General features: G+C 42.9%; 3 protein-coding genes across 6 annotated transcripts; 2 read left to right on the forward strand and 1 right to left on the reverse strand.

Annotated features, from left to right (window-relative positions):
* Positions 1-7,482: 7,482 nt before the first annotated feature.
* LOC310852850 (uncharacterized protein) lies at positions 7,483-22,717 on the reverse strand. Of its 4 annotated transcripts, XM_083756978.1 has the most exons (8): positions 22,557-22,717; positions 22,012-22,059; positions 21,249-21,678; positions 15,558-15,837; positions 11,811-11,952; positions 11,162-11,207; positions 9,123-9,209; positions 7,483-8,091 (listed from the first exon to the last, which is right to left on the reverse strand). In XM_083756978.1, exons 4-8 carry the CDS (start codon positions 15,750-15,752, stop codon positions 7,998-8,000), a joined length of 564 nt encoding a protein of 187 aa, XP_083613104.1. In that variant the 5' UTR covers positions 15,753-15,837; positions 21,249-21,678; positions 22,012-22,059; positions 22,557-22,717; the 3' UTR covers positions 7,483-7,997. The 4 variants fall into 4 exon arrangements, with proteins under 4 accessions (XP_083613104.1, XP_083613105.1, XP_083613103.1 ...); XM_083756979.1 differs by lacking the exons at positions 21,249-21,678; positions 22,012-22,059; XM_083756977.1 differs by lacking the exons at positions 21,249-21,678; positions 22,012-22,059 and having other exon boundaries at positions 15,558-16,043.
* Positions 22,718-22,828: 111 nt separating this feature from the next.
* Positions 22,829-26,173, forward strand: H2AZ1 (H2A.Z variant histone 1). The gene is made up of 5 exons (XM_083757007.1): positions 22,829-23,010; positions 23,558-23,635; positions 24,118-24,231; positions 25,367-25,496; positions 25,628-26,173. Exons 1-5 carry the CDS (start codon positions 23,008-23,010, stop codon positions 25,687-25,689), a joined length of 387 nt encoding a protein of 128 aa, XP_083613133.1. The 5' UTR covers positions 22,829-23,007; the 3' UTR covers positions 25,690-26,173.
* A 1,579-nt stretch (positions 26,174-27,752) lies between these two features.
* On the forward strand, positions 27,753-57,666 carry DNAJB14 (DnaJ heat shock protein family (Hsp40) member B14). Its single transcript, XM_083756746.1, has 8 exons — positions 27,753-28,240; positions 39,008-39,182; positions 43,068-43,213; positions 44,426-44,608; positions 45,401-45,495; positions 46,252-46,361; positions 48,086-48,258; positions 49,619-57,666. Exons 1-8 carry the CDS (start codon positions 28,108-28,110, stop codon positions 49,741-49,743), a joined length of 1,140 nt encoding a protein of 379 aa, XP_083612872.1. The 5' UTR covers positions 27,753-28,107; the 3' UTR covers positions 49,744-57,666.
* The last annotated feature ends 540 nt before the right edge of the window (positions 57,667-58,206 follow it).

Consider the following 58,206-nt stretch of genomic DNA (forward strand, 5'->3'; position numbering starts at 1 on the left):
GGGAGGAGGAGGTGTCAGCAGCAAGAGAGGCAACCGGGTTTAGTGAGCAGGAAGAGTCTGTGGCAGAGTGCAGTTCAGATTTGGAGGCTGAAGCAGAGGCTGGAGAGAAGTGAGGTGAAGAATCCAGGGAGTCCCCCTCCCCGCTGTGACCAGCTCCCTTCCCTCCCCCCCCCCCCCCCGATCTTCAGGAACACACAGAAATGAAAAGAGCAGAACAGAAATTAGTTGTGCACAGGCAGTTTGAGACTGCATGGAGAAAACCCTGGAGAGAAGGAGCCTTAGAGAGGGGTGAGAAGGACCTTCAGTCCTCACAAGTGCTTTATTGGGGCAAGACCTCATTGGAAGCCTTGCTGAGACCACTAGGCTGGAGCTCTATGGTTTGTTTCATTGACTAGAGATTTAACTTCACTGGCCTCAGGTGATTTGTTGTTTTTGTTGCTGACCTTTGCCTGACTCAAGCCCTGGCAGCTGTCCTGGCCAGCCAGTAGCCTCACTACAACTGCACAGCTGTCATGCAGCTTAGAAGTATCAGCAGCTTTGGAGCGGCATCTCAAGGCTCCACCAAAGCCTTTTTATGTTTGTGACATGGATTTTTGTGTGGGCGTGCACGCTTGTGGCAGTCATTCCAGGCACCATCCTATGAATACCAAGTGTTCCACTTGAGCTGGCCCTCACTGAACAAGATCACCTGTTTTCATCTGTCAAATGTTTTAATGCATCTCGGCAGCTTTGTTTGCAACCTTAAGGCCAAACTCTATTCACTTTCAATGATTCGGAGGGCACTGTTTCCAATTGCTTTAATTTGTCTTCCCATTTCTTTACTTATTCCTTAGCCTGAGGAGCAGCCAAAGGCATCCAGGAAATACAAAATCAGCTCACGGTTCTTTGGCATATCCGACACCTGTCGTTGCTGAATGCAACTGCCTCAGCTATCCTTTACGCCAGGCTTTGCCAAGATGGTGCCCTACAGGGGTTTTGAACTACAGCTAGGAGCTGATGGGAATTGTAGTCCAAAACAGCGTGTGTTCACCAGGTTGATGAAGGCTGTCCCATAGAATTGCTGACCTGGTTGTATTCAGCAGGAGTAAGCAGTGTTCAACTGGCAAAGCGGCTGATATATTCTCTATCAGCACAGAACAGAAAGGGAAGAGAAAACATGATAATTCAGAAAACTGTTCAAACTGCCCACCACGGAATAACAACATCCACATTGTAGCCCGTGTAGCCAATAAACTAACAGCAATGAGGATACATTTCCAGAGCACAACTCTGCATTGCAACACACAACCAGCATGCAACACACAGCACCCTGCATCACCCCAGCCTATCTGTTCCTGTGGCACAGCCAGCAATGGCCCTGCTTCTGCCAGTCTTTGGGCATCTCTCCAGGTAAAGGTTTGATTCCCCTGTTGCTGCTCCTAAGCACAATTTTGGAGGGAAAGTAGGAAAGCCTGTGCAACACAACACAGCACCTAAACAGTCCCTCCCTGGGCAAGAGGCCTGCCCAGTCCTTCAGAGACAAAGGGTCCAGAAGACCCCCTTAGAGAGGGAAGGACCTTTTTGCAATGCAGCGCAGGTCACACAACTAGCGAAGTCACAGAAAGTATTGGTAGCAGCCACATCTAGTGGTTCACTGCACTTAGTGGTAAAGCAGGAGGTGTGTGTTTGGTTCCAGCAGGGGTGCAAAACTCATACCTTCTGCTCTGACACTCAACTTTTTGCACACCTGGCCCCAAAATCGTCATGTCAGGTACCAAAGAAAGGGAGTTCCATGAAATTCACGGCATGTAATGCCCTAAGAGAAAATTTAATGAAAATGATTTATAGGTGGTACATGACACCAGTCAAGCTTGCAAAAATTTACCATTTGCCCGAAAATAAATGTTGGAAATGTAATGAGACTGAAGGTACATTCTTTCACCTTTGGTGGACATGCCCAAGGATTAAGACATTCTGGGAGATGATTTATAACGAAATGAAAAGGGTATTCAAATATACCTTCCTGAAGAAATCGGAGGCCTTTCTCCTGGGCATGGTCGGCCAATTGGTGCCAAAGAAGGATAGAACTTTTTTTATGTATGCAACAACAGCAGCAAGAATACTTATAGAGAAGTATTGGAAGACACAAGATTTACCCACCCGGGAAGAATGGCAGATGAAGTTGATGGACTATATGGAACTGGCGGAATCCGAGACCAGGAAGAGGAGTCAGTGGAAGACGATTGGAAAAAGTTTAAAGACTATTTACAGAAATACTGTAAAATTAATGAATGTTAGAAAAATGTGGGAATGAAGTTATATGGCTTTCGTAGAAACGTTATAAGGAATTAAGTATAAATAGATTATTAGAGTATTAAAAGAAAAAAATAAGGTTAGAATATGTTAAGATAATTATAGGATAGAAAACAGAGGAAGATGGAAAGGAATTGCTGAAACAATTAACAGAAGTGGAATACAAAAAGGGAGGTGTGAGGAGGTCATTGAAATAAGTGAATGAAGGATAGGATGATGAAACTGTATGATGTGTTTTAAACTGTTTTTTATTTTGTTTTTATTTTGTTGTGTTAGTCTAATGTGTTAGTGTTGTGTGGTGTTTTTGTATTGTATTGTACTGTCCATTTTGTTTTGTAGTGTTTAAATTGTTGGAAAAGTAATAAATATTATTTAAAAAGAAAGAAAGGGAGTTCCCAGGGGAATCAAACTCATTGTCAGGAACTGGCAGGGCTCTGAAGAGTGTGAGGCAGGGGACCAGGGAGGGACCCAGAAGAGATCCAAATGGACCTCAGTCCTTAGGAGTTGGATCTCATACTCAGTATTATGGACACTGGCTGGCTGCAGCTCTCCAGAGTTTCAAGCACATTTCTCTTCCAGCTCTACCTGGAGACACTGGGATCAAACCCATGGCCTTCTGTATTCAAGGCAGGTGCTCTACCACTGAGCTATGGCCCTGCCCCCAAAGGTCTGCTTAAGTGCAGCCCTCCATTGAAGACCTGTCTAATCCAATTTCACTTTAACAAAATAAAGAACCATAAGGAGGGAGAGCAGGGACCTTGAAGTTGCCCAGCAACAATAAGCCAACAATCTGGGTAGCAGATGGAGCAGACACATAGATAACCTGGTCGCAGTCCTCTGCACCAGGATGAGATTTCTATTTGCAGGATGAGATTTCTATTTAAATTATAGCCCTTATTTTGAAGTTTGCATTGCTACAAATAAATTAGTACCTGCAAGTGTGCCCCCTGACCTCGGCCCTTCTTTTTTGGTGATGCTTAAGCAGCCACCTTACCAACAAACCAGCATCCCAGCCAACAGGCAGCACTGTCCCACAGCTCCTCCCTCACCATCGTCCAACATTTATCCCTCACTCTCCTTCCACTTCTGCCGAGTTGCCACCCCACTAGTGCATCCTGGGAGGTCACTCCAGGAAGCCTGAGTGAGCGGGTTAAGGAGCCCACTGGCCTTGAGCCCATCATACTGCCTGCCACCTTCTGAATGTCATCATGAGCTCTTATTAGGGGGTTGGAAATGGATCTCTTACTTGCCGTCCCCTAACGACCAAGAAGCAACACATGGGACAATGCCAAAGTCTTCGCAGAACAGCATCTGGGCTGGAGGAGGTCCCGAAACGGAAAACCATATTGTGTGATGCTTCCAACTACTCACCCGCGCACCAGCCAGTGACTTGACACATGCAGTAGGGTAGCCGTAGGTGCCATGTCTCTTGTGGCACTGGCTCCATGCTAGGAACATCTTCACCTGTTGCATAAACTGTATGTCACATATGTTTTGAGGCTACAGGAGCTTGCCTGCAGCAAATACAATTAAGTTCTTAACCCGAGGTACCACTGTACCAAGGGGCTGAAACACCTCTCTGGGCTGCAGATGGTGACAAATGGAAAAGGCAATTATAGGGTACATCCCTTAATGAATTTCATTCCCATGATCATGTTCACTTAATTGCAGCACCTCCAGCCTGAAAGCTATTTTGCAAAAACGAAATAGAAGCTAATTAAAACATATTACCTGCTTTCCTCAGGAAAATTACTGCCTCAGTCTAACCAAGCTTTGGGGCACTGCTCTGCAGAAGTCCTCTTTGCCACCAGCGGGTGAGTAGCAGTTACAACTTTGCTACTCTTGTGAAAATTGTGTGTGTGTGTGTGTGTGTGTGTGTGTGTGTGTGTGTGTGTCTGCACACCACTTTGAAGAAAAGGGGGTGGGATATAAATGTAATATATAAATGGCAATAAATAAAGAGCACCATGCTATCTGGGAGGCTTACTGTATTTCACCAGGCACAAGGTATTGTCCTTTGAGTCCAAAGGAAATGTGATAACTACGGTAGAAAGACTACTTGCATTCCTGCATTGCAAGGAATCCGGGGGGGGGGCTTCTTCCAACTTACAGTTCTATGAATCTATGATTCTACGGCTTCTGGACCCTCTGGAATGCTGTAAAGAAGAGGGTGGAAAGAGGATGGGGTGGGAGCCAAGATGAGGAAAGGTCCTTATTGAGGGACATCTCTTATTTCCGGAGGGATGGTGGGGAGGGATTTGGAGGTTAGAGAAAATTTGTGAGTTGCAAGATGTGCAGGAAGGCAATGGGTTGGGGTGGTGGTGGTTAACTTCAAATCTTCACATTCTAACCTCGTCTACCAACCTCAAGCCTATTTATATTCACATTTGGCCGTGGTTTTCACTTAAATTAATGGCATCGGTTGCTGATTGGTATTAGGAATTCAGCCAAAGAATTGGCCTCTGTACTGCTTCATTCTCCCGGGCCAATCCAGTACAATACACTTTTAATTGTTCCACTCAGTAACCCTGAGAGGACAGGAAAAGCAATCACAGAGGGCTGGAAGAGTCAACAGTCTGCTCCTTCCAGAGTTATCGAGCTCATTTTATCTGCCCTAGGCAGAAAATACCCGGGAGACTAATCTCATTAAAGCAGGATTTCTCCAAACTTGGACTTGATATAGTTGTATTTTTCCAAGCCAAGATACTGTCATGATGAGGAGACGTGGGGCCACAATCCTACACATACCTCAGAGTAAGCCCCATTGAACTCAACAGGAATTGCTTCTGAGTTGGCTGTAAGTGGAGATGGTGCCACTTTGATCTCCCCAAAGGGCTCACTTCTTTTCTTTCACATAGACTATTAAGTTAAGAACTACTACCATTAGCTGGAAGACCAGGTCTCCAAAATCACCCCTTGCTTTCACAGGAAACCAATGACACTGGTAGAAAGAGGGGCAATTTTCTGCCCAGCTTCAGTTCAGACTAGTGCAGGGGTTCTCAGACTTACTTACCTGCAGGGCCCACTTAATATGACTGAAAAGTTATGAGGTACATCAGTCACAACATGGTTGTGCAGGGACAGAGCTAGTCCCAAAATGGTGGCAGATGGAAGCAGAGTGTGGCATAGTAAGATGGCAATTGCTAGCAACATTTTCTACTGGTATCTAAACCATCTAAAGAAATGACTAAATTCTTTCCCAAAACATCTTCCCTGTAGCAAGGAGTTTCGTAGTTCTCCCTTTCCGTCAGCTAAGTGCAGGCAAAGGCTCTGGAATTATAGTGACTCAGCGCCCTCATTTTAGGCAGAATGAGTTGACCCAGAGCCTCTAGAACTCTCTTATATTTTTCCCTTCCCATTCCTACTTGCCTCTCAAAGTTTTCTTTATCCCATCTCCTATAATTTCTTCCTCCCGTCTCCCTTCACACTCAGCCCTTATCCCTCCAGCACTCCAGTTTCTTTCACACCTCCTCTTTGGTCCTTTTACATTCACTTCTTCCTCCTGCAACACTTTTCTGCTCTTATGCCCTTCCTTTCTGTTCCCAGTTTGCTTGTTTGTTGTAAAAAAAACATCATTGCCCAATACCTATTAGCTTTTATCTCACTTTCTGATTTCCTTCACCACCTCCTCCAGCCCTTCTGCTCAGAGGAGGGAGTTCCTCCTCTCCTCAACGCAACCCATGCTGTATTTCTCTATCTCCCAACTACCTTTACTCAGCAAGGAGTCCCTTGATTCCAGGGTATTAATCATCTTGAATTGTATTGATCATTTTGATGAACAATTTTTGATATTTTGAATGACTATGATCTTATTAAACTGATGAATTCATTGTTGTTTGCTTTATTTGCATGTTCTTGTGTTTGATAGTATAGTGGTTGTAATGTTTGTTGTAATGTTTTGATGCTTTTATGATTATTGTGAACCGATTTGAGCTCAATGCTGCTTATTGGAAAAGCAGAATAAAAATGTCATATCAAATATTAAATCAAAATAAGGGTGGGGCAGGCAAGTGAGGAGGCAGTGGGCAGGTTGGGGCGCAAGCGACCACCTAAAACGGGGCCCAAGGCCCACCATTCGAGAAGCACTGCGTTATATACTGTCTATACTGCTGTGACCTACACGAAGAACTGTGTTCCTGTGAAAAGTTCAGACAGTGCTTTGGGGACTCCTAGTGTTCACTACAGGGAAGGTCGCATCCTTAAACCAAAACTCACCACCTTAAAATCAAAAGCAGCAAAAGAGGAATCATTTTATTAGGAGGACGAAGGAAAGGGTTGACAAATAGTGGTCAAACGTTTGAGTAAGCTCACTGCTGCTTGGGGAGGGGAGTTCCCCCCTGAATGGACTAACATGGCTGGATGTTTCTATATTGTGGTTTTTTGTTGTGAACCACCCTGAGACCTGTGGGTATAGGGCGGTATACAAATTCAATGGATGATGATAAGATCAACAAAAACAGCTCTATAAACCTTAAGGGGAAGGGCCACAGTTCAGTAGCAGAGTGTCTATTTTTCCAAGTATCTCTATTATCATATCCTCCAATACCTCGCAGCCCCAAACAGGATGTCCATGGCACATACCCATCAGCTGTCCAAGACATCCTCTTTTGAGGGTCCATGCTGTTGCACAAGACCGCAGCTCCCCAAAATGTGTGATAGACACACATCTCACATGAGAGCACAGTACCCCAAAATGCACAGGAGCGCAGCCTGGAAGACGCACAGCTGGTTTTGCTCTGGGACATGTCGGAGAGTATGGTGGTACCATTCACATAACAAAAACTACCACCAAGATATCAACATTTTCAAAAGTAGGGGGTCCATGGCTTGGCTTTTGAAAAAACATGGGGTGCACAGTACTTAGCTAGTAGAGAGCCACTGTTCTAGAAGAACACGAGAAAGGACGTGAAAGGATATGACAAGAGAAAGGAAACAACTAAAAGCTCCAAGAGCCAGACTTTCATCACTCTTATAGTTTTGATTAAAAACCGCTGTAAAATGGCAACTCTTCAAAACTGGACTCTGTCATGTGCCTTGTGATCCTGTTCCTATTCCCAGGTGCTCTTGTAAACCCCAAATTTGACTGTAGCAACAACCTTCCAGATCATGCTTGTAAAATGCTCAATGTTGCGTCATAAATATTTTTTCCCGAGCAGTTGTGACAAATATATGAGAGAGCACAGACTGAAATTTCTCATGAAACAAGACTTTATTACCCACAAATATCATATATATCTAGGCCTAGGAACTGTGCCTTCTGCTCAATATAATTATTCCCCTGGTAGCTTGAAAATGAGGGTATCATGAATGTGGAGGCAGCTTCTGTTCAATGTAATTAGTTCCCCCAGCTACTTGCATTGTGAAATGTGCAGCTGTTAAGCCATAGTGAATGCTAAATGAAGGTAATTTCCATTATAGATTGCATGGTAAAGATGCGCCATGTTCGCTTCTGTCACAGCCGACTATTACAATGCATAAATAAATTCTACTGCTCCAGTGATGGCCTTAAATCCTAAACCACGCTGTCTGGTACACTGTGTTGTCATGAATGGGGTATTTCTTCCTGCATCATACGGTAAATCATGCCAATTAACTCCACATATAAGGAAGCAGCAGTGTTTCCAAAACCAAGCATCAGAAATACAAGCAGAACCAAAACACACAAAATATACTCGGAAACCATGTTGTTCAATAGCCCTGGTCTCTCAGGGTAGATGCCTGTTTCGGATGTTATCCAGGAGATTTTGGGCCTCTTGGAGTCCATGACCAGCAGCTACATTCAGAAGCTTTTCTACATCCCTGGAAGATATGCAATCATTATCAGATAAACAGGCAGACAGAGAGGAGAAATGAGAACAGTGTGGGAATGGGCAGTTTTGTGTTTGCATCGCTTCTTCATTATCTGTACGTTTGCAGTGATGCCCACTGGTGTGTCCAATGCATTGCCAAAAAAATAAAGACTGGTGCAGATTTGCATAACATTTGCACATGCTATTGCATACAATGCAAATTACCATATTTTTCGCCCTATAGGACACACCGGACCATAGGACGCACCTAGTTTTGGGGGGGGGATAATGGGGGGGAATTATTCCCCCCAGCCGCGAATATCTGCCCGAAGCACGGGGCGCTCTGCTTCAGCGCGCCCCGCACTCCGCGCTCCGTGCAGCAAGCTGCTATCCACAGCCTAGGGAGCCCTGCAGGAACTCCCGCAGGGCTCCCTAGACTGCAGATGTCTGTCCGAAGCGCAGGGTGCTCTGCTTCAGCACACCCCGCGCTCCGTGCAGCAGGCTGCTATCTGCAGCCTAAGGAGCCCTGCGGGAACTCCCGCGGGCTCCCCAAGCTTGCTGATAGCTTCCTGAAGCCTGGAGAGCGAGAGGGGTCGGTGCGCACCGACCCCTCTCACTCTCCACGCTTCAGCGAAAGCCTGCATTCACCCCATAGGACGCACACAGATTTCCCCTTCATTTTTAGAGGGGAAAAAGTGCGTCCTATAGGGCAAAAAAATATGGTAAGAAATAACTAACAGAATATAAGCAAAAATAATAATACACCTCACCAGAGTGAGGAGCAAGACTGTGACCAAGTAACAGCAGGTGCATGCCTGCTTAGTCTGCTGTGGGGAGCTACTTGTTGATGGGCAGTTTGAAGCCCCCTCCTGGGACTCAGCTTGACTGGTAAAGAAAAAGCATTGTATATGCAATATAACACTGAGACACAAGATGGCGCTGTGGAGTCCTGTCTTTCCCTACTAGGTTTTCCTGTTAGGGTTGCCATATTTTGAAGAGCAAAAAAGAGGACACCTTTGCTGACTTCTGCTTTTAACATACCCTTCTTCAAGGATAGTTGTCATGTTCTTCAGCTTCCCCACAGCCAGGTTGAAAGAGGAGTGTGGGTGGCCTTGCTCTGCTGCTTGTCTGAAAGAGAGAAGACGAAGGAAAGAGGCTCCAAATTAGGGTCAACAAGGTGACCAGGTCAGACAAACTTGCAGAATGTGGCACCTTCCAACATTTCGCTGATGAAATGGGGGCATGCTTGAAACACTTTTACTGCCACAACAGAGACACCAACTTGTGAGGGAGATTGGGGGAGAATTCTGGGAACTGTAGTTTACCCCTCTCAGAACTACAATCCCCACACCCTTAACCAACTATAGGTCCTCGAATTCTTGGGGGTAGAGTGGGGGCTTTAAACATATGTGTGTTACACATCCATACCTAGCTAGGCCCAAAGATCCCACCCCAGAATATGAGGTGAATTAAGTGCAGGCAGTATAAGTCCAAAGAAACCTTACGGTGACCATGTATCCTATTTTACAGAGACTAGACCTCCATTTTGAAGGCCTGATAGAGAACAGCCCTTTATTTAACATCATCCTCAATTTGAGGACTGTCCAGTCCAAGCCTGGTTTACAGTTAAGGAACCATAAAAGAGGACAGTAAAACCCTTGAAGTTGCCCATCCATAGTCAGGAGTGCCTAGTCAACAGACTGAGCAGGCACACAGGTCACCTAGTGTCTTCTGTACTGTAAGGAAATGTATTGTATTTTTATTTAAATCATGGCAATTATTTCTAAATTTGCGTCTATACTTATAAATTACCATGTGCAAACTGACATCCTCCTTTGTCCTCTTCTTTTTGGCTATACAAATCTGTTTTGGCAATGCATAACTGGCCACCCTAAAAAAACCCCTGTCCCATCTGGACTTCCTGCTGGCGTGGGACCTTCAAACCGCTCTCCAGATGGCTATAAGCTCAATTACCACAGCTAGAATAAATTATTCTCATCGATTACTTCTTCATATCAAGGTGCTTAATGGAGAAACATTTAGGAAGCATGTTGAAGAGATAGGTTGAGCATGCCCGGCTGCGGGATTTAGCAGAGGAAGGGCGATCAAGGACAAAGGGATTTAGCTGCTATCCATGGCTACTAGACACGTTGGCTATGTTCTACCTCCCATATGCTTTTGAATCCCAGATTCTGGGAATCGCAGGTGAGGAAAGTGCTGTTGCACTCAGGTTCAGCTTGCAGGCTTTCCAAGGCCATCTGGTTGGCCACTGTTAGAACAGAGTGTGAGGCAAAATGGGCCTTTGGCCTGATCCAGCTGAGCTCTTCTTATGTTCTTAAATTCAGCAGGTGCTAGTGGTACCATCAAGGCAGGGCTTTGGGGCAGATGTCCAGGATTGAGCAGGAGGACCCCCAAATGCATGAATGGCTTGACACATCAAAATGTATTTGAGGGAAACCCTCTTCAGACTATTTCATAGAATCATGGGATTGTAGAGTTGGAAGGGACCACAAGGGCCATCTAGTTCAACCCACTGCAATGCAGGAATCCTTTGCTCAAGGTGGGGCTTGAACCCATGACCCTGAGGTTAAGGATCTCATGCTCTACCAACTGAGCTATCCCATGGATGGCAATCCCAGACCCAGAGGCTAAAATTACCTAATTGCAATATCGGCAGGTACAGCCATTTAATTCTTACTTCTTCTTCACGAGATGCACTTGCCCACGTTACAGTATCTACAAAGAACTGTTAAATGCTCAGGAGCCTTTTGCTTCTGGCCATCCCAATGGAGATGGCTGTTTGTTGTTGGAATTGAGCCCTCAGATCCCTCACTATGCCTTTTCATAAACAGGGGAGTTTTAGAAACCAAAATACCAGGAAATGGTTACTTTGCTGTTCCTCCCATTGGCCCTGGAACTCTGGACAGCTATGGATTTATTTACTTTTAATATATAGCCACAGCAGGCACTGCAAACTTCCAACAGTTTGACTTCAGCCCCAAAGGTTCACTCCTCCATTGTCTCCTGAGACAGACGGATGCCAACAACAACAATAGAACGAATCATTACCCGCTTCTCACCTGAACCACTCCATGGCTTTCTCTTCATTCTTTTCCACACCAGCTCCTAGCAATGAGGCAAAGTCACAATCAATATGGTTGCTAACTGTTCTTTACTGGTCCTTGCTCCTGCATTGTTAAGGGCAGCTTGGTTTACAGACCTTAGCAGACGGTGGTGATACGGAAGATCTCCATGCTTTGAAAAACTTGGCTTGGCTCATTTCCACAAGTTGCCATTAAAGCAACAAGCCAGACCATCAGTTGACAACCTCACAATACAGGCCTGTTAGGTGAAAAGCCTACCCCTATTATCCAAAATATTGAGGGCAGCTATCACAGTAGCTGAAAATACAGAGGTGGAACCAGGATGTACCTGTGATCCTGCTGTGTAACAGCTGCCGCAAGCCCACACATTCAGCCTAATATGTGAAAGGGTCCATGTACACACAGAGATCTTCCATCTAATCAAGAAGCCCAGATTATTTTATCTAATGTTTTCCAACATTCTTGTTCTCTATTTGGTGCAAAAAAGAAGAAGTTCAAGTTCAGTCATGGGTAGCCTAGATCTGTGTGAACAGGGCAGGATCCTGCACTAATGTCCTTTTCACAAATTCAATGGTTGCTAAGTGGGCACAGAAGTCATCTGATGGCGACCAAAGTTAAATATTACCTTTTAGGTATCTCTGTCCCACAATGTGCTGGGCACTGGGGTACCCTAGATGAGCATACATGTGAGCCACATGGAAATGGAAGTTCTCGTAACACAGCATGATGTAAAGCAGAAGAAAGATGGAACCAATGATAGCCACCAGCTGTAAAGAAAGAAGAAAGGACTGAGAAGTTTGCTAGCAGTCTTTTTAGACCAACGACCACTAATCCCCAAGCTTGTTACCGTAGAAATGTTTCTCTTCCTCCCTCTGTCTCACAGTCATTCTCCTTTCACTCTTTCTTCTATCCTGGGTGTGTACACACACCATATATTTTAACCCCCCAACCCCCCCCAAAAAATCCTGTAAACTGTAGCTTGCAATAGATGCTAGAAATTATAGGTTTGTGAGGTGCACGCTACAGTTCCCAGCATTCTTTGGGTGCTTTAAAAGTATGGGGTGTGTGGCACCTGTTTCCTCCCCTCTTTGTTTCTTCTTTAAAAGCATACTGTTACATGCCGCCCCAATCTCTGAGTGTTGTGAGATTCCAGGGGTCCAGGGTTTGTGTTTCCTTTGGGAATGAGGCACAGCGGAGACAGTGATGTCTTTATGATATATGGTTTATTTACACTTATATACAACCTGAACCTATGATGGACGGGCTCCCAGGATTACACTCTAAGAGGGTTCTGGCTCTTCTGTTGCTGCAAGCCTCAGAAACAAACAGAAATCAAACATGCTCCAAAATGTGGCTGTGGCCCTCTCACCAGCCTTCCGACTTTAACAAACTGAAACGATTTTCCTCCAGCTCACATCAAGCAAAAGCTGCTAACCTGAAGCTCCACTGCTGGCCTTTTTTTCCCTAGCTAACCCTGATCTCAACCCCTACCCCTACCCCTCCACATCCAGCAGAGAGTGTTTGCCTTCTTGATGGCTTTCCTGATGGGTCACCACCCTGTCTTTGTTTGCTTAATCACTTGGCCATTATCAGGCTGGACTTGGGAAGCTAAGTGTGGCTATTAAGAGCGTGCTTTCCAGTTTAACTCTCCAGGCATTGATTACATTCTAACACTTACTAAATCTAGAAATTATGAGTGCCTGACACTCACAAACTCTGACACCCGAAACTACTAACAAAACAGTCCACAAACGGGATAACAGGGGCTCTCAATGAGCAGTTATTACCCACCTAATTCCACCTGGAAGGGCACTTTGAAACAGATGGTTAAATTTTGGACAGCTCCATGCAGGAGAAGGTAGTCCTTTAATAACTCCCTTAGTCCCCAGCTATTTAGGGCTTTGAAGGTTAAGACCAGCATTTTGATTTGAGCCTGGAAACAAAATGGTATGATTCACTGTACTGTATATGAATTTGGATCTCCATGGTATTCTAAAGACCTTCTGCGGGAGAGCTCAGTCAGGAGAGCATGAGACTCTTAATCTCAGGGTTGTGCAAAACGATTCTTGTATTGCAGTGGGTTGGACTAGATGACCCTTCATGGTCCCTTCCAACCATACACTTCTATGATTCTGCAATGGCTGGCTGCTTCTTTGGATGCCAATGGGATTGTGATCTTCATCCAGAGCCGCTGCTTGTTGCATCCGATAAGAGATCATTTAGGACAATGGAATTCATTTTAAGAAAGCAATTTAGGAGATACTGCCACGGCTAGAACACTAGTTATTGTGGACTTTTTAGTTCTTAATAAATGGTTTCAGTTCTTAATAAATGGTTTTCTAATATGCCTGGGTGGATGGACGTCTCTTTAGTTGGGTTATTGCAATTCCCCACTTCTATGTGATGAATGAGGAGCACAGACTTCTTTTGTCTAGGTCACTGATTGGCCAGCTTATCAGCATATTTGCAGGCCGTGGCTGACAATTTATGCAAAGCAAACAGTATCAAACCTAAGAAATCTCTGCCTTTCACAATGGACTCAAATTGCTGTTAGACAGCTCCTTCTTAGATAAAGCCCATCTAAGTCCTTTAAGCATGACAAATGTGCTTTTATCATAGGGCACACAGATGTTTTCAATGACAAGCTGTTACAAAGGGTAATGGATCACCCTGTCCGAAGCAAAAGGTGGGTACCACTTTGAATGAGGCTTTAGAAAATAGGACCCTTGCAGCCTTGATATGCAATGATTGTTTCTCCTCTACCTGTTGATTTCCTGACTAAAAGTGCTTGATGCCTTTAAATGTGTTCATTCTGGATGTGGCTTAATGAGAGCTATTTTTCTTTTTGTTATCTTTGTTGTCAGGAGGCAGGTTCTATTTGCAGCATTTGAAAAATAAATAAGAAGCAGGAAACAGGAAAACAGAGATATGTATCAGCAATGAGAAAGTTGAGGGGGGACATGGGAATCTGCCTTAAACCAACTTAGACTATTGGTCCATCTAATCCAGCATTTGTCTACTGTTATGGATTATTGGTGAAATATTCTGTGGAATTAGCCTTGCATTGGTCTCATGGGAGTAGCATTTCCTGAAGCCTGGAGCAAGATGGCAGAAAACCATTCCGTTGAAGAAGAAAGACCATAGCTCAGTGGAGGAGCACAGGCTTTGCAAGGTTCAATTCCCGGCATGTGCAGGTAAGGGCTGGGAAAACCTCCTGTCCGAGATTCTGAAAAGCCTCTGCCATTTAGTGTAGCCAACATGGTGCCCCTCCAAATATGGACTACAACTCCCATCATCCCTGACCATTGGCCATACTGGCTGGGGTTGGCGGCAGTTGTAGACCAAAACATCTGGGTGGCATCAAATTGTCTAAGCAGTTTAGATGGACAGGCAGTACAGTGGTACCTTAGGTTAAGTACTTAATTCGTTCGGGAGGTCCGTTCTTAACCTGATACTGTTCTTAACCTGAAGCACCACTTTAGCTAATGGGGCCTCCCGCTGCTGCCACGCTGTCAGAGCACAATTTCTGTTCTCATCCTGAAGCAAAGTTCTTAACCCGAGGTACTATTTCTGGGTTAGCGGAGTCTGTAACCTGAAGCGTCTGTAACCTGAAGTGTATGTAACCCGAGGTACCACTGTATTTCTATGAACAAGAAGGGTTGGACTCTGGAGTTTCTCAGCTACACAGTGGCTGGCGTCATCACCACCATCTATACTGCTGTTGTTGGTTGCATTACTACTACTGATACGTTCATTGTGCTGGGCACTTACAGCAGAACAATAAGAAGACAGATCCCTGCCTCGTGTTGCTTTACTGTCTAAAATTCATAGTGTAATAGCAGCGTACCGGCTGGGATACAGCGTGTCTGTTGCTCTCATCCAATGTACTAACACTAAACTCATTCACCGTGTGAATCCTTATGCAGCCAAAATGGCAACATTCCTACATAAGGGAAAGGAGGAAGCAGGATCGGGGGAACGCAGAGATTTGCAGAAGTTCAAAAAAATATTCACAAATATAAACCCTTTAAAGGGAGAGGGAAGAAAAACCAAAAGCAATCCAACGAAGACTGAGTGCACCCATTTGGCATGGAATATTGACTGCTGGGGTGGGCAGGGGGAGAGAAAACAGGGTTGGGGGAGGTGAAATGGAATGGAGTGTCCTGGGACAGGGCATAGCTGGCTGGCCTGGGGGGGGGGAATCTTGAACAGGTCCATGCTGCAACAATTTGTTGCAGGTCCCACTTATGCATCCTTTGATGCATCCCTGCCACCTGTGACAAATAATAATCATGGCTATCCTTTCTGCCTTTGAGCAGAGATGACCTGGAAAGTGAACCACAGCCCCAAGTCCCCAGCCCTGGTCACTCACCTCCCATCTGCTCCACTCGGAAAGAGAGGTTTTCTTAATCCTCTGATGAAGAGGAGCCTCCCAGATCTCCTCAGGACCTGCCTGGCTCCTCCTTGTCGCTTTCCTCTGCATTGTAGCCGCTTTCATGCCCCTGCTTCCTCTCGCATGCTTCTTGCTAGCCAGTTTTTTACTCCAGCGAAGAACAGCCTGCTTCATTCCCCTCCTCCGGATCCCATTCACAGTTTGCGTTCAAGCCCAGATCTTCCCGTCAGCGGGCAGGTGCTCAGTGTGGCTTCTACCTCTGATTTATGGGCAGCAAGAAAAAGAAAAATATGCACTGCTCGTGGAAGCAAAAAAAAAGGGGGGGACAGTTTTCCTTTTGTATGGGTTCATTGCTTTTTCTTCCCCAGCAAGGCTTCCTTGCTTTGGCTGCATGGTAGACAGAAATTCAACACATGCAGCTTTCAACAACATATAGTGATGGGGGGAATAAGCCAGCAATCCCACCTGAACAGAGTGAGGAGAATGGTGACTTTTCCTTCAGGGAGATTCTCAACAGCTCATATTTTAAAAACAAAAAAGTTCATGTTAAGCTTCTCGGCTTCTCTCTGATTTGAGTGGCCGTTATGCGACCCCATGAGCTATGAACATTTTTTTAAAAGCATTTTTGACCCCTATGTTTTCAGCTCATTTCTCAACATATAGGTAAAGGTAAAGGGACCCCTGACTATCAGGTCCAGTCGCGGACGACTCTGGGGTTGCGGCGCTCATCTCGCTTTATTGGCCAAGGGAGCCAGCATACAGCTTCCGGGTCATGTGGCCAGCCTGACTAAGCCGCTTCTGGCGAACCATAGCAGCACACGGAAATGCTGTTTACCTTCCTGCCGGAGTAGTACGTATTTATCTACTTGCACTTTGACGTGCTTTCGAACTGCTAGGTTGGCAGGAGCTGGGACCGAGCAATGGGAGCTCATCCCATCGTGGGGATTCGAACTGCCAACCTTCTGATTGGCAAGTCCTGGGCTCTGTGGTTTAACCCACAGCGCCACCCGCGTCTTCTCAACATATAGGTTTCATATATAATTCTGAGTTTCTTGTTAGCAATGGAGATCTCACTGCTAAGAAAACTGGAGCAAAAAACTATGTTCCTAATAATTTTATTACATGTAAAAAGAAACTGTTTTTGCTGGGACAGCTCAGTTGGTAGAGCATGAGACTCTTAATGTTAGGGTTGTGGGCTTGAGCTCCACATTGGGCAAAAGATCCCTGCATTGCAGGGGGTTGGACTCGATGACCCTCGTGGTCCCTTCCAAATCTACAATTCTATGGTTTTATGATCCTTAATAGGAAAAGAGAGGAACGTAGAAAGCTGCTTTAAGTAGAGTCGGACCAATTGCCCATCGAATGTCAATAAATCAAACAGAATCAATTGGCTCCATCTGTCATTGGCTCTGGTGTCTTTTTTAATCTTGTGTTTTTATGTTGTGAACCTCCCTGAGATCTACGGATGAAGGGTGGTATACAAATTTAATTAATAATAGTAATAATATTATACAAATGTACATGTCTGCAGTTCTTATCTACCAATTTGTGCACTCATTCTGCTGTTTATCATCATCATCATCATCATTCAATATGCTGCAGCTCAATTGCTGACAGAAGTAATACCAGTCAGCAAATTACGCCCACTCTAACGCATCACTCTGCACTGGGCCGGCCCACTGGAAATTGATGGGTGGGTTGTAGCCCATTTTTTGCCCTCTGATGATTGAGTGGCCATGTTAGAAGCAGTGATAAAGAGCCATCCTTATACCATGCTGCCATCGTGTGGCCATATTAGCTTTTTATTGCTACAAGTTCCAGAGTGTTTTAAAGAAAATGGAATCCATTTTAGCTAGCATTTCCAGAGACAATCAGTTAACTAAAACAGCACATTTGGGAAATTCTACACCCTGGTCCAGATAAGGAGCTCCATGTGTGACAGAGTGGACATGCATCCTAAAGGACAGCTATCTGTTTTGAAGGGCTGTCAGAGGACAGTTCTCTATTTCAAGGCATCCTGTCTGGTTCAAAGATAAAGAGCCATAAGAAATAAGAACAGAGGCTTTTCAATTGCCCATCATATAACCTCCAAGTGTCCCTTTTTCCCAGGGACAGTCCCAGAATTACAAAAGCCACCCCGGTTTCAGATTTGATCCTGGAATGTCACCAGTGCCATCACCGGCACTTGTCCTCAGTAACTATGGTGGTGACAGTGGCGAATGCAAGGGAGCATCTTGTTGCTTCTCCATGGCCTCTCCATGGCTACTGCTGCCGATCTCCTCCCTTGGGCAACTCATAGCAACGGCTGGAGAGCAGGTAAGGAGGAAAGACTGCCACCTCTGTGGCCCAGCCCTGGTTGACACACCAGCTCTGAGGTGCAGGCAGAGGGCAGGGCCACCCTGGGCAGAAAGAAAAGGGGAGCAGAGCGCAATGTGTCTTGATTTTTAAAAAAATGCTTTGTGCATCTGCATCTAATCTTGCCCTTTCTAAATGTAGTTATTGGTGTGTGCTATTCTTTTGGTAAAGCCACCAAATCTGTTGGTTGCTGCAGCTCAGACTGTATGGCTCTTACAAGCCACTGTTGAGTTCCTAGACCAACAACTCAGGAACTTTCACTGCTGTAAGCAAGTCTAGTTTTACTGTCTGTGCAACTTGTTCTAAATGCTAAATGGGTAAACACATGAACCTGATCTTTGGAGAGTTTGTAAGGAAACCATTTTTAACTTACCAAATGTGTTGTCTTTTTCTATGCTAGGGGAAGAGGGGGATTCTGGAAGGAACTTTAAAGGGCACATTTTAAATGTCTAACAGTCTATATTTCCACACTTCACATTGCTGCATATTTTGTTATTTTAAGCCTCTGCTGAGATTCTCTCACTAAAGAGTACTTCCCTCAAACTTTGATCTTGGTGTCCAGGAATTTATTTTACCTTGAACCAACAGTAATGAGATCAGGCAATCCTGCCCATCAGTCAAAGTGGCCTACGGGTGGGCGTGGTGATTGAGGAGCCAGCCTGCTAGGCTGTAAATGTTCCCAGTGCTGTTATATGACTCTATATGGATTGCCAGAATTATTTAACTGTTATGTTCATAATTCCAGTTAAATGGAAAGCTTGGTGTGCTGCAAGCCTGGAAAAAAATAGGATTTCTGTGCAGACTTCTATTTTATTCCAAATGCCTCTCTGTGACTTTCCATATGCCCACCATGCCTCAAACAGAAATCTGAAACCAACCTCCTTTGACTTTTAACTGCTGTTGACAGTAGGGTGGGCCCACACCTTATACCTACTACTTCCATTGTTCTCATGTTAATTGATAAAATTCCCTGTTCATCGGGGAATTTTCCTTGGGGGAAATCACATGCCTAGTAGAGGAAAATGGTGGGTGACTATGAGCAGCTAATTAGGTTGGGTCTAGAGTTCAGACCTAATTTAAAGAGCTGTTTCTGGCTGGATGTAAGAAAAGCCAATTTAATTTATCTAGATTTGAGATTAATTTGGTCACCCTCTTTTAACTCCAGCTTTCTCTAAACAACTTGGCTCTCCTTTCAGAAATATGCAGTTTGGCACTGTAAGGTAACTAGATGTAAAGGAAGACAGGGGTCCTGAAGGTTGTGCAGGAAAAGGCAGGACATTGCCGGAATTCATTCTAACCTCAGTGTTCATAAATTACCTTTGTGTTCTAGTAAAAAACAAAAAAAAGTACATACAGTAGCTGAGACGAGATGAAGGTTGTGTGTGTTAAAGTGGACTACATGAAAAAATTGTAGGACTAGCGTGCAGTTACTAGAAAGCTGCAATACTAAGACCCATTCAGTATGGAAAAATTTGACTTTGGAGTAAGTGAATGGCCTTGGATTAAGTGAAATGTGTAAACTCAAGATATAGAAAGCTACCCATTTGCAGTGTCCTACGTAAGAAGCTAGGAAAAGCAAAGCTGGACTAGACAAAACATCTAAGTCTGGCATCCTGTTCACACAGTGGTGAACCAAACATTATGTGACTGTTTTGATTATATGTAAGCCAGTCTGGGAACTGTTTTGGTTGAAGAGCGGGGTACAAATGCTCTAAATAAATAAATAAAAATAAGCCCACAAGCAGAGCTGAGCATTACAGTCCTCTCTACCTACTTGTGTTTCTCAGCAATAGGTATTTAAAGACATACTGCCACCAACACTGAAGGTAATATATATGGCTAGCATCCACTCATTTTTCCTCCTTCTCCAGAAAAACTGATGTGTGATTCACAAAAGGTATAGAAAATATGTCTGTTGTCCAACTCTGTGTTTACTCAAAAGTAGGTGCCACTGTATTTAAGGGGCTTGCACATAAATGAACATAGGAAATCATCAGAGCTGGAAGCATGTCACAATCTTCATTTGTAATTGTGACCTTGAAAGTTGGGTATTAAGAAAGCTTATAGCTCTGGGCTAACGCCTTTGTAGGAGGAAGAGAGAAGACAAGGCAGATTCATGAAGGACACTGACAAACTGGAACGTGTCCAGAGGAGGGCAACCAAAATGCTCAAAGGCTTGGAAACGATGCCTTATGAGGAACGGCTAAGGGAGCTGGGCATGTTTAGCCTGGAGAAGAGGAGGTTAAGGGGTGATATGATAGCCGTGTTCAAATATATAAAAGGATGTCACATAGAGGAGGGAGAAAGGTTGTTTTCTGCTGCTCCAGAGAAGCGGACACGGAGCAATGGTTCCAAACTACAAGAAAGAAGATTCCACCTAAACATTAGGAAGAACTTCCTGACAGTAAGAGCTGTTCGACAGTGGAATTTGCTGCCAAGGAGTGTGGTGGAGTCTCCTTCTTTGGAGGTCTTTAAGCAGAGGCTTGACAACCATATGTCAGGAGTGCTCTGATGGTGTTTCCTGCTTGGCAGGGGGTTGGACTCGATGACCCTTGTGGTCTCTTCCAACTCTATGATTCTATGAGAAGCTCTCCTTTTCCGTATAAAATGAAAGTTGCTCTAAGTAAGTACTCTTGGGGTGGATATTTGGCATGGGCTGTTCATGCAGATGCCAACAGAAATATGCCAACAGTTTCTAATTACTGGACTGTGTCACACAACTGGATTGCACAAGGGCCACCCCCCCCCCCCATTTTGTGACTCCTTATGTTTTAAGTGCTGCAGGTTTGACCCACAGTATTGGAAAGACACTGGAAGAAAACAATGAATGGCTCACTGATTACTGTGCTCACTTCACAAATGCACTCAAGTTTTTCTATCCACTTCATCCATGCAATTCATAATTTTATAAATTGAAATACTTTACACAAGCACCTCCCACTCAGCTCTCTTAGTCTTAATTCCCGTTTACTGACACACACACACACCAAACCCGAAAGTCAGTTGCCCCATTGTTAACTTTTCATTCAGCAGCCTAACAGCCCACAGATAGAAGCTGTTCTTTACCCTGTTGGTGCGACTAATCATGCTTCTGTATCTTCTGCCTGAGGGCAGGAGATCAAGAAAGTGCTGGCCAGGGTGTGAATCATCCCTGAGAATTTTCCTCTCTCCTGAGACGTCCTGCTATTTCATCCAGTGGATTCAAAGGACAGCTCATAATATCTTGTGCTGTATTCACCACCCTCTGTATGCACTTCCTATCAGTTGATGTCAAACCCGCGTACCACACTGATGCAGCATGAAAAGAAATCCCACCTGATTTGACCAAAACGTCATGACAAATTAGATGCAAAATCATTTTAGTGCACTGGAAAAAATTCAGTTCAGCCTTTACTGGAGAACCCACTGGTGTACGCAGGTGAGGAACTCAAGGCCCTCCATGTCTTCCTGGCTGACTGTCCATGGCTCAGTGATAGAGCATCTAATTTGCATGCTGAAGATCCCAGATTCAATTTCTGGCATCCACAGGTAGGCCAGGAATACCACCGCTAGCAAATGCCTACTAGGGATAGCTAACACGGTATCCTCCAGATACTGTGGATCATCATTCTTGACCATTAGCCATGCTGCAATCCAGCATAATCTGGAAGGCTCCAGCATGGTTCTTAGGTGTGGACAGCACTGAGGAAGAGGGAAGCAATGAGCAGACTCAGTATAAGGAAACTTCCAATGTTTCATCATGATCCTATAAAGCACGGGTGTCAAACACAAGGCCCGCGGGCCAGATCCAGCCCGCCAGACCTCGTCATGTGGCCCGTGTAGCCGCCGCCGGCTGCCAGCCTTCACCTTTTATTCTCGCTTCTTTTTTTTTGACACAAGAAAGCCGCCTCTTCGGCGCATGCCGAAACCTACAAACGAAAGCCTACAAACCAGAGAACGTCTGCCCTCTAGCGGTGCCGGCCGTTCTACACAGGAAACCTCCACTTTACATGTCCTTTACATAGTCTTACAGATACAACCAGCCCTTTGAGGGTGACCAAACTGCTGATGCGGCCCCCGATGAATTTGAGTTTGACACCCCTGCTATAAAGAAAAGAGAGGTCAGGTTTGCAGTTCTGGTGGCAACCTAAAATGCAGATTTCAACAAAGTGTTTGAACATGCAAGTTGTAAAAGGGGCTGGTCCCACTATGGAACACCTACTCCCTTAATTTTCTCCATCTAAAAATTGGAATTGCACAGAAAATTTCCCAGAGAGAGAATCTGAGTGTGTGCGTGCATTTCTGCTGGGCATACTTTGCTGTTGTTGTTGGGGGTTCTGATGGGCCTACTTTGTGGTTATTGTTATTATTATTATTTAAAAAGTATGCACCAACCTTCATTAAAAGCTTTAACTTTTTTAAAAAAATGCTAATTATGGTTTCTAACCAATCTGTCCATGAAATCCAGCTTTTGTGCCACATGCCTGAAAAGCTCAAATTGCATTTTTCCCATTTGTTTATTAAATTTCTATACCGCCCTTTGGCTGAGGATCCCTGGGCGCTTTTAAAAACACAAAGGGGGTCGTTAGGCTGAAGGGTGGCTTTAAAATCACCAACACGCAACCTCCTTCGACTGGTTCCCACCCTGTTCCTGTGGGGTGGGGCTAAGGGAAAGAACCCAAGCCCGGGGCAAAGGCGAGACCACTCGCTCCGCGGGGCCTCGGCCACCTCCTCCCGCCTCAGACGACCAACAGCGCTTCAACAGGCGAGCCGCTCTCAATGCGGGCGGAGTTCGAATGGGCGGCTCGACACGAGGTGCTCCGAACAAGCGGCCTGGTTCCCGCCCCGCTTTCCCATTGGCGCTCCCGGAGCGCAGAGGCGCCCGCCCCTTCGCCGCGATTGGCCGGCGTCGGGATCCGGGTTCCCGGATGCGAGGACGTTGGAGTCGGGTATAAAGGGATCGTGGAAGGCGGGAGTGGACGCAGTTTTGAATTGGAAGCCGCCGCCGAAGAATTGGGAGGGTGAAAGGCGTCCATTGAGCTCCCTTCAACGTCTGTGAAGCGCTTTCCACGAGGAGAAGCAGTACCCGTTCGAGATGGTGAGTAGAACCGCGGACGAAAGAAAAAAGGGTGGCTGAAGAGAGGGAGGCGGGCTTGTTCGCAGCAGGCACGAGCGCGCGCCCGAGCCTTGGGGGGGAGGGAGTTGTTGCCGCCGCGAGGCGAACGTTGGGGACTCGAGACCCGCTTAGGCAAACGTACGTGTCTCGCGCTACCAACGGTTCTCTTTAGCATACCCGCCTGTTGAGGGAGAGCTGTGAGGGGAAAATAGATAAAGAGGAAAAGGGGCGCGGTCACAGACATAGCGGACGGGTATGAGGTCCCTACTGAGGCGCATGCGCCGCGCAGCCGGCTCGTGGCGGCGACTGGCGCATGCGCGTCGAATCGGCGGCTGAAGTAGGCGCGACTGGGGGGGGACGGGCTGCGAGTGAAATACGACCATATGTGCGCATGCGCGGGCTGCTACTAGTTGGCTGTGAGATTTCCCCGCCTCCCCATTTCTCTTTCAACAGCCGGGAAATTAAAGCACGTGGTTCTAGGGGTGGTAGATATGACCAGTATTGATTCTTGCACACTTTTGTGCACTAGGCTGGCGGCAAAGCTGGGAAAGACTCTGGCAAGACTAAGACCAAAACAGTGTCCCGTTCGCAAAGGGCTGGCTTACAGGTATGTATGTGCAGGAGGTTTAAAGTGGGGGTTATTACGTTTTGATACATTCTGCAATGGAGGGAGCATCCGTGCTTCACTTCCCTACTGCACACTTAATGGATAGGCTGGCTTCTAGATATTCTCATGAAAATATGGAGATCTGTTTGTTAGCGTCATCTGTTAGACTAATTTTGAGGCTTTTAAGATTTTCCTGGCAACCTAGTGGTTCGAAAGTATGTCAAAGTGCAAGTAGATAAATAGGTGCTGCTCCAGCGGGAAGGTAAACGGCATTTCCGTGCGCTGCTGTGGTTCGCCAGAAGCTGCTTAGTCATGCTGGCTACATGACCTGGACTCCCTCAACCAATAAAGCGAGATGAGCGTCGCAGCCATTTTGTCAGTCACGAATGGACCTAATGCTCAGGGGTCCCTTTACATTTTTAAGATTGGGTATGAAACTACTGGTATCTATTTGGGCCTTGACTACTTTTCTGTGTGTGCAGTTTCCGGTGGGTCGTATTCATCGGCATCTAAAATCAAGGACTACCAGTCATGGACGTGTGGGAGCTACAGCTGCTGTGTATAGTGCTGCTATCTTGGAGTACCTCACAGCTGAGGTAAGAATCTGGAAAGGAGAGAAACCACTCTGCATTGTACATGCACAATAGAACATAGCTTGACTTTTTCTCTTGTTATCCCAATAAAATGCCCCATATTGTAAAGTGCAAGGTAGTAAAATCCTGTAAGTTACTAATCCTGACCACTAAGCCCACTGAGGATGTATGCTTTTGGAAAACATGCTGGTATTATCTAATATATTTTAAATCTGCTTCCCCAAACTATTAAGCTTAAGGAAACATGATTTGTTTGTCTGAAATTTGCTCACCAGGGATTGCTGTGTAATGATACTAGCCCATGCATTGCATGTAGAAGGGTTCAATTGCCAGCCACGATTAGGAAGGCTTCTTAAACACACAACCATTGGTGTTGAGTCTACACCACCCCAGTGTTCTCCAGATACTTTGTACTACAAATATCAGCCCCATCCAACACAGGTGACTGGTGGGAGTTGCACTCCAAAACATCTGAAGTACACCAGGTTGGCAAAGAATGGTGTAGGCAACACTAAGGTAGATAGACCAGTAGTTTTCTTCGTATAAGGAAGCTTCCTCTTTTTCTTTATAATTTCCTCTGTTAAGGAACATGACTGGTTGTGTTCCTTAGTTTGAAAGTGACAAGAAGTCAACAAAAATCACTTCCACATAACTGAGGCTGGTGGGATGCCCTAGGTATGCAGGTGTTTAAGCTTCTAAATTTGAAAGAACATGACATTTTTTTACTAAAACCAAAAACCACTTGTTTAGACCAGGGGAAGACACCATGGTGCCCTCCAAAGGTTTTTGAGTTCTAATTCCTATCAGTCCCAGGTAGTGTGGCCCACACTTTTTTTTAAAAAAAAAGGTAACTGAAGCCCAACAGTTAACATAAGGGCACTTTGACACTCCCCAATACTCTTAACCCTGTGTGATTAGTACTATACTGGACATGTCTGAAACAAGAGGCTTGTTCTCTAGGAGCCATGAAATGTTAAATGTTATTTGGAAAGTGGGAGGGGTGTTTGTAAAGAGATGGGCTAAATTGGAGGAAGCCATTGCTGACCTGCACCCGGAACTGCTGTTAGACTGAGAATATAATGTACTGTTTTCTCAGGTCCCACTTTTAAGGTGTACTTAACAGTAACAACTGTTTCAGGTTCTTGAATTAGCAGGAAATGCATCCAAAGACTTGAAGGTGAAACGAATCACTCCCCGTCACTTACAGCTTGCAATAAGAGGTGATGAAGAACTGGATTCCCTAATCAAAGCAACAATTGCTGGTGGAGGTAAGTGACAATTTAAGTGACTTAGTCTGCCATCACCACAGTTAGTAATGTGGCTTTGTTTTAGCACTTAATAATCTAATCATGTTGGTGATCTCATAATTTGAATCAGTCTTTTTATTTCCTTCCCATAGGTGTAATTCCACATATCCATAAATCTCTGATTGGAAAGAAAGGACAGCAGAAAACAGTGTAAAGGAACATGGGATTCCTTATTAACTTGGGACTCAAATGCTCAGTTGTCCAGTGTTGGTGGATTTCCAGTGGACTGCATCTGTGAAACACTTTTTGCCTTTCTGTAACCTTGAAGCTGGAGCCCATCAAGCTTTCTAACAAACCAAAATTCTATATTTGAAGTCTTAACCTTATTTAAGTGTTACATGGCTTCAGAGAAGCTGTTGTCGTGGTTCTGGACTGTTTTAGATATGTTGGATTTTAATGAAATTCTTGACATTGTTGCTCATTTTTTATGCTTGAAGTTGCTTTACTCAGTTAAAATTTAACTACAAAGGATTGGCACAAGCATTTTATGAAATAATTAAAAACAACTAGAGGTATTAAAACGCTGTTGCTGCTGTCAATCTCTTGTAGTTAAATAAGAATAACCATTCTGACAAGCAGAAACAACAGACCTTTATTCCATTCTGGTCAATGAGTTCAATAAATGTTACATTATTACATTTTTATCATTTTACTCGTGTCTTTAAGAAGTGGAATTGCAATTAATTTGAAATGACTAGTTCCTAACACAGACCAATGTCTGTGTGTAACCAGAGGAAAGCTTAAGGTAAATGTAGGTGCAAAAATCGGACAGCATTGGTTCAGCATTAGTAATTGCTAATCATGTAGGTACTTGCTAATTTGTATTTATTGGCAGTTGGCCAATTAACACAGGGAAGTGTTCATGTACAGCATATGCTGAAAGGGGGAAACAATGGTCAATTCCATTTTGTCTCATAAAGTAGGAATGAATAATTGGTCTCTATAAAAGGGGGGGGGTGATGTAGGCAGAACAGCCTGCCGCACTTCAAGCAGATTCTTGTTTCCTATACTATCTCCAAAGAACGAACTACTGTACTAGATTTTTTTTTACATTTACATTTTTTTATTCCAGAGATGGGGCTCTTTAAAGTGATAAAAAACTGACCTTTTCTAATTACATGCCTAATTAGAAACCAGCAGTTTCCTTGCAGTGCTTCCTCCTTACTCTTCTGGGTTTCCCAAAGTTGGGTCTCCAGCTGTTTTGGGACTACAGTTCCCATCATCCCTGACCACTGGTCCTGCTAGTTGTCAAAAAACAGCTGGAGACACAACTTTGGGAAACCCTAAATTGTTACCTCCTCCTTGTGTACAGTAAATGATGGAAGGGAGCTTCCTATCCAAGCATCATTGCATTCAGTCCCCCAACACCCCCCACTGGACCGTTTTGGATTCATTGGGCTTCTTAGGGTCTTTCTAAGAGGCTTGTTTTGTACTTCTGTAAAGCTTGGCCTCCTGGAGTGGATTGTGCAAGTTTAGCTACATGAGAGTTTTGGGGCCTACTAAAGCACAGAAAACATAAACATAAAACATTTCAGAATGCACTTGAGTGACAGTTGGCTTAAGAAGCCTGTATGAAGTTGAAAAGCAGGTCAGGTTGGGTTGATGAATATTTGTTGTTTAGTCGTGTCCGACTCTTCGTGACCCCATGAACCAGAGCACACCAGGCACTCTTGTCTTCCACTGCCTCCCGCAGTTTGGTCAGACTCATGTTAGTAGCTTTGAGAACACTGTCCAACCATCTTGTCCTCTGTCGTCCCCTTCTGATGAATATTACCGATTTCTTAACACTCCACCATGAGGCACTAGGTGGGTTATGATTTAAAAACAGTAAATCCATGTAGCCAGCACTGTGAGTTGGGAGTCCAACATCTGGGGGCCACAGTTTCCCAATCCCTGTTGCACATTCCAAAAAAACTAGATGTCCTCTTAACATCTTGCATTTTCGGGACAGTGTGATCTAATTCAGCTTGTCCTAAAATCACAGCTCGGGTCTAATACACCACAAGTATATAATACTGTAAGATACAAGAGAGTGCTTTTCACCCAGAAAAAGCAGCCTGAAGTGTACTGAAAGAGGTGAGGAGCAGGCAGGTACCGGTAAGTTGCCTCCGGAGCCCACCTGCCCGCCGGGTTTGAGCTGCGCCCCCTATTTACCGCTCGGGGAAGCCGCGCTCGCGTCGTGGCATTTGGGAGGCGAGTGTGCCTCTCGGCCGCGCCTGCGCAAAGCGATCCTCGCGGCCGGTCACGGAGCCTGTCCCCGGAAGCGAGAGCGGCGGCGGCGGTGCTGGGCCCGGCCGGCTCCGGTGCGTCGAGCAAGCGGCCTTAAGCCGACGTCGCTGACGGGAGAGAAGCGGAGGGCGATGCAGCGGAGGGCGCCCGCCGCCGCCGGCAGCGGCCCCAGAGGCGCAGAGTGAGGCGGCCCACGGCAAGGCCCCGGCGAGCCCCCCTCTCGCCAACCCCACCACCCCGGCCTCCTCAGCGCCCCGGCGGCGCTCGCCCGCCCGCCCGGCTGGCCCCGTCAGGCGCCTTTTCCCTGCGCTGCGGCGGGCGGAGGCGGAGGAAGGACAGGCCCATGGAAGGGAACCGCGACGAGGCGGAGAAATGCATCGAGATCGCCCGCGAGGCCCTGGAGGCCGGCAACCGGGAGCGGGCGCTGCGCTTCCTCAACAAGGCCCAGAAGCTCTACCCGACCGAGACCGCCAAAGGTGAGCGCTGGGCGCCCGAGGCTGCGCGCCTCCCTCTGAAAGGTGGCCCTTGTATCTCGAGAGCGCCCTTGGGATCCTAGCATGGCCTCCCTTCACGGTCAGGTGTCGGGAGTCTACAAGGAGAAAAAATAGGGGGGGGGGCTATAAGGAGGTGTCAGGTAAACTCCGTCGCTTCATCTCTGGGGTCTGGTCTCGGGGAGCCGGCAAGAGGGAGGGCGGCGTTTGCTACTCTTGCTCTTGCTTTTTATAGCTGGCAGGGGAACCAGCCTTTCTCAGCTTTGGGCCAGGAGTCTCATCCGATCGTAATGAAAGACGCTTGGATAGTATTAGGGCATTCCAACAACCCTTTTCTTTTTTTGCACTTTCCATTTAGAAAATACAGTATAAACGTTTTTGGGAAACATCAGTGATGGGTGAAGCTCTTTGTTAGATTTGAAGTCAACTTGGTAATTTTGAGGTTTATTGGTTAACTTTTTTGGGGGGTGGGGGACCTCCTGAGAGTTCCATACTGGATTGAAGTATCAATATTATAGAATCATAGAATTGTAGAGTTGGGAGGGACTACAAGGGTAATCCAGTCCAGCCCCCGGCCATGTAGGAATCTTTTGCCCATCGTTAGGCTGAAACTCCTGACCCTGAGATTAAGAGTCTCATGCCCATCACCCTGACCCACTGGTCCTGCTAGCTAGAGATCATAGGAACATAGAATCTTAGAGTTGGAAGGGACCCCAAGAGTCATCAAGTCCAATCTCCTGCAATGCAAAACCTCAGCTAAAGCATCCATGACAGATTGCCATCCAACCTCTGTTTAAAGACCTCCAAGGAAGGAGAGTTTACCACCTCTTGTGGGAGTCTGTTCCACTGCTGAACAGCTCTTACTGTCAGAAATACTTTTTGAATGTTTAGTCAGATGTTTAGTGGTGCCCAGAATTGGACACAGTATTCCAAGTGTGGTCTGACTAAGGCAGAATAGAGTGGTGCTATTACTTCCCTTGATCTGGACACTATACCTCTGTTGATGCAGCCTAGAATAGCATTAGAATTTTTTGCCGCTGCATCACACTGTTGACTCATGATAAGCTTGTGATCCACCAAGACCCCTAGATCCTTTTCACATATACTGCTAGTAATCCAGGTGTCCCCCATCCTATATTTGTGCATTCTTCCTGCCTAAGTACAGAACCTTACATTTGTCCCTACTGAAATTCATTTTGTTAGCTTGTGCCCAGTTCTTCAGTCAGTCATTTTGAATTCTGATTCTGTCTTCTGCAGCATTAGCTACCCCTCCAAGTTAGGTGTCATCTGCAAATTGATGAGCATCCCCTCAATTCCTTCATCCAATTCATTTATAAAGACATTGAACAACAACTGGCCCATAACAGAACCCTGCAGCACCCCACTTGTCACTTTTTTCTAGGATGACAAGGAACCATTAATGAGTAGTTTTGGGTTTGGTCAGTCAATCAGCTACAAATCCACCTAACAATTACCTCATTCAACTCACATTTTATCAGCTTCCTCGTGAGAATATCATGGGGGACTTTGTCAAAAGCCTTACTGAAATAAGATACAGTATGTCCACAACATTTCCCTGATCCACCAAGTTTGAAGTTCCATAAAAAAAGAAAAGAAATCAGATTGGTCTGCCATGACTTATTTTTGAGAAACCCATGCTGGGTCTTAGTAATCACAGCATCCTTTTCTAAATGTTTACAGTCTGACTGTTGAATTATCTGTTCTAGGACCTTTCCTGGTATCAATGTCAAGCTCACCAGTTGGTAGTTACCTGGGTCTTCCTTTCCACCCCTTTTTGAAGATGGGGACAACATTTGCCCACCTCCAATCTGTAGGAACCTCACCTGTTCTCCAAGAATTCTCAAAGAAAATAGACAAAGGCTTTGAAATTACATCCACAAGCTCCTGTAGTAGCCTTGTATGCAGCTCATCAGGCCCTGGAGATTTGAATTCATTTGAAGTAGCTAGGTGTTCCCTTACTACCTCTTTTCCTATCTTGGGCTGCAGCTCCCTCCTTACATCATTTATTCTGTTATCACCAGGTTGGGCATCACTTTCCTTTTGGGTGAAGACAAGGGCAAAGTAGGTGTTAAGTAGTTCCGCCTTTTCTCTGTCACCCAATTGCATTTCTCCGTATTCCCCATGCAGAGGACCTACCACTTGCTTGTTCTTCCTCTTACTTCAGACATAGCCAAAGAAACCTTTATTATTATTTTTAACCTCTCTTGTAAGCCTGAGCTCATTCTGAGCTTTAGCCAGCCTGACTTTCCCCCTGCAACTGTTGCCACACTCCTTTGTGATTTCCCCTTTCTTCCATTTCTTATACATGCCCTTCTTAACTCTCAGCTCATCTGTAAGCTCCTTATGCAGCCACACCAGTTTCCTTAGATGCCTCCCACTTTTCTTTCTTGTTGGTATTGTCTGCATTTGGGCCTTCAATATCTCTCCTTTTAGAAACTCCCATCCTTCTTGGACTCCCTTCTCATTGAGTATTTCTGACCATGGGATCACACCCAGTAGCTGCTTCAGCTTTTTGAAATCGGCCTTCTTAAAGTCCAGAGTACGTGTCCAACTACACTCAACTACACTTCCTCCCAGGTTTCCGAGCACTTCCACTTCATCAATCAGTTCCTCCCTATTGGTGAGGGCCAGGTCCAAGATAGATGATTCTCTTGTTGGTTCTTCCACCTTCTGAGAAATGAAATTGTCAGAGATGCAATGGAGGAATTTGTCAGACCGTACACTCTTGGCAGAGTTTGACTCCCAACCATTATTGGGGAAGTTGATGGGAGTAAAGGTAAAGGAGTAGCAACAACACCTGGGGACCCAAGGTTGAGTAAGGCTGCTTCAGACTATACTTCCCCAACCTGATGGTCTCTGGATGTTGTGGACCCCAACTCCCATTAGCTGCAGGTAGCATATCTAGTGGTTGGGTATGGTGGCAGCTGGAGAACTTCTGGATAGCTGTGGGGCTTGGTCATCCCCGCAGTGCCACCCAAAGCAAGTGTGTATCGTGTGAGCTGCTGCCTCTATACATTTATGCACCCTCCCTTCATGGTACACAGTGGAATTGGGAGTGGGTGGCACTGTGGTCTAAACTACTGAGCCTTTTTGGCTTGCTAATCAGAAGGTCGGCAGTTTGAATCCTCATGACAGGCTGAGCTTCTGTTGCTCTGTCCCAGGTTCTCCCAACCTAGCAGTTCGAAAGCACATCAGTACAAGTAGATAAATAGATACCACTGCAGTGGGAAGGTAAACAGCATTCTCATGCGCTCTGGCTTCCGTCACTGTGTCCTGTTGTGCCAGAAACGTTGTGCTGGCCACATGACCCAGAAAGCTGTTTGTGGACAAACATCGGCTCCCTTGGCCTGAAAAGCAAGATGAGTGGTGACTGGTCCATTAGGGCAAATAGGACACCAGCTCCTCCAACCTCAGTCAGCCATGGCCAGCCCCAACTTACCTGTCTTCCTACTTAGTCATTCTAGGGGATGGCCCTGGCTGTCAGCTTCTACTTGCTTAGTCTCAGTGCTGCCATTGTAGAACTCAGCAGGAAGGAGGATGGGAATAAAACTAGATTTAGTTGGCTCTGCCTCTTACTGGCTTTGGCTCCACCTGCTGTTTGGCTCTCCACTTTCCACCTCACCCAGTGGTTAGCAGTTGCCACTGGTGTCCCCATATCCTGAAACCAATCCTGATGACGATATTATGTAGTATTTATAAATAAGTTTCAACATGTTTCATGCCCATTATTTCATTGATGGATTACAACAGCAACTCTGTAAGGTAGCCCAGAGAGTCAGTTGCCTAGTTACCTAGTGAGTTCACCTAAAGTTACCTAGTGAGGCAACCTTTGAACTGGGTACTCCCTTGCTATAGAAATCCTGTTGTCATGTTTCGTAACTTCTATAGGATAATTAGTAGAGATGATTCTAGCCACAATTAGTAGGGAGTAGCTGTAATTAAATTTCACACGTCTTACTTCAGTATCGACTTAGTTAGCGCTGCACTGTATTAAAAGTGCCTTAGTATATTTGCAACTCCCCCCCCACACACCTTTCTTGTTATACAACTGAGGCCAGCACCGTTGCCTCAGTTCGTTCTTTCTTTTTGCTATTGTAAAAAGCAAGAAAGTATGTGGTCTTGTTGGAAAAACACTTGGTAATACGTGAGTTGTACCTGTTGAAATTTTAGAAACTTGATCTTTGGGGTATATCTACACAACAAACAAACCAGTTGTGTAGTGCAATCCTATGCAATCCTAAGTGCCACTGAGTTCATTGGCATTTAGCCTTAGGTAAGTGTGCATAGCGTTGTAGCTGGGTGGTCTGGTTTAGCTGGTTTTGACTTCTGTAAGGGGATCCCAGGGAATCTGTTTCCATGAGGGCACTGAGAAATGTTAATAAATTTCTAGTTTCTTAACTCTAGCTTGTTGGCAGGGGTTCAGTTTTAAGTGTGGCAGTAAGCAAGTTCAGGTTTCCATGAACTTACATGTATATCCTGGGCTTTTGTAGAAACTTTAAAAAAGGTGACATAGATTTTTCCCAAGATATATTTGCTTATTTTACATGATTTTAGTTTCATCAACTATGCATATCACTGAAACCCAGGTCGCTCAAAATTCTACCCAGCCTCCATCTTTCTTGCCCACATGCTTTAAGCATATCTTTGCAGGTTTAGAAGCAGTGGTGTGAGGTTTTTTTCTAGGCAAGGGTAACTTGTAATGGAAAAAGTTTCTGATACCCTAGAGAGTGATCATATTTAGCATGTCTATTGTATTTTTATTTAGTGAATACAGCAAAAATGTGAAGCTTCCAGACTTGCCTAATACTGTATTTGCAATTGGTATCCATTCATTGTTACTAGTAAATGTATAAAATGATATTTTTTCCATAGAAAAATGAAGTCCTGGATTTTTTTCTTATGGAAGATTTCCCACGTGAACATCACTGGGTTGCTTCTTTTAAAGTAAAACTGTAGATTCTCAGGAAGCTGAATTTATTGGATGTCAGATTCCTACATATGATTGTGGAAATGTGCTTAGCCCTTAATCTTTTATGCTAAGCCTGCCTCCAATTTTCCATTTCCTTGTTTCACTACTTAGCTATTCCCCATGCCCAAATTATTTCCTGTATGCTGTAGACTGCACAATTGTCCCAAGTTCCTTTTATTCAAGCCAGTTTCCAACTGCTAAAAGCATAGGAGGACTTGAAATCTGGTTAAACTGTGGAATCAAGGCTGGATATTCATATTTGAAATACAAAAGTGAAGAGATGGTAATGTTTTGAAATTATCATTCCCTCCACAGTTTAGAGCTTTTTCTGGGATCATACAAATATATGTTGTTCCTGAGATACCTGCTACACATTACTCACTTAGCCTAATCTAGGCTGATCTGTGACGAAACCCAGTCTATGAAAGTACAAACAGCTTTGCTAATATATGTTGGCTCTGATAAACCTCATTTCAAATCCCTGGTTATATTTCAGGTCACAATACGTGTACCCTGGTAATCTGGTCTGAAGGTAACATGTTCAAAAATATATGTGACTTTCAGGGCAATTTGTATCGTCATTGCCCTGGACATTATTATTATTATTTACATTTGTTAGTTACATTTTGCAAAAAAGAAAAGGAATACAAAGTACCTAAAGTGCTCATCCAATAACACACTACACTAATGGCAAATCCTATACACCCCATTAAAAGATAAGCACCACTGTAGTGCCCGGCTTTGTTGACAAAAGCCTGAGCAAATGTAAAGATCTTGAGCTGGCACTTAAAAACTGATAATGATGGTGCCAGGCACTTTTCCCTGGGGAGAGCATTACATGTATGGGGGACCACTTCTGAAAACGTCTTGTTTTCATGTGGCCTACTCTGTATCTCACTCAAGTAAGGTGCATGGAGGAGGAGGAGGATCTCTGATGAAGACCACAGGGTCTGCGCTATTTCATACAGGGAGAGGTGGTCCTGAGCTGCATAGGGTTTTATAGATCAAATGTTGTCCTTAAGGCTTTCCAAACTATACTTCCTGTGGATGTCATGTTTTGAATAGCAGTATATCCAAATTTGTAACTGGTATGGACCTAATATTAAAGATGAAGGTAATGAACTGGATATTTTAAAAGCACAAATAAGACTTAGCAGTAAATGCCATTGTAGAATGTACACCTAGCTGAGCTCTGTTTTATTCAGAGATTCTCCAACAAGTATGATCCAGCTGAAACATATTGCCAGACATTTTGTAAAACCCTTGCAGCATTCCGTGTCTCCAGTATCTCAGATAAGCCAGATCAGTTCACCTGGTTGTGCAGTGTTAGCATGTCACATACCTAGCAGCAGAGGTCTGCAGGGCTGTGAAATGTTCCATATCTAAGTTCTTGCACTCTTAGTGCCATGTTTAAATTGAACCCTATAATTAAAAACCTGAGGAGTGGGCAGTTCAGTTTAAATTTCTCAAAAGAGCAGATTTACCTGCATAATTTAAGGAATGGTGTGTGTTTACATTCCCTTCTGAAAGCATCTACAGTATTCTAGGCCAGGCACGTACTGTGGTACCTTGGGTTACAAACACTGGGTTACAAACTCTTCTAACCCAGAAATAGTACCTTGGATTGAGAACTTTGCCTCAGGATGAAAATTTCATGACAGCGGCATCAGGAGGCACCATTAGCGAAAGCACGCTTCAGGTTAAGAATGATTTCAGGTTAAGAACGGACCAAATGAAGCTCGTAACCCAAGGTACCACTGTATATATGGCACTATATGTCCTGGGGTAAAATCCTAAAAAAAAGCTCAACAACTGGGGTAAAATTGTAAAAAAAAACACAATAACTTTGGGGTAAACTTCAATCCCCTGTTCTAGGCCAACCAAAAGGCCTGATGCTAGTCCATGGGAGTTGCTCTTGTTTATACTGCTGTTTACTTCAGTAGATATAAAAGCAGTAGTATAAATTGCAGTAAGCAGTGGAACTGGATCTTTGCAGCACATGTAACATTATCATAGCCCTGCTTCAAATCCAAATTTGTAGTCTTCACCAGCCATAGGAGCTGCAACGATGGCAAATAATCAAATCAAGCCTAGGCACACCTAGTTTTTGCAAATTCAGTTTAAAGTAAGTACTAAAGAATAACTGCTAAGTAAATTTCACAGGAATTCACTTTAAGGAATTTGTCTTAATTAAGGAGATCTGCCTGAATATCTGGATGAGGGATGTCATAGGGCAGAGATGGTGAGCCAGTGTCGCAAAGGCACTTGCAGCAGCCCACCAGCTCTCTTTCAGATGGAGGTAACTTTTCTGCCTCTGGCGTAATGCAGTTCTTAGTAGGCCTTTGTGTTTGGGAAACGGGAGCGCTTAGAGTAGACCTTCTAGGAGTGGCTCCATGCCAGAGGGAGAAGAGGCATCATTGTAAGTAAGTCATGGTTTCCTTGCAATCACAACACTAGGCTGTGGAGGAGAGGTTCCTCTTGTAGGCCAGCACTATGATGCTCTTCAGAGACTGATATCTCTGAAGAACAGAGACAGTGCTTTTATTCCCTGTTGGAGTGCTAGGCTGATCAGCAGAAAGGAGGGGTGTGCTGCTTGAATGTTTCTGCCTGCCTCTCTGAATGTACCTATGTGTGTGGTAAGTGTGTGCATGTGCGTGTACAGTGGCATGCAGTCCTTGGGGGGGTGATGATACTACAGTATAAAAAATTATCACACACCCTTCACTCGAAGTTCCCAGAGCAGGTTACTGCAATTAAAACATAATATTAAAAATAGTTCTAACCAACCTTCAATGTGGTTTTTGGGCTGCAAAATGTTAGCCACCCTCTTTTTACAGGACGTTGGCCCTCAAAATGTCAGGTAAACTTGTATCACTTTATTTATATTTATTTTAATTCATTTAAGTCTGTTCTTGGAAGAATGACTTTCAATGTCACTTTAAGCCAGTGATGTTGCAGTTAGTTTGACTACTTTCCTATAGAGGCAGTTTGCACGCTTAAGACTGATGGGACTTCAGCAAATATTTTGCTTGCAATCTTTGATTCCCTGGAGGGACCTGTTAAGGGACTGTATAGCACCTGTAGGCCTATTTGTTCATGATTTATTTGTGCCTTCTTTGGGAGCAGAAGGATCTGTTCTTCCATTTAAACAGCTGGTATTTTTGTTTTGTGCTTTGAGAAGCCCAGGCTGGTTTTTTGTGTTTCCTTTAGGCATGATATGTCCATATGTACTGAAAAGATTTTGGAGGCAGAGAGTTCTGAGGGATAAATTCAATCTATTTACAAATGAAACCATCAAGCCAGGAATATGGGACTGTATAGACACGCCATTTGACATGGTTCTATATAACATGATAGCAACCATACACAAGCAGGAGAATAGATTGTACCTTTCATAATCAACAGCAGACACAGCAAAGGGCATTGAAAGAAGCTTATAATTGTGGAAGTATTTCAAGGGCTTTACAAGAGTGAAGTCTGGATTTGAATTTACTATATAAATAGCATTGTACTTTACTGGCCATTTCAATTCTTCCTTAGAGCACTGCATATGTCCACATCACTGAGGCATATTGAAGCAACTAATTTATATGCTTTATTTGCATGTAAATAGTATGCATACTAATGTGGATTATTTAAAAAAATCAATTGGATATATTTTGTCTTATTTAAAAATTATTATTTTAATCTTCTAGTGAATTTGTATCCTTATTTCTGAGTTGTGAGTGCAATAATAAGAGTTGCCATATTAGCAGTTCATTCCTGGTACTTGAGGGACAGTCTTCCTGTTGGGATTGCAAACGGACTGGGGAAAACACCAGCAACCTGGCCTGCTTTTGTGCTTTTAACAGCAGCTTTATTTGTAGAAATTGGCAGATGCAGTTCTTCATATCTTAGTGAGAAGGATTATAACGTTCTTAGACATTTTAATAGAAATGTGAATGGACTAGAAAAAAGACAAGTTGGTAATCCCATTTCCTACCTACAATATTTGTCTTCACATGCTTCACACTAACAGACTTTTCATTCTGTTTGAAGTCCTGTTAGTTTCAAAAATGTGAATTTTCTTAACAACTTTGATTAATTAGAAGTTTCCCTTCTGCATTTTTACAATGCTGTAATAGTAATGATCAACAACAACATGGTAGAAAATAGTTTTCTTCTAAGGCTGTTGAAGGCATATTTTTTCCTTGCAGTTCTGATTTAACCCATTTCAAGACAATGGCTGTATCTTACAGATCCCAAGCGTATTTGCTCAGAAGTGACCTGCACAGAATTCAGTGGGAAATGCTCCCTGATAAGTGTGCTCAGGATTTTCCAATCTTAAAACTTATTTTTACTAATTCAAGAAAGTCTTTTTAATCTAATATTAATATCATATACATTTAAAATTACATTACTTGGGAAGTTTAGGACGTGAGTCAGTTGATTGCTCAAATATACTACTGTCAAAGATTTCATCAAGCCGGAATGGAGGCCCTTGTGAAGGTGGCAGCTTATATTTCTTATTTTAGTAATTTAGTTGCATCATAGTATCGCCTGATGGTATCATCTAACCTATTCTATTTTGCTTCTTACAGCAAAAAGATCTTGATTAAACTGAAACTATAGGTTTCAGTTTTCAGGAAGAAATAACTCAAGTTTAGCCCCTTTCTGTGGATTTAATAATATAGATGTCAGAACATAGTCTGAAATGGGCAAGAATCAACCTTTTTGGGTGCTACATTTTGCTGTGTGATTCTCCATAGAAGACTTTGCAGGCAGGACTGAATCAACCAGACAGTGCTGCCTCAGCAATTACTGTGAAATGATTGCTTGTTCTCTTTGCCTTAAAAGCTGTGTATGGAGATGCAGGAAAACAATTCTTTTCCTAGCAAAAGGAACTACTGAACTTACCGTACTTTTTGTGATAATAGTAGCAGCATAGAATCATAGAGTTAGAAGGGATCCGTGGGGATCATCTAGTCCAACCCCTGAAATGCAGGAATGATTGTGCAGGTACTTATAGTAACGCATAGGCACCTTTTGTATGGCACTCATGACATCAGTCCAGATGTCTTGTGTCACTTTTAACTATCCATTTTATGTGCTTAAAAAAAAATATTCTGAGGATGTCTATAGCAGTGTGTCAGCACAAAGATAATAAATGAATAATAAACCACAGTAATAAACCAATTAACTGATCAATCTTCTGTACAATTTATCAACTAGTTTGGCATAATCTCTTTCTGTTATATGGGGGACAAGGATATTTCTTGCTGTGGGATCTGAGATTGGGCCTGTGTGTATGAAGCAGTGGATCCAGCACTGCTTCCCTAACTTTGGGAAGACGGTTCTTCCTTCCTTTTCATTGTGCAACCTCCAGATTGACATAAAGGAAGCTTGGGGATTGTTGGTGCCACAGCCTTTCAATGCCTTGTTTGGGGGCAGTTGCTACCACTGGCAGGAGAACGTCTGACAATAGCTTTCCATTGGCACTCATCTCTGGTGGCAGAAAGGCACATATGCACTCCTTGGGGCGTTGGTGGGATGGTTCAAATTGTGCTCTGAAATGCTATCCTATACACACTTACTTGAAAGTAAGTTCTACTGAACTCAGTGGTGCTTATTCTGAGTAGACCTGCTCCACAGGAATGCATTGCAAATATTAGCCTAGGAACATAATTAATCTATCTGATTCTTTCCCCCTTTTGTCCTCAAAATGTAAGCCTATCGGCAGTATCTTCTGTGCTTATGTAGCTTACACTCCTGTTCTTCCGTAGTGTTACTAGAAGCAATTTCAAAGAACGGGAGTGCTGCTGGGAGTGGTGCTTACTGTCGAAAACCAGCAAGTGGAAGTGATAAGAACAAACCCAATAGCATGAAGGACAGCAGTGCATCTGCTGCAGGTGAAAGTGGGAAGACCTACACCAAAGATCAAGTTGAAGGAGTGCAAAGGTATTTTCCTAAATAAACAGATTGCCTGTTGATAGTACTGATAATAAATTACAAGTTTATCTGACAGCATAGCGTTCCCCAACCTGGTGCCCTCCATCTGTTGTTGGGCAGCAGTTCTAATAATACGTGACCAATTGCCATGCTGCAATTTCAGGAGAAGAAAAGGCTGAAGAGTAAACCCTATGAAAATCCTAAGTGGAGTCTCTAAGGCATCTTGTAAGCCTCCTACAGGCAACTCCTGGTGCCAAGCTGGTGCAAAACATATTGCTGTGCTTTCCTTTGGATCACATCAGCGAGGCCAAAAGTGGAGTCTTGTCATCTGGGCAGCCCAGGACTCATACACACTGCCCAGGCTAACACAGTCATTTGACTTCACTCCCAGAGGCACACTCCAGATGGATACCAACAACAACAACATTTGCCATGCTGACTGGAACTGATCAAAGCTATAGTCCAAACGACCTGGATGGCACCATGTTGTGGAAGGCTGGTCTAAAAAAAGTACTCTTCAGATGTTGCCAGTGTGATATCAGTTTAAGAATACAGTGGTGCCCCGCAAGACGAACGCCTCACAAGACAAAAAACCCGCTAGACGAAAGGGTTTTCCGTTTTGGAGGCGCTTTGCAAAATGAATTTCCCTATGGGGTTGCTTCACAAGACAAAAAAATCTTGCGTCCCCCGGCGGGTTTTTTTTTTGCTTTTTTCGCCCTTTTCCTAAGCCGCTAAGCCGCTTATCAGCTGTTCCGCTGATAAGCTGCTTAACAGCTGATCGCTGGAAGCCGCTTGACAGCTCTAGCACTAATCCGCTAAGCTGTCAATGGGCTTGCTTCGCAAGACGAAAAAACCGCTAGACGAAGAGAATCGTGGAACGAATTCTTTTCGTCTAGCAAGGCACCACTGTATTAACTTAGCTGAGAACATCACACTGCTCTTTACAAAGGTTTTAAGCCAACCTTTTAGAGCAGTACAGCTGTCACTTAAATGTTCTGATGCGAGAGCTAAACTCATGGATTCCATTTTTGAAAGGTCTCCTAGTTTGAGCGCACGGCCGCTATGTTGACTGAATGCTTTGTCAATATCAGCTAGAGCCTGATGTAGCTTGTTATCATTTCAAACAGTAAATGAGATGGCTAAGAAAGTTTTGCCTGTATAAACAGCAGCTGTGTCAATATGTTGAATTGTTCCATATACTGAAGTGTTTTAATTCAATTCTACTATTAACATGGTAGGTGAATAGGTCCTTTCCTACTTCTTTTCCTTTAGTGCATGTATTAGTGACTCTTTCACCTCTAACCTGAATCCAATCAGCAATTATATTATGAGGAACACGTGGTCCTTGACCCAATTTGCAAGCGATAAGGAGAAAGAAAAGCAGGGGCATGGAGAGCAAGCCCAAAAGCAAGAGGGTGCCCCCCCCCTGGACTTTGGCTCCCCCACCACAGGCTTCAGCCCTATTCACTTTAACATGCACGCCTAATAGATTGGCCCAAGGGGATGTGGCCCTCAACAGGAAAAAAAAAGGTTCCCAACTCCTGATTGAATCTCTCATTGAAGTAAGTGAGATAACTTTTCCAGTGCAGGAGGAAAGGGTAAAAGGCCCTTTAGTCCATGCCAGGGTCCTGATCTGGATTGGCCCCCAAGCTTGCAATCTATTGTACTTCTGGACTAGCTGGGATCCCATATGCTATTGGCATGAATGTCAAGGAGGAGGGGCAAAACTGAAGAAAATAGTTCCTAGTGGCTGATGAGAATCTTCTGGGAGCCAGATATTGCTGGCAGGCCAGAGATTCTCCATCCACGTTCTAAAATATGATGCACATGGTCTAGTCATGCATTTGCTGCATCCTGAGGTTTTTATTCTTATTTTTATTTATTAAATTTCTATTCTGCCCTTCCTCCAAGAAGCTGACAAGAGATGGACAAGATTTTTCTTATCCCCAACCCCCATATAACTTAACAACTCCTCGGAGTAGGTTCAGCTAAGAGATAGCGACTGGCACATAGCCAGTGAGCTTCATGGCTGACATGGATTTTCCTGCTACTTTTCCAACATGCTACTTAACCTCTGCACCTCACTGAATATGACAGAAGCTATACCAACATTTGGATTGCATGTACATCACCTGAATGTTTTGACAACAGTGTTAAGAAGCACAGGAGCACCATTTATAAAGCAGAACAATCTCCAAGTGATTAGCTTAAGCATATTTTTGCCAGGTTAGAATCTAATAATGTGTGTTGATAGACAGAAATATAAACAAGCATTTTAGTTTCTTCCCCATCCTATACACAAGAGAGAGTGCTTGTAGTTCTTCAATAGAGTGTTGCTCGGTGACAGTATGGTTCAACTGGGAGCAGTGCAAGATGCAATAACTCTTTACTGATTGCATAAGGGTTAAGCAAGATGAACAGAAGGCTGCTCACTTTATTGCACCAAAGAGGTCGGGTGATAATGTCTTCTCATATGGGCAACATTTCATTTCCAAGTTTCTGAAACAAAAAAATATGGGCTTAGCTTTCTAGTAAAGGGCTATCATCTTCAAAACCTGCACAACTACCAATGGCAGCATAAAAATGAAATGGAGATATTTCTTATTGTAATGCTGGTGTCTCTGGAATATCTATCACAGCATTTAATCTCATTAAGTTGGGGGGGGAACCTGATGGGTTGATAATTTTCGTAAATATTATTAGTAGGAACTACTACGTTATCTTCTTGGATTAGTGTTGCTCTGAATAAAAGTGGGATTTTAAAAACCATTTAGCCGAAATATCAGTGTTCCTCCAAAATATTTACCAGTTGTCCTTGGTGCACTTTTAATTCCTCTTCAAAGAGGAGCTGGAACCAAGATGAGACTCCAAGGAGTGCACTTTCCTTGCTGAAGCCACTATAAATCTGTTACACTTTCAGGTTCCATGCAGATTTCTTGCTTTTTTTGTTAAAGAAATATTCAGATCTGCTTTGAGATGTTACAATTTTTTTTACCTAATGGAAGTTTACCAATTCTTTCTTCAGTATAATGAACTATATCTGTCATGCATGATTGATATTCATTGATACAAGCAAGAGTTCATGAGAATGATTTACCTCTTCTTAATACATAGATGTATCAAAGAACTCATCTGTTTTAACAGAATAATTTTGTGATTTAATTTCTTTAGAAATTGCTAACCTATCTACTTCTAGGTGTTTCCATAATATTCCCTCCTGTGCTTCTTAACACTTTTGTCCAAACTTTCAGTTAAAAATGTACATGCAATTCAAATATTGTGGGTATAGCTTTGACCCACATTTAATAATTGTACCTCGATAATAGTAATAATTTCACAGGTCAGCATCTGGATTCTATGGCAATAGGATAAAAGTGTCCTTTGGTTTGAGGAGAAGACACAAGAGCTTTGCTTGCAAACTGCCATCATTTTTTCTAATCCATCCCCGTAAGAATAGTTGTGCTATTTGTCCCTGGAGTTTATCCTTTATAGTCTCTGGTGTTTGAAGCCACCTCTTTCTTGATAGTTACATCATTGACCTCATAATGCTTTTGCCATCATGAACTGTAAAGATATAACTGGGCAAAGAATAAAAACTGCTGCCCACTTAAATGGGTTTCAGGTAATTGTAATATTGGATGTGTGTGTATTATATCTGGGATTCCTTTGTTAACATTGCTTTACAATAAAACACATTACCAACATTAGGCATAGTTCTACATATGGATTTTCCAATGTATGTTTAATATTACTGCTAAAAAAATTCAAAATACTGGTACTGTGGTTTCTGTGCATAAGATGAAGCTGTTTGAAAATGAACTTTTCAAATTGTGCTTTAAGAGTTGATAGTTGTGTTTTAACATTGAAGTTATTTTGTTTAATGACCTCTTGCAGTATAAAAAAATGTAAAAATTACTATGAAGTCCTTGGAGTGTCCAAAGATGCAGGTGACGAAGACTTGAAGAAAGCTTATCGAAAGCTTGCTCTGAAGTTTCATCCGGACAAAAATCATGCACCAGGAGCAACAGAAGCTTTTAAAAGTAATATTTTCTAATTCACTTGTAGAAAAGAAAACATTTCAGGGGCAGGTGTATCTCTTTTGCCCAACTGCTTGTGTTAATGCACATCCTTTTAACAATGGGTTGGGTCCAAAGGTGCTCTTTGGTAGCTGCAAAAGGATGGCTTTTTACACCTTGCACCAGAGCTGTACACCTTGTAGCCAGAGCATTTTATGTGACAGTGAAACTAAATCTGTGATCATCTACTTCTGCAAGTGGAAGGATAAAAACTGCTGTAGAAGTAACTTATTGCAAACCTTTCAAAAATAGCATTGGTTATTATTTTCCTCCCATTTATGGTCCTTTGGTTGTAGCTCAGTATATTCAGATCCTCATACACAAGGTGGTAGGCATTGGGTTGTAAAACAAACCATCAGCTGGAATCCAGGCTACTGGGAACCTTGTTTCATGTGCCCAGGGGGTGCTGGGTTTGTCAGTCTTGAGCAGGGTCCCTGTAGGTTGTTTCAAAAGCATTCTTAAACAGTTTGTGATATGACATGAACACTTACTACCGTGGAACCTTGGTTGTCAAATGTAATCCGTTCTGGAAGACTGTTCAATTTCTAAAAGGCTCAGCAACCGAGGCGCAATTGCTGGTCAGCAAAATCCTTTGGAAAAATGGAGAAATGCGCCTCAGAAGCTGATCGGCGTCCGAGGTGCATTCAAAAATGGAAACATTCCTTTCTGGGTTGTTGGCGAAAAAACCGAGGTTCCACTGTATTTAAATAAAAAAATCAACTGGGCACAGCTATGGCCAAACACTGCTTGCACCAAAAGAACACGAGTTTATATGTTACCGAACACACTTTCTGTTGTGATACCTACTTGCATTGTTATTTATTTTATTTATAAATAAGTTGCTTCCTATGAGGCATCCCAAAGCATTTCACAGTACTATAGTCACACTGGTATCTGTACTATAAATTTGTTTCCATGTTTCAAAGGGGAGGGGGAATGGACAGCAACAACTTACTCCTTTTAGACTGTGTGCCATGCATCAACCCCCAGACATGTTTAAGACCATGTCCAATGTTGTGTATGTGCAGTGTGGAAAAGTGGCTCACTGCAAGTCAGGCAGTCTGGGTCCCCGTCTGACCTGTGAATTAATACAAGTACAATGTATCACTCCCTTCTCTGTGTATCTAAAATGTTTCTTTTCTCCCATGCTTCTTTCCCCTGCACTCTGCATTTCAGAGATCGGAAATGCATATGCTGTGTTAAGCAATCCAGAAAAACGAAAGCAATATGACCTCACAGGCAGTGAAGAGCCATGCAGCCATCCTGCCAACGGTAGATTTAACTTCCACAGGGGATGTGAAGCAGATATTACTCCAGAGGACCTTTTTAACATGTTCTTCGGTGGGGCATTTCCAACAGGTATATTCACTGATCACCTCGCCTTAGCACACCACTTACTCCCTCTGTATCATCCTTCCCATTCACTTGTCAGTCCCAAATATCTCCCCTTTCCTAAGGTAGATCAGCCACCTTGAGTTGTACATATGTATTAAATGAATGGGGTGTAAGAAGTGCTTTTGTAACTGATTAAATCTATTCTAGCATGCTCAGCCTCCTGCCAACCTAGCAGTTCGAAAGCACAAAAAAAGTACAAGTAGATAAATAGGTACCGCTCCGGCGGGAAGGTAAACAGCGTTCCCATGCACTGCTCTGGTTCGCCAGAAGCGGCTTAGTCATGCCACATGACCCGGAAGCTGTACGCCAGCTCCCTCGTCCAATAAAGCAAGATGAGCTCCACAGCCCCAGAGTCGGCCACGACTGGACCTAATGGTCAGGGGTCCCTTTACCTTTTAGCATGTTCAGCAACCATTGCCTCATGTACCAGCAAGGTTCTCATACAATGATATCAGAGCTTCCATGAACTATTTAATGTTTCCCAGTGCTTTGCTTAAAACCAAATTTGCTTTTCCCAAACCTGAAGAACGAGTTTGTGAAACTTAAATGCTTGCCTTACCCACTAGCAGCCAGTGGTCCAATAAACTGTTATGCCTTTTTCTTGAAGGTGTAATATATTATTTGAACTAATTAGTATGGCGTTCTGCATTGCCTATAGTGTTGCCTCAAAACGAGTACAGCTGAGTACTTACTTTTTCACCTTGTCATGTTTTTTCTGCTCCCAATACAATCTTTTAAATGTTTTCTCCCCTGTAGGCAGTGTGCATTCATTTTCTAATGGAAGGTCTGGCTACAGTCACCATAATCAACATCGTCATAGTGGGCATGAAAGAGAAGAGGAGAGGGGTGATGTATGTTTGTCTTTGGCATGAACTTATCTTTTTTGAAATATCATCCCTAGAAGTAATATTAATGAGCAGCATGCCTTGCAGTTCTGTTGTCTAAATGAGTGCCTGTTTAGTAAACAGATACAAGGAAACAGTAACAGTTAAAAACCTAATTCCGAATTTTCTGAACTAGTGTATCTAATTTTAATGGAGGAATCCTATGCATGATGTTTACTCAGAAGTAAGACCCATTGTGGCTCATCCCCAGGTACTTCTTCATAATATTGTAGCCTGCATTAGATTTTGGGCTACAGTAGTGGCACCTTGCACTTAATTATATAGGCGGCATAAAGTTTATAAAGAGGAGCTAGCAGCGGCTTGCTTTTGCTCCTCTATGGGAATTCCTGCAATTCCTCTAAGCCAGTGGTTCTCAAAGGGTGTAGTGAGTCACACTAGGAAAGTATGGTAAGTGTGGCAGAGAGGAAAAAGTTTGAGAACTGCTACTCTAAGACATGGCTTCACATGAGGATAGGACATGAAGTGATAGGGTTTAACAATATGAAGTTAAAGAAAGACTACATATAAGGCAACTATTCATTAGTATAACCTATCTCCTTCCAAAGCTTTCAAGAAAAGACTGGAGAGGAATCCACTATAGGTCTTTTGGGGTGTTCGCATCTTTGCTGTCTATGAAAGCGGTGGTGATGGTGGACTAGATTCCTTCCAACAAAAACAAAACACCCTGTGATTTGTCTACCTGGTTGCTGTTTCCTTCTCCAGGGCGGCTTCTCTATGTTCATCCAGCTGATGCCAATTATTGTGCTGATCCTTGTCTCTTTGCTGAGCCAGTTGATGGTGTCTAATCCTCCATACTCCTTATATCCAAGATCGTAAGTAGTACTATTAATATTTGTATGATTTACATGGATATTTTAAAATACCTCTGCTGTTCCTGTATTTTTTCAAGCGTTATGTATTGCAGAGCTTTTGCACCAATTCAGAAATGATCAGGAAAATCCAAAAGCAAGAAATGCTCCTATTACCCCCTTGAAAAACTAGCTCAATATAGAAGCTCAGTTCTGCTGAACAATGGCTTATTGTGGGTCTGTGCTATGTTTACATCACTTAGGTCAGTGTTGCTAAGGGTTTCTGCGACTTATTTTTGACCTTCACAGCTTCACTGGGAAAAGAGGCCTTAAAGCTTTTTCACGTGGTTGTGCTTGACAAGGTTTGGACAGTTTGACTTAGAATATCTTTAGGAAAGTAGATTTAACAGGGGTTAAAGTAGAGCTTACAGTGAAATTTACCCATTTGGTTTCACTTTAAACTAGCAGCATGATGTTGTAGAAGTATTTACAAGTGGTTCTGAGTTTTGATTTTTAGAATTAGAGATCTGGAGATGGTGACCACAGCTATTTTCAGGCTTTTTGTGAGTGGAATCCTAGTGCTTATTTGGATTGCTTAAAACAAATGGCTTTCCTTCTGGTACTTACTTCTATTGGTAGTTTATCTACTAATGCAGGGGTCAGCACACTTTTTCAGCAGGGGGCTGGTCCACTGTCCCTCAGACCTTGGGGGGGCAGACTATATTTTTTTTTGGGGGGGGTGAACAAATTCATATGCCCCACAAATAACCCAGAGATGCATTTTAAATAAAAGGGCACATTCTACTCATATAAAATCAAGCTGATTCCCTGACCGTCCACGGGCCAGATTTAGGTGATTGGGCCGGATCTGGCCCCCAGGCCTTAGTTTGCCTACCCATGTACTAATGCAATGTGCATTATGTTTTCATGCTAATAGTAGATTCGTTGTTAGTATCTAGACTGCAGTTGCATGTGTCAGAGGCCAGGACCTCCTACCTGAGTGACAGCCTCTCCCTAGAAGGTGAGAAGTCCACAGCATTACTAGCTTCCAGTTTCCTATGGTAATGGAAGCCACTATCTTAACCAGGCTGACTCTGTAAATATAGGCAATTAAGAACAGAGGGAACTTCTTAATTTAACCCTTTGGTATGAAGATATTTCTTCTTGTCTATTAATTTTAAAAAATGAAGCAAAGGTAAATATAGAGCACCTCTCCAAAATGAACTGTAAAATTCAGTTCAGTGTAAAGTGTTACATGTGGGGGGGGGATCTTACTTTCACACATAAGCTCATGGGGTCTGAACTGGCAGTGACTGACTCAGGAGTGAGACTTTGCAGTTGTGGATAGCTTGATGGAGATGTTGATCCAGTGTGCAGTAGCTGTGAAAAAGGCAAATTGCATGCTAGGATATTTAATGTGGAGCCTTCTAATTAGGAGCAATCTAACTCAATAGAATGCCCACTTCATTGTGATAAGCTCTAGACATGTTTTAGCAAACCAGCAACATGGAAGGTATAGAGTTATAGAGTTTACAGAAAATCGGACACCAGATACAAGACATCATTTACAACATTGCTGTTTCTTGCTTTACAGACATGTCAAATAGGTGTTGTATATACATAAAGACTTTTGTGAAAACTCTTATTTATGTTGCAATGAATCTGAAATCCTCTTTGATTTTTCTTTGCTGACAACAACACTGGGGACAGTGACACAGGCTGACAATTAGTATGGGATCTTTTTACAGGGGTTCAGGACAGACCATTCAGATGCAGACACAAAACTTGGGTGTTGCTTATTATGTCAACAAGGACTTTAAAAATGAATATAAAGGTGCAAATTTGCAGAAGGTGGAAAAGAGCGTGGAAGAGGACTATGTGTCCAACATTCGAAATAACTGTTGGAAAGAGAGGCAACAAAGTAAGTAGACCTTATGATTTTTTAAAAAATAAAGGCATTATATCAAAATAACATGTAGCTCTGAATAGAATGAGTTACTGGCATGGATCCTAAGGGAGTTTCCCCCCTTTTCAGAGGTTTGTAAGATCCAGTTTCATTTTCCCTAAACCACACCCACCTGCCCACCTGGTTTGACTTATAAGGCTCTTCTTGTATAAGAATTATTAAGGTTATCTTTGTAGAGTGCTTCGAACAGTTGCAGTGGAAGTTCTATATTTGTTGTCAGCAAGAGGGGGAATGATCCCAACCTCCTCAGAAGCAGTCATAAAATTCCGGGGGGGGGGGGGGGGGGACAATGACACTTTATTTGGACTCCGAATACTTCAACAATTATATTCTGGTGGCTAGCATCCTCTTCCTGGAGAAGATGTTCAAGCAGGTTGCTGACCAATTCCAGACACTCTTGAATTAAACTCTTTATAGATCCATTTCATTCACGGTTTAGCCTTGGTTTTGGCACCAAAACTGTCTTGGTTGCCTTGTGGAATTATGTTTGCTAGTAGGGAGACACAGTGTAGCCTTGTGGGTTTTTTTGGACACTGTTCTTAATAGTATCTGTTATAGTAACCTCCTAAAGATGTTGCTTGATTGGGTGTGGACAGCATTGTGGTTCAGTAGTTCCTCTTGTACTTGGATAGAAGCGGGTGTTCAACTCCATCACTGGCTTTGGGGTCCTGAAGGGTTCTGCCTTATCCATGCTTTTTAACATCTACATGAAATGGCTTGGTGAGGTCATCTGGGGATTTGGAATGTTGTGTCAGCAGTTTGTCAGTTAACATCTAGGGGTTCCCCCCTTCCTTTATATTGAATCCAGATGAGGGTGTCTATCTTGTTCAATGCTGGGCTGTGGTAATGAGGAGGATGAGGGCTAATAAGCTTAGGTTCAGTGCAAACTATAGAGAGGTATTCCCCCTAAAGGACTGGGTTTGTAATTTGTATAGAGGTAGCCCCTCTAAAGGACTGGGTTTGTAAGTTGCATGAGTGGCTTGGAGCACCTTCCAGCTTGGATTGGTAAACGGCTTCTATGATCCATTGTTATAGGGCGGTTTATATATTAAATAAAAAAGGGGAGAGAGAAAATTGAAAGCCACATGGCATCCAAGAAAAGAGGGTACTCTCTGGCAGGTTGAAAATTTGTGGATCTGAATCATTTTAGTATTGGCATCATATGAAAGAAGTAGAGGGCATTTTATTGTTTTTTCTTTTTGTAAACCACTTTGAGGTTTTTTACAATCAAGTGGTGTATACATATTATGAAATAAATGACATTTGTCAGCTATTGCCAAAATGTTTTATTTACTTTTTGTTTTTGTTTTTAAAGAAACAGATTTACTGTATGCAGCAAAAGTGTACAGAGACGAACGTCTTCGAAGGAAAGCAGAAGCCATCTCCATGGACAACTGCAGAGAGTTAGAACGGTTGACCAGTATCTATCGGGGAGAATGAGCTAGATCCTGAAATGTACTGCCTGTACATGCTCTCGCTCTCTCTCTATGTATAAAAAGAAAAATCTGTAAACTGAGAAAATACTATTCCGTCATGAAAAGGAAGAGGGATGTAAAACTGCTGTCTAGCTGTTTCCAAAAACCTTACCCTGAAGTACCAATATAATTTAATAGCATCTTAGTCTGAAATATATGACAAGGTCATATATTTACATCATTGAATTGTCATTTAAGTTTTACTCCCAGAGCTTCTGTGATTTCTTTTTCTACAAGAAGCAGCTCCAATGTGCTGCTACACTTGTGGAGATGTAGACATAGTGGTTCTTCTTCTGAAATACTTGCCATGTAAATATGTGTGGAAAAAGAAGACTTGTGTATATAAAAATGTTTAAAGAAATCTCAAAGGCATTTAGATGCATTAAACCCTTTAATCTCATGGATGGAACAAATAGTATGACTACATCATTCCTTATTCAGATGTCAAGTGTGTGGAATTGAAAGAAAACAGGAACTATTTTCTCTCTGCATAAAATCTACTAGGTTGAAGGAGTATTTTTTAAAAAGTAATTGGCCATGTGGATTGATGATTGGATAAGACTGGCTGATACCAGAGTTTCACCATTCATGCTGTAGTTTTAATGCTGTATATCTAAGCAGTGACAAACCAGACATCTGTACCAGACTGTTTCTTGCCAAGTGGCACACTGGCACAAAAAAAGAGAAGTGGACAGATACTGCTTTTAGTACTTAATCACATTCTGTTTTGGTGTTCCAGAAAAGAACAAGGTGTATTTAAGCAAGTGCTGCTGTACAACCCACCTCTCCATATTTTTTAGTTTAGCATGACTTAGGGTCACGTGCAAATCCTTTAGAAATGGAAGGTGTTAAATCCACTTGCTAAATACACAAGCATGCTAAATATACATTCATAGGCTGCTTCTCTTTCACTAAAAAGCAGAGAGAATAACGGAGTAGCATTTTTAAAAAAAGTTGGGGAATTTGGTAGTTGTGTTAATTTACAACTCTGTTTTCTGTGTAGGTATCAACAGTTGATCAAGTCACTTCTAGGGCATTTTCCAATGTCACACCAGTGGATATAATGGGATTTTCCTTTCTTCTCCTCCCCGAGGTGACCCCATAATTAACTCAGAATATTCCCACCTCTGGAGCAGATTTTGATGATGTGCAGGGGAGAGAAAAGGAATAAGTCCCCTTGCACAAGCAGAAGTCCACTGTGCAAGGATAACACTGTTGTATGTCACCTCTAAAGTTCAGCCTTGTGCCTTTGAACCCTTTGCTGATTCTTTTACAATTATTTTGTCTTTGAATTGCTGCTTTAAGTTGTGGTTTCGCTTGTTGACAAGAGCTAAGAAGCCACAGTGCAACAGTTTCTGTCCAAATGTGTACAGGGTAGATTTTTGTACAGAGGAGCCTTGAGATCACTGATGAAAGATAAGTCCTATAGTTCTCAGTGATCACATGCTTTAAAAAGGATATAGTCACTTTTGCTGGTGTAAATTTAATATGTGGTTTTGGAGAAACTTTAAACAGGAGTCTTGGTGCCTGAGTTCCGACTTTAGCAAACCTTTGTAAGCTATTTTGGGTCTAATACTGCATATAAAAATATTTATGTTCCATTTGTTTTGTTCTAAGGGCAGTGTGGTTTATCTTAGCAAATATGTACTTCAAAATGAATCTGCAAGAGAAAACAAAATTTCTCTGTGTTAATGGAAATATAGTACCTCAGCTGATCTCCCCCCCCCCCCCGTGAAACTAGTCGTTGTAGTCTGATGTATACAGAATTCAAATTTTAAAATAGATTAAATGTTACCTGAGTGGATCTGAAATCCATTAGCCTTCATCAGACTATTCCCATCATCCCAGACCGCTGGTCCTGTTAGCTAGGGATGATGGGAGTTGTAGTCCCAAAACATCTGGAGGGCCGAGTTTGCCTATGCCTGGCCTTGATTTAGGAGACCACATGAACACAGAGTTTGATGGCTGAATACAGAGCAAAACTACACCATTATTTCAAAGATGTTTTTCTGGATTATAACTGCTTTGCATAACCTTTCCTAGATAATTATAACTGTTGCAGGTGGAGAAAGAATGTTGGTTGGAACAGACTGACTTGAGTAGGACAAGTAGTATTAGGCACAGGGAGAGTGTTTCCAAAGTGAGCTTCAAAGAATATGTGGCAGTTGAGCACTTTAATCAGTTTCCCCTCTTTATTCTCCCGGTTAAGCTATGGGGTAAACAAAAAGAAGCCATGCAGCAGTAGCTAAGCATCTTTATATGCAAGGTTCCATAAGTGATAATCAGTAGAGGTTCCTGATGCCTGCATTATCTGATCAATATATGTGAACCCTGTGAGATTATTTTGTTTTGAAGATCACACAATTTGTATTGAATTGCAAAACTAATGTTGTATACAGTACTTTCTGATACTTAGAATGTACATGCAGTATCATAACTTGAATATCGCCCCCTCTGCCCCACCCACTTTAATTTGCCAGTCTTCCTTGCATGAACAAAACGGTAGAGACAGGCATTTTCAGCATGGGTGGAGCCAAGGTGCCTTTTGGATTTCTAGCAAAGTAGATATTGTAGGTTCCATTTTTTTTTTTCAAAATCTTGGGACATGCCTGGAACTAAAATATGCCTAATTTGGTTTAATGTATTAGATGATTCTGCAAACCTATTTTACTTGGAACTGAGTTCTCCACTCTTCCTTGTAATTTAATTAGGATTACGTTCTTAGATACATAAGTCACATCTGTGCATGGTTGGTTTGTCTCGCGGGGCTGGGGTTCTTGACCAGGGTTTCTTGATTGGACCTGATGATGTTTCTTTGAATTTTTGACAACTTCCTTGTTTTTTTAGTGGCGCTGCACAGTATGCTGCCCATTTTTTTCTGAGTGTTGAGGTTCCCCAGATCACTTTTCCTGAATTAGCAAAACTAAATGTTGCAAGAATCATTAAGCAGTTATTAAGCTTTGGGAAAAAATTACTGGTAACCAAAGGTTAAAATACATTAATGGTCTTCGGTTTGGTTTTGTAGAAGCTTACCCAGGATTCTGCCATGAGAATATTGGTGAAAGAAGAAAAGCTTTCCATTGACACGCTTCTTCCCCTACCATACTGCAGGTGCAGCAATAATGTAGGGCAGGCATAGGCAAACTCGGCGCTCTGGATGTTTTGAGACTACAATTCCCATCATCCCTGACCTCTGGTCCTGTGAGCTAGGGATGATGGGAGTTGTAGTCCCAAAACATCTGGGGGGCCGAGTTTGCCCTATGCCTGAGGTAGGGAATGCTATAGGCACACACAGTATTTGTGACAGGCTACAACCAGATACAACAGCTTTCATTCGAGTAAACAGAAGGCCGCACTAGTACTCACCCCAGCAATAATTGGACCTACTTCCCATGATAAAGGCTAATCTCAAGCAGTTAATACTGCCATTGTAAACCCGTGGGGATTGGATACAAAGCTTCTCTTGTCCTTGCAGAAAGTTCATCTGCTCATACATGAGGCGCATCCTTTTTGCCATTGATTCTAGTCTCCTTTTTGTCACATCCCATGCCATCCAAGTCTCTCCAAACCCTCGGGAGCAGCGTGGGAGGGGAGGAGGGAGGTTGCAGAGAATAGGATTGGTGGGAAAGTCCTCTTGTGTGTAAACTGACTTCCACTTGTGCATCTTTCAATCCAAGTGGTAATATTGAAAAAGTACTGAAATGTACTTGGAGAATGCTCATACTGATTACAGTTAAACTTCTAAATCTGCAATATTTGTTGAACTGGGTCAACCTTCTATAACAACCAAGACCTGGTATACTAGATACTTTATTCTTGCAATGCAAACGAGTGTGTGTTACTCACAGCATAAAGTCCTCCATTTTAAAAGTGGCCTGAGAGATCTGCTTTTAGTGTTAAGATGTCATTCTTTGATTTTGTTGTTGCTGTTGTTGTACATTGTTGTTCTCCTTAGACTTTCAGGAAACTTTTTTTGGGGGGTGCTCTATGGACTGTAATTGAAAAATACATTGTCAAGCAATATGTTTAATTGAAAACACAAGCAGTCTTTTCTTCTTAACATATTCATTTCCCATAATTATGGGTTTGTGATGGCATAGGAAATAGTCTGTTTGCAATTAGAATAGTTTAACTCTGTAACTGTCATGCCTTTCATGTCTTCTCTTCCCATGAGGTGACCAAAGTATTGGAGCCTCAGCTTCACGATCTGTCCTTCTAGTGAGCACTCAGGGCTGATTTCCTTAAGAATGGATAGGTTTGATCTTCTTGTAATCCATGGGACTCTCAAGTGTCTCCTCCAGCACCATAATTCAAAAGCATCAATTTGGGTAGACGAGTCTAAAACACAAAACTTTCATGGCCCTCTAGCATCTATGGCAGTTTATTTAGCGTTAACTCTAGAAGTGTATACTGTACTCGATTCTGACCAAACTAAGCCTCCTGATCTATATGGTGCTCTAGGATGCTTAGTTTGGTCCAAACACTTTCAGAGTTAATGCTAAATACATTTCTTCTGCCAAATGAGCTGCCTAAAGATTTGTATCCCAGGCTTTTTATCTGAAATCAAAGGGGCACATTTGTTGCCAGATATGAAATACATTGGTATTTTGAATAGGGGTTAGGAGAGCTGAAAATAATGCCAATTTCTCACCCTGAATCTATTAGCAAATTCCACTTTAGATTTTGGTATCAGGAGTTATTTATACTGGAAACAGCAGAGGAATCATTACTAATCTCTTGTATAATTTAGCCCTTGGTACCCACTACCTAATCTACAAACTAGTTATGTCTGAAGCCCTTGAAGATGCCAGATTTGATCCTTTAATGCTGAGTGAAGCTGCACAGAGTTAAGAGTACTGTACTTGCTTTGATTTAAGTAGTTCATGGATTGAACTGTCATTTACTTATTTCTGAGCCATCAAAATTCTCCTTATAGGCTGCCTTGAAGTATAAGAGGACTCCCATGCAATATGTTTGATTTTTATGAATGGTGTACAGCTCCTTCATGTTATACATTGTAGGTTCTGTGTTTTTTCTGTAAGTAAACCAGGTATATATTTATTTATTATTTGCAAAAGTTTCTATACCACCAACATTAAATAAAAACATGGCAGTGAACAGCATAAAATGGACAATAAAATTGCGTCCATAAAACAAATAAAAAATATATCAAAAATCAGTAGATCAGGCTCATACACCAACATATCTGAAACCCTCCTCAAAGCCTGAGTGAGCAGCTGAGTTTTGAGGAGACTAAATGTCAGTACTGTAGCTGTAAAGAATAAATCTTGTCCCTGAGCTGGAAGCCTAACATGGGTGCTTTGCTTCTGCTCTGTTCAAAAATCCTTTTTGTGCTCTGCATAGGCATTTCATTTTTTAAACTGTGTAGTTGGCCAGTGAACGCATTTACAAGATACAGCAGAACTCCGATTCAGACCATTTCTCAACTACTGAGAAAAAATTGTGTCCATGCTAATGGACAGCTTTGTACCTGCCTGTCCTTTAGCTCCCCTATTATTTAAAGCAAGTTATTTTGAGGGACTTGGAGGCAGCTATTATGACATGGCTAGAGGGAAAGAAAAAGTACACTCTTATTGAGTCAGTGGACTGGCTGGCATATCAAGGTAATTGTGAAAGAGAAGCAGACTAGTGCGTGCTCCTATTTCATTCTGCCCTGCTCTGAGTAATAAACCAGTAGCCTTGGCTTAACAATGTGTGAACCACTGCTTGTTCTTGGGGAAAAACAAGCCTTGATTGCTGGTTTGCATGCCACTAAGTCAAGGCTCATGTTTTGTTGCTGCTACCTCCAGGCAGAGCGGGACAAAACAAGCAAGTCAGGAATGCATGTTTGCACTCTGTTCAATCACAGCCATCTTAACATAGGTGAAACAGCAGGTGAAACAGTTGTTGTCTTTCTAACTTTTATAATGATAGCACTGTCGATCCCAATCTATGTCAGTTTTGCAAAGACAGCCCACTTTATAAAGCAGACATTATAAGACGGACCTTGAGGATCTCTCCTAAGCTTTCTGTGCCCTCGATGCTTCTTCCTCTACTTCAAAAAAATGCTGCCTTTCCCGCTTCTCTGCTGCAAAAAATTATGGGATGGCAACAGCAGCAAATGTTGCATGGTTTTAACAGGTAGTTAAGACTGACTGAGCCACAATCCACAGGATGAGTTCATAAGCAAAAGCAAGCTGCCTCTTCTTGGAATAAGATTCATTTAGAGCAGATTAGAATATTTCTTCTAATTTGGAAAGAGACTGAGGGGAACAATGTAGTTGAGGTCAGCTGATTATTCATACATAACTATGCCTCAACCATATTTGAGGGAGGTTTTGCAGAGGTGGCGTATGTTAGGTGGGGCAATAGTGTTTCATTAACAGCAATCTTTTGTGCAAGTTCAGTTAGCGCTGATGCAGTCCATTGACAGGTCAACCTCATTCACCTCAGTAAGGCTTGTGAGGGTTTTTAAGCAAGCACTATTGAACAAATGAAAGTTGTCCTATTGAAGTGCCTAGCATATTGGGCCCCATAGATTTAAAGAGTATATGAATCATCTAGTTATACTGCAACCACAAATTTAATAAATAAAAACAAACTTTTTAACAAATTGAAAGGCAGCAGGTATGTTCAACTGTCAATTGCCAGTTTAGGTTTTTTATTTTTAAAAATCTAGGAAAAATGTATACCTTATGTTAAGGATTATTTCAAAGTTTCAGGTGGTCTTGAAAAATAATTTGGGAAAGCATCTTGGAATGTGTATTTTGTCCCTCACTTTATTTTCACTGTGCACTAAAGTCTATTGGTTTGGCGATTACTGTGTGGGACTATTTGTGTGCGTAGATGTGTGTATTGTCCAGCTTCATAACTCAAATTTGGGTGTAATATTTTACCATTGTATGTTTGCACAGAGTACCACAGGCAGTTGGGATTTTGGTGTCATAATGACAAAAAGCATTTTTGCCTGCATTTCTCTATTTCCCTTCCATCCCCCCCCCCACCTCCCATTATGGCCCAGTGCAGTCATAACAATTAATTGTGATTAGCAGCAGCCTTTGTTTGTTGCCTGAACTTTAGTTACAATCCCACATAAAGTGAAACCCTGGTTTCAGCTTGCCAAAGTAAGCTCTGCTACTAAAGAATGTATACAAGAAAAGACAAGCAAGCCACCTGATAAGAGCTTGGAGAAGGGAGAAACAGCCTTAATCATGTATAGAGATTAACACCAGGGATTTTCAAATAATGGTTTAGGTATTCCAGATGCAACTTTGTTTAAATACTATGTCTGCATGGGGCCTGTGTGAGAGGACAATCAAGTTTTCACAGGGTCGACATTTCAAGGGAAATCCCATGTATTGTTTTTCCCTGGAGTGCGAAGATAAACGGAAGCATTCCTCCACTAAACTGTGAAATAACATTGGAAATGTCCTAAGGACCAAACAATGTTTCCAAACCAGTTGCTGACCTTGGATGTTCTTCTGATAGTAACCACTCTTTCCCCCCCCTGACGTTTCATAAGTTGATGTCAAAAGCCTACAAGCTTAACTTGGAAATAAGCTCTATTGGCATCAATAAGTTATTTTTAAATAAATGCGCTTAGGGCAGAACTGCCAGACATGTCTTTTGCTAGCTTTAAAAATCTGAAGGAACTTCAGTGTTGGCTCTTGAAGGGCTAAGATGAGAGCTTTGATGTTTGTGAATCGTGCTTTTAAAAAAATGAATGCAAAGAAAATTCAACTAAATTTACGGTGGCATCTTAAAGAAGATCCTATTTTATTTAACTGTAGATTTAATGGTTAGGTTTTAAAAAAAGATCGGATTTGTAATGTACCTAATGTAATATCAAACTTATATCAAAATAAAATTATTTTCAATGTGAATAAAAGACTTTTTACCTGATTATATAGCCCTATTGCATTCAGGAACTGGCATGTTAAAAGGAAGCATCTACAGCAGGCATGGGAAATCTTTTTTAGCTGAGGTCCACATTCCCTTCCAGGCAAACTTCTGGGGGCCACATACAAGCAGTGGGCAGGCCTAGAGGCAAAAGTGAGCAGAAGTAACATAGCTTTCCCACTGTACTACAGATTAGTTACTACATGCATCCCTCTCTATTCTCCATCCAAGCAAGCAAGAGTTTTAGGACACATTACAGTCAAGCAAAAACACTCAAAGGGTGCAGAGTATGACAGGGGAGAGTTTCAAGGATCAAACAGATCCCAGCAACCCTTGCTCAGGACTCTCTTCCTATCATCTCATACCCAGTTATCCCGGCAACCTTCCAAATGTCACAGTTGGAATAAGACATATTTTCATTGCACTCTCATAGGAAAAAACTTACAGGTTTGACAGTACCAATGTAATTTATTTGGGTACATTCAAGTCCTTCACAAACAGATTGAGACAAAGTCAGCTTTGCAATATC

Source organism: Podarcis gaigeae, assembly GCF_964106915.1.
Source record: "Podarcis gaigeae genome assembly, chromosome: 9".
Taxonomy (NCBI): Eukaryota; Metazoa; Chordata; class Lepidosauria; order Squamata; family Lacertidae; genus Podarcis; species Podarcis gaigeae.

Excerpts from the sequence above, each read along its gene's own strand:
- LOC310852850 (XM_083756979.1), bottom strand. The coding sequence starts at position 15,752 with ATGAAGCAGGCTGTTCTTCGCTGGAGTAAAAAACTGGCTAGCAAGAAG. Across the intron at positions 9,210-11,161 it reads AAAGCCATGGAGTGGTTCAG|ACAAGCAGCAGAGCAAGGCC; the intron begins GTGAGAAGCGGG and ends TCTCTCTTTCAG. Across the intron at positions 8,092-9,122 it reads ACAACTATCCTTGAAGAAGG|GGATGTAGAAAAGCTTCTGA; the intron begins GTATGTTAAAAG and ends CATATCTTCCAG.
- H2AZ1 (XM_083757007.1), top strand. Across the intron at positions 23,636-24,117 it reads CGCAAAGGGCTGGCTTACAG|TTTCCGGTGGGTCGTATTCA; the intron begins GTATGTATGTGC and ends CTGTGTGTGCAG. Across the intron at positions 25,497-25,627 it reads AGCAACAATTGCTGGTGGAG|GTGTAATTCCACATATCCAT; the intron begins GTAAGTGACAAT and ends TCCTTCCCATAG.
- DNAJB14 (XM_083756746.1), top strand. The coding sequence starts at position 28,108 with ATGGAAGGGAACCGCGACGAGGCGGAGAAATGCATCGAGATCGCCCGC. Across the intron at positions 45,496-46,251 it reads GAGAAGAGGAGAGGGGTGAT|GGCGGCTTCTCTATGTTCAT; the intron begins GTATGTTTGTCT and ends TTCCTTCTCCAG. Across the intron at positions 48,259-49,618 it reads TTGGAAAGAGAGGCAACAAA|AAACAGATTTACTGTATGCA; the intron begins GTAAGTAGACCT and ends TTGTTTTTAAAG.